This window comes from Oncorhynchus mykiss, chromosome 2 (genome assembly GCF_013265735.2).
Source record: "Oncorhynchus mykiss isolate Arlee chromosome 2, USDA_OmykA_1.1, whole genome shotgun sequence".
Classification (NCBI taxonomy): Eukaryota; Metazoa; Chordata; class Actinopteri; order Salmoniformes; family Salmonidae; genus Oncorhynchus; species Oncorhynchus mykiss.
The window spans coordinates 101,252,682-101,324,770 of NC_048566.1; the positions used below are offsets into that span (position 1 = coordinate 101,252,682).

General features: G+C 43.8%; 1 protein-coding gene, 1 long non-coding RNA gene and 1 other non-coding gene across 9 annotated transcripts in view; all 3 read right to left on the reverse strand.

Moving 5' to 3' along the window:
• Window positions 1-42,891: 42,891 nt before the first annotated feature.
• Window positions 42,892-43,082, reverse strand: LOC118944189. The gene has a single exon (XR_005039506.1). It is a non-coding gene; the product is annotated as a U2 spliceosomal RNA (small nuclear RNA).
• Window positions 43,083-53,395: 10,313 nt separating this feature from the next.
• On the reverse strand, window positions 53,396-57,529 carry LOC110501260. Of its 2 annotated transcripts, none has more exons than XR_002470198.2 (2): window positions 57,325-57,529; window positions 53,396-53,538 (listed from the first exon to the last, which is right to left on the reverse strand). It is a non-coding gene; the product is annotated as an uncharacterized LOC110501260 (long non-coding RNA). The 2 variants fall into 2 exon arrangements; XR_005039303.1 differs by lacking the exon at window positions 57,325-57,529 and adding an exon at window positions 55,486-55,690.
• Window positions 57,530-66,314: 8,785 nt separating this feature from the next.
• The window catches only part of LOC110501267 (guanine nucleotide exchange factor for Rab-3A), a 24,419-nt gene continuing 18,644 nt past the window's right edge, over window positions 66,315-72,089 (reverse strand). For 3 of the 6 annotated variants that reach the window (XM_036961088.1, XM_036961085.1, XM_036961097.1), the window contains 4 exons: window positions 69,502-69,525; window positions 68,960-69,059; window positions 68,718-68,784; window positions 66,315-68,531 (listed from right to left, as the gene is read on the reverse strand). In XM_036961088.1, the coding sequence (XP_036816983.1) occupies window positions 68,440-68,531; window positions 68,718-68,784; window positions 68,960-69,059; window positions 69,502-69,525 (283 nt within the window). In that variant the 3' untranslated portion in view covers window positions 66,315-68,439. The remainder of the gene's footprint in view (window positions 68,532-68,717; window positions 68,785-68,959; window positions 69,060-69,501; window positions 69,526-72,089) is intronic. The other 3 variants (XM_036961091.1, XM_036961103.1, XM_036961110.1) reach the window with 2 other exon arrangements.

Sequence of the window (72,089 nt, forward strand, 5' to 3'; positions counted from 1 at the left end):
TGGGGTGGTAGATGTCCAGCCTCCTTTATGGCTCTAATCTGAGAGGGGTATTGGGGTGATAGATGTCTAGTCTCATTTATGGCTCTAATCTGATAGTGGTAGATTTCCAGTCTCCTTTATGGCTCTGGTAGTGGGGTGGTAAATGTCTAGTCTCCTTTATGATTCTAATCTGATAGTGGTAGTGGGGTGGTAGATGTCCAGCCTCCTTTATGGCTCTAATCTGATAGTGGTAGTGGGGTGGTAGATGTCCAGCCTCCTTTACGGCTCTAATCTGATAGTGGTAGTGGGGTGGTAGATGTCTAGGCTCCCTTATGGCTTTAATCTGATAGTGGTAGTGGAATGATAGATGTCGAGTCTCCTTTATGGCTCTAATCTGATAGTGGTAGATGTCTAGGCTCCCTTATGGCTCTAATCTGATAGTGGTCGTGGGGTGGTAGATGTCTAGTCTCCCTTGTGACTCTAATCTGATAGTGGGGTGGTATATGTATGGTCTCCTTTATGGCTCTAATCTAATAGTGGTATTGGGGTGGTAAATGTCTAGTCTCCTTTATGGCTCTAATCTGATATTGAGAGTGGGGTGGTAGATGTCGAGTCTCCTTTATGGCTCTAATCTGATAGTGGTAGATGTCTAGACTCCTTTATGGCTCTAATCTGATAGTGGTCGTGGGGTGGTAGATGTCTAGTCTCCCTTATTGCTCTAATCTGATAGTGGGTTGGTATATGTCTGGTCTCCTTTATGGCTCTAATCTAATAGTGGTATTGGGGTGGTAAATGTCTAGTCTCCTTTATGGCTCTAATCTGATAGTGGTAGTGGGGTGGTAGATGTCCAGCCTCCTTTATGGCTCTAATCTGATAGTGGTAGTGGGGTGGTAGATGTCCAGCCTCCTTTATGGCTCTAATCTGATAGTGGTAGTGGGGTGGTAGATGTCTAGGCTCCCTTATGGCTTTAATCTGATAGTGGTAGTGGAATGATAGATGTCTAGGCTCCCTTGTTGCTCAAATCTGATAGTGGTAGTGGGGTAATAGATGTCTAGTCTCCTTTATGGCTCTAATCTGATAGTGGTAGATGTCTAGTCCCCTTTATGGCTCTAATCTGATAGTGGGGTGGTAGATGTCCAGCCTCCTTTATGGCTCTAATCTGAGAGGGGTATTGGGGTGATAGATGTCTAGTCTCATTTATGGCTCTAATCTGATAGTGGTAGATGTCCAGTCTCCTTTATGGCTCTGGTAGTGGGGTGGTAAATGTCTAGTCTCCTTTATGATTCTAATCTGATTGTGGTAGTGAGGTGGTAGATGTCTAGTCTCCTTTATGGCTCTAATCTGATAGTGGTAGATGTCCAGTCTCCTTTATGGCTCTGGTAGTGGGGTGGTAAATGTCTAGTCTCCTTTATGATTCTAATCTGATGGTGGTAGTGAGGTGGTAAATGTCTAGTCTCCTTTATGATTCTAATCTGATGGTGGTAGATGTCTAGGCTACCTTATGGCTCCAATCTGATATTGGCAGTGGGGTGATAGATGTCTAGTCCCCTTTATGGCTCTAATCTGATAGTGGGGTGGTAGATGTCTGGTCTCCTTTATAGCTCTAATCTGATAGTGGTAGTGGAATGATAGATGTCTAGTCTCCATCATGGCTCTAATCTAATAGTGGTAGTGGGATGGTAGATGTCTAGGCTCCCTTATTGCTCTAATCTGATATTGGCAGTTGGGTGATAGATGTCTAGTCTCCTTTATGGCTCTAATCTGATAGTGGGGTAGTAGATGTCTAGGCTCCCTTATTGCTCTAATCTGATAGTGGTAGTGGGATGATAGATGTCTAGTCTCCCTTATGGCTCTAATCTGATAGTGGAGTGATAGATGTCTAGTCTCCTTTATGGCTCTAATCTAATAGTGGTATTGGGGTGGTAAATGTCTAGTCTCCTTTATGGCTCTAATCTGATAGTGTTAGTGGGGTGGTAGATGTCGAGTCTCCTTTATGGCTCTAATCTGATAGTGGTAGATGTCTAGACTCCTTTATGGCTCTAATCTGATAGTGGTCGTGGGGTGGTAGATGTCTAGTCTCCCTTATGACTCTAATCTGATAGTGGGGTGGTATATGTCTGGTCTCCTTTATGGCTCTAATCTAATAGTGGTATTGGGGTGGTAAATGTCTAGTCTCCTTTATGGCTCTAATCTGATAGTGGTAGTGGGGTGGTAGATGTCTAGGCTCCCTTATTGCTCTAATCTGATAGTGGTATTGGGGTAATAGATGTCTAGTCTCCCTTATGGCTCTAATCTGATAGTGGTAGATGTCTAGTCTCCTTTATGGCTCTAATCTGATAGTGGTAGATGTCTAGACTCCTTTATGGCTCTAATCTGATAGTGGTCGTGGGGTGGTAAATGTCTAGTCTCCTTTATGGCTCTAATCTGATAGTGGGGTGGTGGATGTATGGTCTCCTTTATGGCTCTAATCTAATAGTGATATTGGGGTGGTAAATGTCTAGTCTCCTTTATGGCTCTAATCTGATATTGAGAGTGGGGTGGTAGATGTCGAGTCTCCTTTATGGCGCTAATCTGATAGTGGTAGATGTCTAGACTCCTTTATGGCTCTAATCTGATAGTGGTCGTGGGGTGGTAGATGTCTAGTCTCCCTTATGGCTCTAATCTGATATTGGCAGTGGTGTGATAGATGTCTAGTCTCATTTGTGGCTCTAATCTGTCATTGGTAGTGGGGTGGTTCCCTTATGGCTCTAATCTGATAGTGGGGTGGTAGATGTCTGGTCTCCTTTATAGCTCTAATCTGATAGTGGTAGTGGAATGATAGATGTCTAGTCTCCATCATGGCTCTAATCTAATAGTGGTAGTGGGATGGTAGATGTCTAGGCTCCCTTATTAGTCTAATCTGATATTGGCAGTTGGGTGATAGATGTCTAGTCTCCTTTATGGCTCTAATCTGATAGTGGGGTAGTAGATGTCTAGGCTCCCTTATTGCTCTAATCTGATAGTGGTAGTGGGATGATAGATGTCTAGTCTCCCTTATGGCTCTAATCTGATAGTGGAGTGATAGATGTCTAGTCTCCTTTATGGCTCTAATCTAATAGTGGTATTGGGGTGGTAAATGTCTAGTCTCCTTTATGGCTCTAATCTGATAGTGTTAGTGGGGTGGTAGATGTCGAGTCTCCTTTATGGCTCTAATCTGATAGTGGTAGATGTCTAGACTCCTTTATGGCTCTAATCTGATAGTGGTCGTGGGGTGGTAGATGTCTAGTCTCCCTTGTGACTCTAATCTGATAGTGGGGTGGTATATGTCTGGTCTCCTTTATGGCTCTAATCTAATAGTGGTATTGGGGTGGTAAATGTCTAGTCTCCTTTATGGCTCTAATCTGATAGTGGTAGTGGGGTGGTAGATGTCTAGGCTCCCTTATTGCTCTAATCTGATAGTGGTATTGGGGTAATAGATGTCTAGTCTCCCTTATGGCTCTAATCTGATAGTGGTAGATGTCTAGTCTCCTTTATGGCTCTAATCTGATAGTGGTAGATGTCTAGACTCCTTTATGGCTCTAATCTGATAGTGGTCGTGGGGTGGTAAATGTCTAGTCTCCTTTATGGCTCTAATCTGATAGTGGGGTGGTGGATGTATGGTCTCCTTTATGGCTCTAATCTAATAGTGATATTGGGGTGGTAAATGTCTAGTCTCCTTTATGGCTCTAATCTGATATTGAGAGTGGGGTGGTAGATGTCGAGTCTCCTTTATGGCGCTAATCTGATAGTGGTAGATGTCTAGACTCCTTTATGGCTCTAATCTGATAGTGGTCGTGGGGTGGTAGATGTCTAGTCTCCCTTATGGCTCTAATCTGATATTGGCAGTGGTGTGATAGATGTCTAGTCTCATTTGTGGCTCTAATCTGTCATTGGTAGTGGGGTGGTTCCCTTATGGCTCTAATCTGATAGTGGGGTGGTAGATGTCTGGTCTCCTTTATAGCTCTAATCTGATAGTGGTAGTGGAATGATAGATGTCTAGTCTCCATCATGGCTCTAATCTAATAGTGGTAGTGGGATGGTAGATGTCTAGGCTCCCTTATTAGTCTAATCTGATATTGGCAGTTGGGTGATAGATGTCTAGTCTCCTTTATGGCTCTAATCTGATAGTGGGGTAGTAGATGTCTAGGCTCCCTTATTGCTCTAATCTGATAGTGGTAGTGGGATGATAGATGTCTAGTCTCCCTTATGGCTCTAATCTGATAGTGGAGTGATAGATGTCTAGTCTCCTTTATGGCTCTAATCTAATAGTGGTATTGGGGTGGTAAATGTCTAGTCTCCTTTATGGCTCTAATCTGATAGTGTTAGTGGGGTGGTAGATGTCGAGTCTCCTTTATGGCTCTAATCTGATAGTGGTAGATGTCTAGACTCCTTTATGGCTCTAATCTGATAGTGGTCGTGGGGTGGTAGATGTCTAGTCTCCCTTGTGACTCTAATCTGATAGTGGGGTGGTATATGTCTGGTCTCCTTTATGGCTCTAATCTAATAGTGGTATTGGGGTGGTAAATGTCTAGTCTCCTTTATGGCTCTAATCTGATAGTGGTAGTGGGGTGGTAGATGTCTAGGCTCCCTTATTGCTCTTATCTGATAGTGGTAGTGGGGTAATAGATGTCTAGTCTCCCTTATGGCTCTAATCTGATAGTGGTAGATGTCTAGTCTCCTTTATGGCTCTAATCTGATAGTGGTAGATGTCTAGACTCCTTTATGGCTCTAATCTGATAGTGGTCGTGGGGTGGTAAATGTCTAGTCTCCTTTATGGCTCTAATCTGATAGTGGGGTGGTGGATGTATGGTCTCCTTTATGGCTCTAATCTAATAGTGGTATTGGGGTGGTAAATGTCTAGTCTCCTTTATGGCTCTAATCTGATATTGAGAGTGGGGTGGTAGATGTCGAGTCTCCTTTATGGCTCTAATCTGATAGTGGTAGATGTCTAGACTCCTTTATGGCTCTAATCTGATAGTGGTCGTGGGGTGGTAGATGTCTAGTCTCCCTTATGGCTCTAATCTGATAGTGGGATGGTATATGTCTGGTCTCCTTTATGGCTCTCATCTAATAGTGGTATTGGGGTGGTAAATGTCTAGTCTCCTTTATGGCTCTAATCTGATAGTGGTAGTGGGGTGGTAGATGTCCAGCCTCCTTTATGGCTCTAATCTGATAGTGGTAGTGGGGTGGTAGATGTCCTGCCTCCTTTATGGCTCTAATCTGATAGTGGTAGTGGGGTGGTAGATGTCTAGGCTCCCTTATGGCTTTAATCTGATAGTGGTAGTGGAATGATAGATGTCTAGGCTCCCTTGTTGCTCAAATATGATAGTGGTAGTGGGGTAATAGATGTCTAGTCTCCTTTATGGCTCTAATCTGATAGTGGTAGATGTCTAGTCCCCTTTATGGCTCTAATCTGATAGTGGGGTGGTAGATGTCCAGCCTCCTTTATGGCTCTAATCTGAGAGGGGTATTGGGGTGATAGATGTCTAGTCTCATTTATGGCTCTAATCTGATAGTGGTAGATGTCCAGTCTCCTTTATGGCTCTGGTAGTGGGGTGGTAAATGTCTAGTCTCCTTTATGATTCTAATCTGATTGTGGTAGTGAGGTGGTAGATGTCTAGTCTCCTTTATGGCTCTAATCTGATAGTGGTAGATGTCCAGTCTCCTTTATGGCTCTGGTAGTGGGGTGGTAAATGTCTAGTCTCCTTTATGATTCTAATCTGATGGTGGTAGTGAGGTGGTAAATGTCTAGTCTCCTTTATGATTCTAATCTGATGGTGGTAGATGTCTAGGCTACCTTATGGCTCCAATCTGATATTGGCAGTGGGGTGATAGATGTCTAGTCCCCTTTATGGCTCTAATCTGATAGTGGGGTGGTAGATGTCTGGTCTCCTTTATAGCTCTAATCTGATAGTGGTAGTGGAATGATAGATGTCTAGTCTCCATCATGGCTCTAATCTAATAGTGGTAGTGGGATGGTAGTTGTCTAGGCTCCCTTATTGCTCTAATCTGATATTGGCAGTTGGGTGATAGATGTCTAGTCTCCTTTATGGCTCTAATCTGATAGTGGGGTAGTAGATGTCTAGGCTCCCTTATTGCTCTAATCTGATAGTGGTAGTGGGATGATAGATGTCTAGTCTCCCTTATGGCTCTAATCTGAAAGTGGAGTGATAGATGTCTAGTCTCCTTTATGGCTCTAATCTAATAGTGGTATTGGGGTGGTAAATGTCTAGTCTCCTTTATGGCTCTAATCTGATAGTGTTAGTGGGGTGGTAGATGTCGAGTCTCCTTTATGGCTCTAATCTGATAGTGGTAGATGTCTAGACTCCTTTATGGCTCTAATCTGATAGTGGTCGTGGGGTGGTAGATGTCTAGTCTCCCTTATGACTCTAATCTGATAGTGGGGTGGTATATGTCTGGTCTCCTTTATGGCTCTAATCTAATAGTGGTATTGGGGTGGTAAATGTCTAGTCTCCTTTATGGCTCTAATCTGATAGTGGTAGTGGGGTGGTAGATGTCTAGGCTCCCTTATTGCTCTAATCTGATAGTGGTATTGGGGTAATAGATGTCTAGTCTCCCTTATGGCTCTAATCTGATAGTGGTAGATGTCTAGTCTCCTTTATGGCTCTAATCTGATAGTGGTAGATGTCTAGACTCCTTTATGGCTCTAATCTGATAGTGGTCGTGGGGTGGTAAATGTCTAGTCTCCTTTATGGCTCTAATCTGATAGTGGGGTGGTGGATGTATGGTCTCCTTTATGGCTCTAATCTAATAGTGATATTGGGGTGGTAAATGTCTAGTCTCCTTTATGGCTCTAATCTGATATTGAGAGTGGGGTGGTAGATGTCGAGTCTCCTTTATGGCAATAATCTGATAGTGGTAGATGTCTAGACTCCTTTATGGCTCTAATCTGATAGTGGTCGTGGGGTGGTAGATGTCTAGTCTCCCTTATGGCTCTAATCTGATATTGGCAGTGGTGTGATAGATGTCTAGTCTCATTTGTGGCTCTAATCTGTCATTGGTAGTGGGGTGGTTCCCTTATGGCTCTAATCTGATAGTGGGGTGGTAGATGTCTGGTCTCCTTTATAGCTCTAATCTGATAGTGGTAGTGGAATGATAGATGTCTAGTCTCCATCATGGCTCTAATCTAATAGTGGTAGTGGGATGGTAGATGTCTAGGCTCCCTTATTAGTCTAATCTGATATTGGCAGTTGGGTGATAGATGTCTAGTCTCCTTTATGGCTCTAATCTGATAGTGGGGTAGTAGATGTCTAGGCTCCCTTATTGCTCTAATCTGATAGTGGTAGTGGGATGATAGATGTCTAGTCTCCCTTATGGCTCTAATCTGATAGTGGAGTGATAGATGTCTAGTCTCCTTTATGGCTCTAATCTAATAGTGGTATTGGGGTGGTAAATGTCTAGTCTCCTTTATGGCTCTAATCTGATAGTGTTAGTGGGGTGGTAGATGTCGAGTCTCCTTTATGGCTCTAATCTGATAGTGGTAGATGTCTAGACTCCTTTATGGCTCTAATCTGATAGTGGTCGTGGGGTGGTAGATGTCTAGTCTCCCTTGTGACTCTAATCTGATAGTGGGGTGGTATATGTCTGGTCTCCTTTATGGCTCTAATCTAATAGTGGTATTGGGGTGGTAAATGTCTAGTCTCCTTTATGGCTCTAATCTGATAGTGGTAGTGGGGTGGTAGATGTCTAGGCTCCCTTATTGCTCTTATCTGATAGTGGTAGTGGGGTAATAGATGTCTAGTCTCCCTTATGGCTCTAATCTGATAGTGGTAGATGTCTAGTCTCCTTTATGGCTCTAATCTGATAGTGGTAGATGTCTAGACTCCTTTATGGCTCTAATCTGATAGTGGTCGTGGGGTGGTAAATGTCTAGTCTCCTTTATGGCTCTAATCTGATAGTGGGGTGGTGGATGTATGGTCTCCTTTATGGCTCTAATCTAATAGTGGTATTGGGGTGGTAAATGTCTAGTCTCCTTTATGGCTCTAATCTGATATTGAGAGTGGGGTGGTAGATGTCGAGTCTCCTTTATGGCTCTAATCTGATAGTGGTAGATGTCTAGACTCCTTTATGGCTCTAATCTGATAGTGGTCGTGGGGTGGTAGATGTCTAGTCTCCCTTATGGCTCTAATCTGATAGTGGGATGGTATATGTCTGGTCTCCTTTATGGCTCTCATCTAATAGTGGTATTGGGGTGGTAAATGTCTAGTCTCCTTTATGGCTCTAATCTGATAGTGGTAGTGGGGTGGTAGATGTCCAGCCTCCTTTATGGCTCTAATCTGATAGTGGTAGTGGGGTGGTAGATGTCCTGCCTCCTTTATGGCTCTAATCTGATAGTGGTAGTGGGGTGGTAGATGTCTAGGCTCCCTTATGGCTTTAATCTGATAGTGGTAGTGGAATGATAGATGTCTAGGCTCCCTTGTTGCTCAAATATGATAGTGGTAGTGGGGTAATAGATGTCTAGTCTCCTTTATGGCTCTAATCTGATAGTGGTAGATGTCTAGTCCCCTTTATGGCTCTAATCTGATAGTGGGGTGGTAGATGTCCAGCCTCCTTTATGGCTCTAATCTGAGAGGGGTATTGGGGTGATAGATGTCTAGTCTCATTTATGGCTCTAATCTGATAGTGGTAGATGTCCAGTCTCCTTTATGGCTCTGGTAGTGGGGTGGTAAATGTCTAGTCTCCTTTATGATTCTAATCTGATTGTGGTAGTGAGGTGGTAGATGTCTAGTCTCCTTTATGGCTCTAATCTGATAGTGGTAGATGTCCAGTCTCCTTTATGGCTCTGGTAGTGGGGTGGTAAATGTCTAGTCTCCTTTATGATTCTAATCTGATGGTGGTAGTGAGGTGGTAAATGTCTAATCTCCTTTATGATTCTAATCTGATGGTGGTAGATGTCTAGGCTACCTTATGGCTCCAATCTGATATTGGCAGTGGGGTGATAGATGTCTAGTCCCCTTTATGGCTCTAATCTGATAGTGGGGTGGTAGATGTCTGGTCTCCTTTATAGCTCTAATCTGATAGTGGTAGTGGAATGATAGATGTCTAGTCTCCATCATGGCTCTAATCTAATAGTGGTAGTGGGATGGTAGTTGTCTAGGCTCCCTTATTGCTCTAATCTGATATTGGCAGTTGGGTGATAGATGTCTAGTCTCCTTTATGGCTCTAATCTGATAGTGGGGTAGTAGATGTCTAGGCTCCCTTATTGCTCTAATCTGATAGTGGTAGTGGGATGATAGATGTCTAGTCTCCCTTATGGCTCTAATCTGAAAGTGGAGTGATAGATGTCTAGTCTCCTTTATGGCTCTAATCTAATAGTGGTATTGGGGTGGTAAATGTCTAGTCTCCTTTATGGCTCTAATCTGATAGTGTTAGTGGGGTGGTAGATGTCGAGTCTCCTTTATGGCTCTAATCTGATAGTGGTAGATGTCTAGACTCCTTTATGGCTCTAATCTGATAGTGGTCGTGGGGTGGTAGATGTCTAGTCTCCCTTATGACTCTAATCTGATAGTGGGGTGGTATATGTCTGGTCTCCTTTATGGCTCTAATCTAATAGTGGTATTGGGTTGGTAAATGTCTAGTCTCCTTTATGGCTCTAATCTGATAGTGGTAGTGGGGTGGTAGATGTCTAGGCTCCCTTATTGCTCTAATCTGATAGTGGTAGTGGGGTAATAGATGTCTAGTCTCCCTTATGGCTCTAATCTGATAGTGGTAGATGTCTAGTCTCCTTTATGGCTCTAATCTGATAGTGGTAGATGTCTAGACTCCTTTATGGCTCTAATCTGATAGTGGTCGTGGGGTGGTAAATGTCTAGTCTCCTTTATGGCTCTAATCTGATAGTGGGGTGGTGGATGTATGGTCTCCTTTATGGCTCTAATCTAATAGTGATATTGGGGTGGTAAATGTCTAGTCTCCTTTATGGCTCTAATCTGATATTGAGAGTGGGGTGGTAGATGTCGAGTCTCCTTTATGGCTCTAATCTGATAGTGGTAGATGTCTAGACTCCTTTATGGCTCTAATCTGATAGTGGTCGTGGGGTGGTAGATGTCTAGTCTCCCTTATTGCTCTAATCTGATATTGGCAGTGGTGTGATAGATGTCTAGTCTCATTTGTGGCTCTAATCTGTCATTGGTAGTGGGGTGGTTCCCTTATGGCTCTAATCTGATAGTGGGGTGGTAGATGTCTGGTCTCCTTTATAGCTCTAATCTGATAGTGGTAGTGGAATGATAGATGTCTAGTCTCCATCATGGCTCTAATCTAATAGTGGTAGTGGGATGGTAGATGTCTAGGCTCCCTTATTACTCTAATCTGATATTGGCAGTTGGGTGATAGATGTCTAGTCTCCTTTATGGCTCTTATCTGATAGTGGGGTAGTAGATGTCTAGGCTCCCTTATTGCTCTAATCTGATAGTGGTAGTGGGATGATAGATGTCTAGTCTCCCTTATGGCTCTAATCTGATAGTGGAGTGATAGATGTCTAGTCTCCTTTATGGCTCTAATCTAATAGTGGTATTGGGGTGGTAAATGTCTAGTCTCCTTTATGGCTCTAATCTGATAGTGTTAGTGGGGTGGTAGATGTCGAGTCTCCTTTATGGCTCTAATCTGATAGTGGTAGATGTCTAGACTCCTTTATGGCTCTAATCTGATAGTGGTCGTGGGGTGGTAGATGTCTAGTCTCCCTTGTGACTCTAATCTGATAGTGGGGTGGTATATGTCTGGTCTCCTTTATGGCTCTAATCTAATAGTGGTATTGGGGTGGTAAATGTCTAGTCTCCTTTATGGCTCTAATCTGATAGTGGTAGTGGGGTGGTAGATGTCTAGGCTCCCTTATTGCTCTAATCTGATAGTGGTAGTGGGGTAATAGATGTCTAGTCTCCCTTATGGCTCTAATCTGATAGTGGTAGATGTCTAGTCTCCTTTATGGCTCTAATCTGATAGTGGTAGATGTCTAGGCTCCCTTATTGCTCTAATCTGATAGTGGTCGTGGGGTGGTAAATGTCTAGTCTCCTTTATGGCTCTAATCTGATAGTGGGGTGGTGGATGTATGGTCTCCTTTATGGCTCTAATCTAATAGTGGTATTGGGGTGGTAAATGTCTAGTCTCCTTTATGGCTCTAATCTGATATTGAGAGTGGGGTGGTAGATGTCGAGTCTCCTTTATGGCTCTAATCTGATAGTGGGGTGGTGGATGTATGGTCTCCTTTATGGCTCTAATCTAATAGTGATATTGGGGTGGTAAATGTCTAGTCTCCTTTATGGCTCTAATCTGATATTGAGAGTGGGGTGGTAGATGTCGAGTCTCCTTTATGGCTCTAATCTGATAGTGGTAGATGTCTAGACTCCTTTATGGCTCTAATCTGATAGTGGTCGTGGGGTGGTAGATGTCTAGTCTCCCTTATTGCTCTAATCTGATATTGGCAGTGGTGTGATAGATGTCTAGTCTCATTTGTGGCTCTAATCTGTCATTGGTAGTGGGGTGGTTCCCTTATGGCTCTAATCTGATAGTGGGGTGGTAGATGTCTGGTCTCCTTTATAGCTCTAATCTGATAGTGGTAGTGGAATGATAGATGTCTAGTCTCCATCATGGCTCTAATCTAATAGTGGTAGTGGGATGGTAGATGTCTAGGCTCCCTTATTACTCTAATCTGATATTGGCAGTTGGGTGATAGATGTCTAGTCTCCTTTATGGCTCTAATCTGATAGTGGGGTAGTAGATGTCTAGTCTCCCTTATGGCTCTAATCTGATAGTGGAGTGATAGATGTCTAGTCTCCTTTATGGCTCTAATCTAATAGTGGTATTGGGGTGGTAAATGTCTAGTCTCATTTATGGCTCTAATCTGATAGTGTTAGTGGGGTGGTAGATGTCGAGTCTCCTTTATGGCTCTAATCTGATAGTGGTAGATGTCTAGACTCCTTTATGGCTCTAATCTGATAGTGGTCGTGGGGTGGTAGATGTCTAGTCTCCCTTGTGACTCTAATCTGATAGTGGGGTGGTATATGTCTGGTCTCCTTTATGGCTCTAATCTAATAGTGGTATTGGGGTGGTAAATGTCTAGTCTCCTTTATGGCTCTAATCTGATAGTGGTAGTGGGGTGATAGATGTCTAGGCTCCCTTATTGCTCTAATCTGATAGTGGTAGTGGGGTAATAGATGTCTAGTCTCCCTTATGGCTCTAATCTGATAGTGGTAGATGTCTAGTCTCCTTTATGGCTCTAATCTGATAGTGGTAGATGTCTAGGCTCCCTTATTGCTCTAATCTGATAGTGGTCGTGGGGTGGTAAATGTCTAGTCTCCTTTATGGCTCTAATCTGATAGTGGGGTGGTGGATGTATGGTCTCCTTTATGGCTCTAATCTAATAGTGGTATTGGGGTGGTAAATGTCTAGTCTCCTTTATGGCTCTAATCTGATATTGAGAGTGGGGTGGTAGATGTCGAGTCTCCTTTATGGCTCTAATCTGATAGTGGTAGATGTCTAGACTCCTTTATGGCTCTAATCTGATAGTGGTCGTGGGGTGGTAGATGTCTAGTCTCCCTTATGGCTCTAATCTGATAGTGGGATGGTATATGTCTGGTCTCCTTTATGGCTCTAATCTAATAGTGGTATTGGGGTGGTAAATGTCTTGTCTCCTTTATGGCTCTAATCTGATAGTGGTAGTGGGGTGGTAGATGTCTAGGCTCCCTTATGGCTTTAATCTGATAGTGGTAGTGGAATGATAGATGTCTAGGCTCCCTTATTGCTCAAATCTGATAGTGGTAGTGGGGTAATAGATGTCTAGTCTCCCTTATGGCTCTAATCTGATAGTGGGGTAGTAGATGTCTAGGCTCCCTTATTGCTCTAATATGATAGTGGTAGTGGGATGATAGATGTCTAGTCTCCTTTATGATTCTAATCTGATTGTGGTAGTGAGGTGGTAGATGTCTAGTCTCCTTTATGGCTCTAATCTGATAGTGGTATATGTCCAGTCTCCTTTATGGCTCTGGTAGTGGGGTGGTAAATGTCTAGTCTCCTTTATGATTCTAATCTGATGGTGGTAGTGAGGTGGTAAATGTCTAGTCTCCTTTATGATTCCTGATGGTGGTAGATGTCTAGGCTCCCTTATAGCTCCAATCTGATATTGGCAGTGGGGTGATAGATGTCTTGTCTCATTTGTGGCTCTAATCTGTCAGTGGTAGTGGGGTGGTTCCCTTATGGCTCTAATCTGATAGTGGGGTGGTAGATGTCTGGTCTCCTTTATAGCTCTAATCTGATAGTGGTAGTGGAATGATAGATGTCTAGTCTCCATCATGGCTCTAATCTGATAGTGATAGTGGGATGGTAGATGTCTAGGCTCCCTTATTGCTCTAATCTGATATTGGCAGTTGGGTGATAGATGTCTAGTCTCCTTTATGGCTCTAATCTGATAGTGGGGTAGTAGATGTCTAGGCTCACTTATTGCTCTAATCTGATAGTGGCAGTGGGGTGATAGATGTCTAGTCCCCTTTATGGCTCTAATCTGATAGTGGGGTAGTAGATGTCTAGGCTCCCTTATTTCTCTAATCTGATAGTGGTATTGGGATGATAGATGTCTAGTCTCCTTTATGGCTCTAATCTGATAGTGGTAGATGTCTAGGCTCCCTTATAGCTCCAATCTGATATTGGCAGTGGGGTGATAGATGTCTTGTCTCATTTATGGCTCTAATCTGACAGTGGTAGTGGGGTGGTTCCCTTATGGCTCTAATCTGATAGTGGGGTGGTAGATGTCTGGTCTCCTTTATGGCTCTAATCTGATAGTGGTAGTGGAATGATAGATGTCTAGTCTCCATCATGGCTCTAATCTGATAGTGGTAGTGGGATGGTAGATGTCTAGGCTCCCTTATTGCTCTAATCTGATATTGGCAGTTGGGTGATAGATGTCTAGTCTCCTTTATGGCTCTAATCTGATAGTTGGGTAGTAGATGTCTAGGCTCCCTTATTGCTCTAATCTGATAGTGGTAGTGGGATGATAGATGTCTAGTCTCCCTTATGGCTCTAATCTGATAGTGGAGTGATAGATGTCTAGTCTCCTTTATGGCTCTAATCTAATAGTGGTATTGGGGTGGTAGATGTCTAGTCTCCCTTGTGACTCTAATCTGATAGTGGTAGTGGGGTGGTAGATGTCTAGGCTCCCTTATTGCTCTAATCTGATAGTGGTAGATGTCTAGACTCCTTTATGGCTCTAATCTGATAGTGGTCGTGGGGTGGTAGATGTCTAGTCTCCCTTGTGACTCTAATCTGATAGTGGGGTGGTATATGTCTGGTCTCCTTTATGGCTCTAATCTAATAGTGGTATTGGGGTGGTAAATGTCTAGTCTCCTTTATGGCTCTAATCTGATAGTGGTAGTGGGGTGGTAGATGTCTAGGCTCCCTTATTGCTCTAATCTGATAGTGGTAGTGGGGTAATAGATGTCTAGTCTCCCTTATGGCTCTAATCTGATAGTGGTAGATGTCTAGTCTCCTTTATGGCTCTAATCTGATAGTGGTAGATGTCTAGACTCCTTTATGGCTCTAATCTGATAGTGGTCGTGGGGTGGTAAATGTCTAGTCTCCTTTATGGCTCTAATCTGATAGTGGGGTGGTGGATGTATGGTCTCCTTTATGGCTCTAATCTAATAGTGGTATTGGGGTGGTAAATGTCTAGTCTCCTTTATGGCTCTAATCTGATATTGAGAGTGGGGTGGTAGATGTCGAGTCTCCTTTATGGCTCTAATCTGATAGTGGTAGATGTCTAGACTCCTTTATGGCTCTAATCTGATAGTGGTCGTGGGGTGGTAGATGTCTAGTCTCCCTTATGGCTCTAATCTGATAGTGGGATGGTATATGTCTGGTCTCCTTTATGGCTCTAATCTAATAGTGGTATTGGGGTGGTAAATGTCTTGTCTCCTTTATGGCTCTAATCTGATAGTGGTAGTGGGGTGGTAGATGTCTAGGCTCCCTTATGGCTTTAATCTGATAGTGGTAGTGGAATGATAGATGTCTAGGCTCCCTTATTGCTCAAATCTGATAGTGGTAGTGGGGTAATAGATGTCTAGTCTCCCTTATGGCTCTAATCTGATAGTGGGGTAGTAGATGTCTAGGCTCCCTTATTGCTCTAATATGATAGTGGTAGTGGGATGATAGATGTCTAGTCTCCTTTATGATTCTAATCTGATTGTGGTAGTGAGGTGGTAGATGTCTAGTCTCCTTTATGGCTCTAATCTGATAGTGGTAGATGTCCAGTCTCCTTTATGGCTCTGGTAGTGGGGTGGTAAATGTCTAGTCTCCTTTATGATTCTAATCTGATGGTGGTAGTGAGGTGGTAAATGTCTAGTCTCCTTTATGATTCCTGATGGTGGTAGATGTCTAGGCTCCCTTATAGCTCCAATCTGATATTGGCAGTGGGGTGATAGATGTCTTGTCTCATTTGTGGCTCTAATCTGTCAGTGGTAGTGGGGTGGTTCCCTTATGGCTCTAATCTGATAGTGGGGTGGTAGATGTCTGGTCTCCTTTATAGCTCTAATCTGATAGTGGTAGTGGTATGATAGATGTCTAGTCTCCATCATGGCTCTAATCTGATAGTGATAGTGGGATGGTAGATGTCTAGGCTCCCTTATTGCTCTAATCTGATATTGGCAGTTGGGTGATAGATGTCTAGTCTCCTTTATGGCTCTAATCTGATAGTGGGGTAGTAGATGTCTAGGCTCACTTATTGCTCTAATCTGATAGTGGCAGTGGGGTGATAGATGTCTAGTCCCCTTTATGGCTCTAATCTGATAGTGGGGTAGTAGATGTCTAGGCTCCCTTATTTCTCTAATCTGATAGTGGTATTGGGATGATAGATGTCTAGTCTCCTTTATGGCTCTAATCTGATAGTGGTAGATGTCTAGGCTCCCTTATAGCTCCAATCTGATATTGGCAGTGGGGTGATAGATGTCTTGTCTCATTTATGGCTCTAATCTGACAGTGGTAGTGGGGTGGTTCCCTTATGGCTCTAATCTGATAGTGGGGTGGTAGATGTCTGGTCTCCTTTATGGCTCTAATCTGATAGTGGTAGTGGAATGATAGATGTCTAGTCTCCATCATGGCTCTAATCTGATAGTGGTAGTGGGATGGTAGATGTCTAGGCTCCCTTATTGCTCTAATCTGATATTGGCAGTTGGGTGATAGATGTCTAGTCTCCTTTATGGCTCTAATCTGATAGTTGGGTAGTAGATGTCTAGGCTCCCTTATTGCTCTAATCTGATAGTGGTAGTGGGATGATAGATGTCTAGTCTCCCTTATGGCTCTAATCTGATAGTGGAGTGATAGATGTCTAGTCTCCTTTATGGCTCTAATCTAATAGTGGTATTGGGGTGGTAGATGTCTAGTCTCCCTTGTGACTCTAATCTGATAGTGGTAGTGGGGTGGTAGATGTCTAGGCTCCCTTATTGCTCTAATCTGATAGTGGTAGATGTCTAGACTCCTTTATGGCTCTAATCTGATAGTGGTCGTGGGGTGGTAGATGTCTAGTCTCCCTTGTGACTCTAATCTGATAGTGGGGTGGTATATGTCTGGTCTCCTTTATGGCTCTAATCTAATAGTGGTATTGGGGTGGTAAATGTCTAGTCTCCTTTATGGCTCTAATCTGATAGTGGTAGTGGGGTGGTAGATGTCTAGGCTCCCTTATTGCTCTAATCTGATAGTGGTAGTGGGGTAATAGATGTCTAGTCTCCCTTATGGCTCTAATCTGATAGTGGTAGATGTCTAGTCTCCTTTATGGCTCTAATCTGATAGTGGTAGATGTCTAGACTCCTTTATGGCTCTAATCTGATAGTGGTCGTGGGGTGGTAAATGTCTAGTCTCCTTTATGGCTCTAATCTGATAGTGGGGTGGTGGATGTATGGTCTCCTTTATGGCTCTAATCTAATAGTGGTATTGGGGTGGTAAATGTCTAGTCTCCTTTATGGCTCTAATCTGATATTGAGAGTGGGGTGGTAGATGTCGAGTCTCCTTTATGGCTCTAATCTGATAGTGGTAGATGTCTAGACTCCTTTATGGCTCTAATCTGATAGTGGTCGTGGGGTGGTAGATGTCTAGTCTCCCTTATGGCTCTAATCTGATAGTGGGATGGTATATGTCTGGTCTCCTTTATGGCTCTAATCTAATAGTGGTATTGGGGTGGTAAATGTCTAGTCTCCTTTATGGCTCTAATCTGATAGTGGTAGTGGGGTGGTAGATGTCTAGGCTCCCTTATGGCTTTAATCTGATAGTGGTAGTGGAATGATAGATGTCTAGGCTCCCTTATTGCTCAAATCTGATAGTGGTAGTGGGGTAATAGATGTCTAGTCTCCCTTATGGCTCTAATCTGATAGTGGGGTAGTAGATGTCTAGGCTCCCTTATTGCTCTAATATGATAGTGGTAGTGGGATGATAGATGTCTAGTCTCCTTTATGATTCTAATCTGATTGTGGTAGTGAGGTGGTAGATGTCTAGTCTCCTTTATGGCTCTAATCTGATAGTGGTAGATGTCCAGTCTCCTTTATGGCTCTGGTAGTGGGGTGGTAAATGTCTAGTCTCCTTTATGATTCTAATCTGATGGTGGTAGTGAGGTGGTAAATGTCTAGTCTCCTTTATGATTCCTGATGGTGGTAGATGTCTAGGCTCCCTTATAGCTCCAATCTGATATTGGCAGTGGGGTGATAGATGTCTTGTCTCATTTGTGGCTCTAATCTGTCAGTGGTAGTGGGGTGGTTCCCTTATGGCTCTAATCTGATAGTGGGGTGGTAGATGTCTGGTCTCCTTTATAGCTCTAATCTGATAGTGGTAGTGGAATGATAGATGTCTAGTCTCCATCATGGCTCTAATCTGATAGTGATAGTGGGATGGTAGATGTCTAGGCTCCCTTATTGCTCTAATCTGATATTGGCAGTTGGGTGATAGATGTCTAGTCTCCTTTATGGCTCTAATCTGATAGTGGGGTAGTAGATGTCTAGGCTCACTTATTGCTCTAATCTGATAGTGGCAGTGGGGTGATAGATGTCTAGTCCCCTTTATGGCTCTAATCTGATAGTGGGGTAGTAGATGTCTAGGCTCCCTTATTTCTCTAATCTGATAGTGGTATTGGGATGATAGATGTCTAGTCTCCTTTATGGCTCTAATCTGATAGTGGTCGTGGGGTGGTAGATGTCTAGTCTCCCTTATGACTCTAATCTGATAGTGGGGTGGTATATGTCTGGTCTCCTTTATGGCTCTAATCTAATAGTGGTATTGGGGTGGTAAATGTCTAGTCTCCTTTATGGCTCTAATCTGATAGTGGTAGTGGGGTGTTAGATGTCTAGGCTCCCTTATTGCTCTAATCTGATAGTGGTAGTGGGGTAATAGATGTCTAGTCTCCCTTATGGCTCTAATCTGATAGTGGTAGATGTCTAGTCTCCTTTATGGCTCTAATCTGATAGTGGTAGATGTCTAGGCTACCTTATGGCTCCAATCTGATATTGGCAGTGGGGTGATAGATGTCTAGTCCCCTTTATGGCTCTAATCTGATAGTGGGGTGGTAGATGTCCAGCCTCCTTTATGGCACTAATCTGAGAGGGGTGTTGGGTTGATAGATGTCTAGTCTCATTTATGGCTTTAATCTGATAGTGGGGTAGTAGATGTCTAGGCTCCCTTATTGCTCTAATCTGATAGTGGTAGTGGGATGATAGATGTCTAGTCTCCCTTATGGCTCTAATCTGATAGTGGAGTGATAGATGTCTAGTCTCCTTTATGGCTCTAATCTAATAGTGGTATTGGGGTGGTAAATGTCTAGTCTCCTTTATGGCTCTAATCTGATAGTGTTAGTGGGGTGGAAGATGTCGAGTCTCCTTTATGGCTCTAATCTGATAGTGGTAGATGTCTAGACTCCTTTATGGCTCTAATCTGATAGTGGTTGTGGGGTGGTAGATGTCTAGTCTCCCTTATGACTCTAATCTGATAGTGGGGTGGTATATGTCTGGTCTCCTTTATGGCTCTAATCTAATAGTGGTATTGGGGTCGTAAATGTCTAGTCTCCTTTATGGCTCTAATCTGATAGTGGTAGTGGGGTGGTAGATGTCTAGGCTCCCTTATTGCTCTAATCTGATAGTGGTAGTGGGGTAATAGATGTCTAGTCTCCCTTATGGCTCTAATCTGATAGTGGTATTGGGGTGGTAAATGTCTAGTCTCCTTTATGGATCTAATCTGATATTGGCAGTTGGGTGATAGATGTCTAGTCTCCTTTATGGCTCTAATCTGATAGTGGGGTAGTAGATGTCTAGGCTCCCTTATTGCTCTAATCTGATAGTGGTAGTGGGATGATAGATGTCTAGTCTCCCTTATGGCTCTAATCTGATAGTGGTAGATTTCTAGTCTCCTTTATGGCTCTAATCTGATAGTGGGGTAGTAGATGTCTAGGCTCCCTTATTGCTCTAATCTGATAGTGGTAGTGGGATGATAGATGTCTAGTCCCCTTTATGGCTCTAATCTGATAGTGCGGTGGTAGATGTCCAGCCTCCTTTATGGCACTAATCTGAGAGGGGTATTGGGTTGATAGATGTCTAGTCTCATTTATGGCTCTAATCTGATAGTGGGGTAGTAGATGTCTAGGCTCCCTTATTGCTCTAATCTGATAGTGGTAGTGGGATGATAGATGTCTAGTCTCCCTTATGGCTCTAATCTGATAGTGGAGTGATAGATGTCTAGTCTCCTTTATGGCTCTAATCTAATAGTGGTATTGGGGTGGTAAATGTCTAGTCTCCTTTATGGCTCTAATCTGATAGTGTTAGTGGGGTGGTAGATGTCGAGTCTCCTTTATGGCTCTAATCTGATAGTGGTAGATGTCTAGACTCCTTTATGGCTCTAATCTGATAGTGGTCGTGGGGTGATAGATGTCTAGTCCCCTTTATGGCTCTAATCTGATAGTGGGGTGGTAGATGTCCAGCCTCCTTTATGGCACTAATCTGAGAGGGGTATTGGGTTGATAGATGTCTAGTCTCATTTATGGCTCTAATCTGATAGTGGTAGATGTCCAGTCTCCTTTATGGCTCTGGTAGTGGGGTGGTAAATGTCTAGTCTCCTTTATGATTCTAATCTGATGGTGGTAGTGAGGTGGTAGATGTCTAGTCTCCTTTATGGCTCTAATCTGATAGTGGTATATGTCCAGTCTCCTTTATGGCTCTGGTAGTGGTGTGGTAAATGTCTAGTCTCCTTTATGATTTTAATCTGATGGTGGTAGATGTCTAGGCTACCTTATGGCTCCAATCTGATATTGGCAGTGGGGTGATAGATGTCTAGTCCCCTTTATGGCTCTAATCTGATAGTGGGGTAGTAGATGTCTAGGCTCCCTTATTTCTCTAATCTGATAGTGGTAGTGGGATGATAGATGTCTAGTCTCCCTTATGGCTCTAATCTGATAGTGGGGTAGTAGATGTCTAGGCTCCCTTATTGCTCTAATATGATAGTGGTAGTGGGATGATAGATGTCTAGTCTCCTTTATGATTCTAATCTGATTGTGGTAGTGAGGTGGTAGATGTCTAGTCTCCTTTATGGCTCTAATCTGATAGTGTTAGATGTCCAGTCTCCTTTATGGCTCTGGTAGTGGGGTGGTAAATGTCTAGTCTCCTTTATGTTTCTAATCTGATGGTGGTAGTGAGGTGGTAAATGTCTAGTCTCCTTTATGATTCCTGATGGTGGTAGATGTCTAGGCTCCCTTATAGCTCCAATCTGATATTGGCAGTGGGTAGATGTCTTGTCTCATTTGTGGCTCTAATCTGTCAGTGGTAGTGGGGTGGTTCCCTTATGGCTCTAATCTGATAGTGGGGTGGTAGATGTCTGGTCTCCTTTATAGCTCTAATCTGATAGTGGTAGTGGAATGATAGATGTCTAGTCTCCATCATGGCTCTAATCTGATAGTGATAGTGGGATGGTAGATGTCTAGGCTCCCTTATTGCTCTAATCTGATATTGGCAGTTGGGTGATAGATGTCTAGTCTCCTTTATGGCTCTAATCTGATAGTGGGGTAGTAGATTTCTAGGCTCACTTATTGCTCTAATCTGATAGTGGCAGTGGGGTGATAGATGTCTAGTCCCCTTTATGGCTCTAATCTGATAGTGGGGTAGTAGATGTCTAGGCTCCCTTATTTCTCTAATCTGATAGTGGTAGTGGGATGATAGATGTCTAGTCTCCTTTATGGCTCTAATCTGATAGTGGTAGATGTCTAGGCTCCCTTATAGCTCCAATCTGATAGTGGTAGTGGGATGATAGATGTCTAGTCTCCCTTATGGCTCTAATCTGATAGTGGAGTGATAGATGTCTAGTCTCCTTTATGGCTCTAATCTAATAGTGGTATTGGGGTGGTAAATGTCTAGTCTCCTTTATGGCTCTAATCTGATAGTGTTAGTGGGGTGGTAGATGTCGAGTCTCCTTTATGGCTCTAATCTGATAGTGGTAGATGTCTAGACTCCTTTATGGCTCTAATCTGATAGTGGTCGTGGGGTGGTAGATGTCTAGTCTCCCTTATGACTCTAATCTGATAGTGGGGTGGTATATGTCTGGTCTCCTTTATGGCTCTAATCTAATAGTGGTATTGGGGTGGTAAATGTCTAGTCTCCTTTATGGCTCTAATCTGATAGTGGTAGTGGGGTGGTAGATGTCTAGGCTCCCTTATTGCTCTAATCTGATAGTGGTAGTGGGGTAATAGATGTCTAGGCTCCCTTATGGCTCTAATCTGATAGTGGTAGATGTCTAGTCTCCTTTATGGCTCTAATCTGATAGTGGTAGATGTCTAGGCTACCTTATGGCTCCAATCTGATATTGGCAGTGGGGTGATAGATGTCTAGTCCCCTTTATGGCTCTAATCTGATAGTGGGGTGGTAGATGTCCAGCCTCCTTTATGGCACTAATCTGAGAGGGGTATTGGGTTGATAGATGTCTAGTCTCATTTATGGCTTTAATCTGATAGTGGGGTAGTAGATGTCTAGGCTCCCTTATTGCTCTAATCTGATAGTGGTAGTGGGATGATAGATGTCTAGTCTCCCTTATGGCTCTAATCTGATAGTGGAGTGATAGATGTCTAGTCTCCTTTATGGCTCTAATCTAATAGTGGTATTGGGGTGGTAAATGTCTAGTCTCCTTTATGGCTCTAATCTGATAGTGTTAGTGGGGTGGAAGATGTCGAGTCTCCTTTATGGCTCTAATCTGATAGTGGTAGATGTCTAGACTCCTTTATGGCTCTAAGCTGATAGTGGTCGTGGGGTGGTAGATGTCTAGTCTCCCTTATGACTCTAATCTGATAGTGGGGTGGTATATGTCTGGTCTCCTTTATGGCTCTAATCTAATATTGGTATTGGGGTCGTAAATGTCTAGTCTCCTTTATGGCTCTAATCTGATAGTGGTAGTGGGGTGGTAGATGTCTAGGCTCCCTTATTGCTCTAATCTGATAGTGGTAGTGGGGTAATTGTTACGGTGCGTGAATGAGGACCCAAAAGCGAATTAACGTAAACAGAGCTTCTTTAATAACAAAACAAAACGTAGGCTCAGATGGACCGGCAGGTTCCGACAGGACAGGACAAGGTTGCAGCAAACATGACGATAGTCTGGTTCAGGCATGAACAACACAAACAAGAATCCGACAAAGACAGGAGCAGAAACAGAGAGAGATATAGAGGACTAATCAGAGGGAAAAAGGGAACAGGTGGGAAAAGGGGTGACGAGGTAGTTAGGAGGAGACAAGGCACAGCTGGGGGAAAGAGGGGGAGAAAAGGTAACCTAACAACGACCAGCAGAGGGAGACAGGGTGAAAGGAAAGGACAGAAAGACACAACATGACAATACATGACAGTAATAGATGTCTAGTCTCCCTTATGGCTCTAATCTGATAGTGGTATTGGGGTGGTAAATGTCTAGTCTCCTTTATGGATCTAATCTGATATTGGCAGTTGGGTGATAGATGTCTAGTCTCCTTTATGGCTCTAATCTGATAGTGGGGTAGTAGATGTCTAGGCTCCCTTATTGCTCTAATCTGATAGTGGTAGTGGGATGATAGATGTCTAGTCTCCCTTATGGCTCTAATCTGATAGTGGTAGATGTCTAGTCTCCTTTATGGATCTAATCTGATAGTGGGGTAGTAGATGTCTAGGCTCCCTTATTGCTCTAATCTGATAGTGGTAGTGGGATGATAGATGTCTAGTCCCCTTTATGGCTCTAATCTGATAGTGGGGTGGTAGATGTCCAGCCTCCTTTATGGCACTAATCTGAGAGGGGTATTGGGTTGATAGATGTCTAGTCTCATTTATGGCTCTAATCTGATAGTGGGGTAGTAGATGTCTAGGCTCCCTTATTGCTCTAATCTGATAGTGGTAGTGGGATGATAGATGTCTAGTCTCCCTTATGGCTCTAATCTGATAGTGGAGTGATAGATGTCTAGTCTCCTTTATGGCTCTAATCTAATAGTGGTATTGGGGTGGTAAATGTCTAGTCTCCTTTATGGCTCTAATCTGATAGTGTTAGTGGGGTGGTAGATGTCGAGTCTCCTTTATGGCTCTATCTGATAGTGGTAGATGTCTAGACTCCTTTATGGCTCTAATCTGATAGTGGTCGTGGGGTGATAGATGTCTAGTCCCCTTTATGGCTCTAATCTGATAGTGGGGTGGTAGATGTCCAGCCTCCTTTATGGCACTAATCTGAGAGGGGTATTGGGTTGATAGATGTCTAGTCTCATTTATGGCTCTAATCTGATAGTGGTAGATGTCCAGTCTCCTTTATGGCTCTGGTAGTGGGGTGGTAAATGTCTAGTCTCCTTTATGATTCTAATCTGATGGTGGTAGTGAGGTGGTAGATGTCTAGTCTCCTTTATGGCTCTAATCTGATAGTGGTATATGTCCAGTCTCCTTTATGGCTCTGGTAGTGGTGTGGTAAATGTCTAGTCTCCTTTATGATTTTAATCTGATGGTGGTAGATGTCTAGGCTACCTTATGGCTCCAATCTGATATTGGCAGTGGGGTGATAGATGTCTAGTCCCCTTTATGGCTCTAATCTGATAGTGGGGTAGTAGATGTCTAGGCTCCCTTATTTCTCTAATCTGATAGTGGTAGTGGGATGATAGATGTCTAGTCTCCTTTATGGCTCTAATCTGATAGTGGTAGATGTCTAGGCTCCCTTATAGCTCCAATCTGATATTGGCAGTGGGGTGATAGATGTCTTGTCTCATTTATGGCTCTAATCTGACAGTGGTAGTGGGGTGGTTCCCTTATGGCTCTAAACTGTTAGTGGGGTGGTAGATGTCTGGTCTCCTTTATGGCTCTAATCTAATAGTGGTATTGGGGTGGTAAATGTCTAGTCTCCTTTATGGCTCTAATCTGATAGTGGGGTGGTGGATGTCTGGTCTCCTTTATGGCTCTAATCTAATAGTGGTATTGGGTAGGTAAATGTCTAGTCTCCTTTATGGCTCTAATCTGATAGTGGGGTGGTGGATGTCTGGTCCCCTTTATGGCTCTAATCTCATAGTGAGAGTGGGGTGGTAGATGTCGAGTCTCCTTTATGGCTCTAATCTGATAGTGGTAGATGTCTAGACTATTTTATGGCTCGAATCTGATAGTGGTCGTGGGGTGGTAGATGTCTAGTCTCCCTTATGACTCTAATCTGATAGTGGGGTGGTATATGTCTGGTCTCCTTTATGGCTCTAATCTAATAGCGGTATTGGGGTGGTAAATGTCTAGTCTCCTTTATGGCTCTAATCTGATAGTGTTAGTGGGGTGGTAGATGTCGAGTCTCCTTTATGGCTCTAATCTGATAGTGGTAGATGTCTAGACTCCTTTATGGCTCTAATCTGATAGTGGTCGTGGGGTGGTAGATGTCTAGTCTCCCTTATGACTCTAATCTGATAGTGGGGTGGTATATGTCTGGTCTCCTTTATGGCTCTAATCTAATAGTGGTATTGGGGTGGTAAATGTCTAGTCTCCTTTATGGCTCTAATCTGATAGTGGTAGTGGGGTGGTAGATGTCTAGGCTCCCTTATTGCTCTAATCTGATAGTGGTAGTGGGGTAATAGATGTCTAGTCTCCCTTATGGCTCTAATCTGATAGTGGTAGATGTCTAGTCTCCTTTATGGCTCTAATCTGATAGTGGTAGATGTCTAGGCTACCTTATGGCTCCAATCTGATATTGGCAGTGGGGTGATAGATGTCTAGTCCCCTTTATGGCTCTAATCTGATAGTGGGGTGGTAGATGTCCAGCCTCCTTTATGGCACTAATCTGAGAGGGGTATTGGGTTGATAGATGTCTAGTCTCATTTATGGCTTTAATCTGATAGTGGGGTAGTAGATGTCTAGGCTCCCTTATTGCTCTAATCTGATAGTGGTAGTGGGATGATAGATGTCTAGTCTCCCTTATGGCTCTAATCTGATAGTGGAGTGATAGATGTCTAGTCTCCTTTATGGCTCTAATCTAATAGTGGTATTGGGGTGGTAAATGTCTAGTCTCCTTTATGGCTCTAATCTGATAGTGTTAGTGGGGTGGTAGATGTCGAGTCTCCTTTATGGCTCTAATCTGATAGTGGTAGATGTCTAGACTCCTTTATGGCTCTAATCTGATAGTGGTCGTGGGGTGATAGATGTCTAGTCCCCTTTATGGCTCTAATCTGATAGTGGGGTGGTAGATGTCCAGCCTCCTTTATGGCACTAATCTGAGAGGGGTATTGGGTTGATAGATGTCTAGTCTCATTTATGGCTCTAATCTGATAGTGGTAGATGTCCAGTCTCCTTTATGGCTCTGGTAGTGGGGTGGTAAATGTCTAGTCTCCTTTATGATTCTAATCTGATGGTGGTAGTGAGGTGGTAGATGTCTAGTCTCCTTTATGGCTCTAATCTGATAGTGGTATATGTCCAGTCTCCTTTATGGCTCTGGTAGTGGTGTGGTAAATGTCTAGTCTCCTTTATGATTTTAATCTGATGGTGGTAGATGTCTAGGCTACCTTATGGCTCCAATCTGATATTGGCAGTGGGGTGATAGATGTCTAGTCCCCTTTATGGCTCTAATCTGATAGTGGGGTAGTAGATGTCTAGGCTCCCTTATTTCTCTAATCTGATAGTGGTAGTGGGATGATAGATGTCTAGTCTCCTTTATGGCTCTAATCTGATAGTGGTAGATGTCTAGGCTCCCTTATAGCTCCAATCTGATATTGGCAGTGGGGTGATAGATGTCTTGTCTCATTTATGGCTCTAATCTGACAGTGGTAGTGGGGTGGTTCCCTTATGGCTCTAAACTGTTAGTGGGGTGGTAGATGTCTGGTCTCCTTTATGGCTCTAATCTAATAGTGGTATTGGGGTGGTAAATGTCTAGTCTCCTTTATGGCTCTAATCTGATAGTGGGGTGGTGGATGTCTGGTCTCCTTTATGGCTCTAATCTAATAGTGGTATTGGGTAGGTAAATGTCTAGTCTCCTTTATGGCTCTAATCTGATAGTGGGGTGGTGGATGTCTGGTCCCCTTTATGGCTCTAATCTCATAGTGAGAGTGGGGTGGTAGATGTCGAGTCTCCTTTATGGCTCTAATCTGATAGTGGTAGATGTCTAGACTATTTTATGGCTCGAATCTGATAGTGGTCGTGGGGTGGTAGATGTCTAGTCTCCCTTATGACTCTAATCTGATAGTGGGGTGGTATATGTCTGGTCTCCTTTATGGCTCTAATCTAATAGCGGTATTGGGGTGGTAAATGTCTAGTCTCCTTTATGGCTCTAATCTGATAGTGTTAGTGGGGTGGTAGATGTCGAGTCTTCTTTATGGCTCTAATCTGATAGTGGTAGATGTCTAGACTCCTTTATGGCTCTAATCTGATAGTGGTCGTGGGGTGGTAGATGTCTAGTCTCCCTTATGACTCTAATCTGATAGTGGGGTGGTATATGTCTGGTCTCCTTTATGGCTCTAATCTAATAGTGGTATTGGGGTGGTAAATGTCTAGTCTCCTTTATGGCTCTAATCTGATAGTGGTAGTGGGGTGGTAGATGTCTAGGCTCCCTTATTGCTCTAATCTGATAGTGGTAGTGGGGTAATAGATGTCTAGTCTCCCTTATGGCTCTAATCTGATAGTGGTAGATGTCTAGTCTCCTTTATGGCTCTAATCTGATAGTGGTAGATGTCTAGGCTACCTTATGGCTCCAATCTGATATTGGCAGTGGGGTGATAGATGTCTAGTCCCCTTTATGGCTCTAATCTGATAGTGGGGTGGTAGATGTCCAGCCTCCTTTATGGCACTAATCTGAGAGGGGTATTGGGTTGATAGATGTCTAGTCTCATTTATGGCTTTAATCTGATAGTGGGGTAGTAGATGTCTAGGCTCCCTTATTGCTCTAATCTGATAGTGGTAGTGGGATGATAGATGTCTAGTCTCCCTTATGGCTCTAATCTGATAGTGGAGTGATAGATGTCTAGTCTCCTTTATGGCTCTAATCTAATAGTGGTATTGGGGTGGTAAATGTCTAGTCTCCTTTATGGCTCTAATCTGATAGTGTTAGTGGGGTGGAAGATGTCGAGTCTCCTTTATGGCTCTAATCTGATAGTGGTAGATGTCTAGACTCCTTTATGGCTCTAATCTGATAGTGGTCGTGGGGTGGTAGATGTCTAGTCTCCCTTATGACTCTAATCTGATAGTGGGGTGGTATATGTCTGGTCTCCTTTATGGCTCTAATCTAATAGTGGTATTGGGGTGGTAAATGTCTAGTCTCCTTTATGGATCTAATCTGATATTGGCAGTTGGGTGATAGATGTCTAGTCTCCTTTATGGCTCTAATCTGATAGTGGGGTAGTAGATGTCTAGGCTCCCTTATTGCTCTAATCTGATAGTGGTAGTGGGATGATAGATGTCTAGTCTCCCTTATGGCTCTAATCTGATAGTGGTAGATGTCTAGTCTCCTTTATGGCTCTAATCTGATAGTGGGGTAGTAGATGTCTAGGCTCCCTTATTGCTCTAATCTGATAGTGGTAGTGGGATGATAGATGTCTAGTCCCCTTTATGGCTCTAATCTGATAGTGGGGTGGTAGATGTCCAGCCTCCTTTATGGCACTAATCTGAGAGGGGTATTGGGTTGATAGATGTCTAGTCTCATTTATGGCTCTAATCTGATAGTGGGGTAGTAGATGTCTAGGCTCCCTTATTGCTCTAATCTGATAGTGGTAGTGGGATGATAGATGTCTAGTCTCCCTTATGGCTCTAATCTGATAGTGGAGTGATAGATGTCTAGTCTCCTTTATGGCTCTAATCTAATAGTGGTATTGGGGTGGTAAATGTCTAGTCTCCTTTATGGCTCTAATCTGATAGTGTTAGTGGGGTGGTAGATGTCGAGTCTCCTTTATGGCTCTAATCTGATAGTGGTAGATGTCTAGACTCCTTTATGGCTCTAATCTGATAGTGGTCGTGGGGTGATAGATGTCTAGTCCCCTTTATGGCTCTAATCTGATAGTGGGGTGGTAGATGTCCAGCCTCCTTTATGGCACTAATCTGAGAGGGGTATTGGGTTGATAGATGTCTAGTCTCATTTATGGCTCTAATCTGATAGTGGTAGATGTCCAGTCTCCTTTATGGCTCTGGTAGTGGGGTGGTAAATGTCTAGTCTCCTTTATGATTCTAATCTGATGGTGGTAGTGAGGTGGTAGATGTCTAGTCTCCTTTATGGCTCTAATCTGATAGTGGTATATGTCCAGTCTCCTTTATGGCTCTGGTAGTGGTGTGGTAAATGTCTAGTCTCCTTTATGATTTTAATCTGATGGTGGTAGATGTCTAGGCTACCTTATGGCTCCAATCTGATATTGGCAGTGGGGTGATAGATGTCTAGTCCCCTTTATGGCTCTAATCTGATAGTGGTAGATGTCTAGGCTCCCTTATAGCTCCAATCTGATATTGGCAGTGGGGTGATAGATGTCTTGTCTCATTTATGGCTCTAATCTGACAGTGGTAGTGGGGTGGTTCCCTTATGGCTCTAAACTGTTAGTGGGGTGGTAGATGTCTGGTCTCCTTTATGGCTCTAATCTAATAGTGGTATTGGGGTGGTAAATGTCTAGTCTCCTTTATGGCTCTAATCTGATAGTGGGGTGGTGGATGTCTGGTCTCCTTTATGGCTCTAATCTAATAGTGGTATTGGGGTGGTAAATGTCTAGTCTCCTTTATGGCTCTAATCTGATAGTGGGGTGGTGGATGTCTGGTCTCCTTTATGGCTCTAATCTCATAGTGAGAGTGGGGTGGTAGATGTCGAGTCTCCTTTATGGCTCTAATCTGATAGTGGTAGATGTCTAGACTATTTTATGGCTCGAATCTGATAGTGGTCGTGGGGTGGTAGATGTCTAGTCTCCCTTATGACTCTAATCTGATAGTGGGGTGGTATATGTCTGGTCTCCTTTATGGCTCTAATCTAATAGCGGTATTGGGGTGGTAAATGTCTAGTCTCCTTTATGGCTCTAATCTGATAGTGGTAGTGGGGTGGTAGATGTCCAGCCTCCTTTACGGCTCTAATCTGATAGTGGTAGTGGGGTGGTAGATGTCTAGGCTCCCTTATGGCTTTAATCTGATAGTGGTAGTGGAATGATAGATGTCGAGTCTCCTTTATGGCTCTAATCTGATAGTGGTAGATGTCTAGACTCCGTTATGGCACTAATCTGATAGTGGTCGTGGGGTGGTAAATGTCTAGTCTCCTTTATGGCTCTAATCTGATAGTGGGGAGGTGGATGTATGGTCTCCTTTATGGCTCTAATCTAATAGTGGTATTGGGGTGGTAAATGTCTAGTCTCCTTTATGGCTCTAATCTGATATTGAGAGTGGGGTGGTAGATGTCTAGTCTCCTTTATGGCTCTAATCTGATAGTGGTAGATGTCTAGACTCCTTTATGGCTCTAATCTGATAGTGGTCGTGGGGTGGTAGATGTCTAGTCTCCCTTATGGCTCTAATCTGATAGTGGGATGGTATATGTCTGGTCTCCTTTATGGCTCTAATCTAATAGTGGTATTGGGGTGGTAAATGTCTTGTCTCCTTTATGGCTCTAATCTGATAGTGGTAGTAGGGTGGTAGATGTCCAGCCTCCTTTATGGCTCTAATCTGATAGTGGTAGTGGGGTGGTAGATGTCTAGGCTCCCTTATGGCTTTAATCTGATAGTGGTAGTGGAATGATAGATGTCTAGGCTCCCTTATTGCTCAAATCTGATAGTGGTAGTGGGGTAATAGATGTCTAGTCTCCCTTATGGCTCTAATCTGATAGTGGGGTAGTAGATGTCTAGGCTCCCTTATTGCTCTAATATGATAGTGGTAGTGGGATGATAGATGTCTAGTCTCCTTTATGATTCTAATCTGATTGTGGTAGTGAGGTGGTGGATGTCTGGTCTCCTTTATGGCTCTAATCTAATAGTGGTATTGGGGTGGTAAATGTCTAGTCTCCTTTATGGCTCTAATCTGATAGTGGGGTGGTGGATGTCTGGTCTCCTTTATGGCTCTAATCTCATAGTGAGAGTGGGGTGGTAGATGTCTAGTCTCCTTTATGGCTCTAATCTGATAGTGGTAGATGTCTAGGCTCCCTTATAGCTCCAATCTGATATTGGCAGTGGGGTGATAGATGTCTTGTCTCATTTATGGCTCTAATCTGACAGTGGTAGTGGGGTGGTTCCCTTATGGCTCTGAACTGTTAGTGGGGTGGTAGATGTCTGGTCTCCTTTATGGCTCTAATCTAATAGTGGTATTGGGGTGGTAAATGTCTAGTCTCCTTTATGGCTCTAATCTGATAGTGGGGTGGTGGATGTCTGGTCTCCTTTATGGCTCTAATCTAATAGTGGTATTGGGGTGGTAAATGTCTAGTCTCCTTTATGGCTCTAATCTGATAGTGGGGTGGTGGATGTCTGGTCTCCTTTATGGCTCTAATCTCATAGTGAGAGTGGGGTGGTAGATGTCGAGTCTCCTTTATGGCTCTAATCTGATAGTGGTAGATGTCTAGACTATTTTATGGCTCGAATCTGATAGTGGTCGTGGGGTGGTAGATGTCTAGTCTCCCTTATGACTCTAATCTGATAGTGGGGTGGTATATGTCTGGTCTCCTTTATGGCTCTAATCTAATAGCGGTATTGGGGTGGTAAATGTCTAGTCTCCTTTATGGCTCTAATCTGATAGTGGTAGTGGGGTGGTAGATGTCCAGCCTCCTTTACGGCTCTAATCTGATAGTGGTAGTGGGGTGGTAGATGTCTAGGCTCCCTTATGGCTTTAATCTGATAGTGGTAGTGGAATGATAGATGTCGAGTCTCCTTTATGGCTCTAATCTGATAGTGGTAGATGTCTAGACTCCGTTATGGCACTAATCTGATAGTGGTCGTGGGGTGGTAAATGTCTAGTCTCCTTTATGGCTCTAATCTGATAGTGGGGTGGTGGATGTATGGTCTCCTTTATGGCTCTAATCTAATAGTGGTATTGGGGTGGTAAATGTCTAGTCTCCTTTATGGCTCTAATCTGATATTGAGAGTGGGGTGGTAGATGTCTAGTCTCCTTTATGGCTCTAATCTGATAGTGGTAGATTTCTAGACTCCTTTATGGCTCTAATCTGATAGTGGTCGTGGGGTGGTAGATGTCTAGTCTCCCTTATGGCTCTAATCTGATAGTGGGATGGTATATGTCTGGTCTCCTTTATGGCTCTAATCTAATAGTGGTATTGGGGTGGTAAATGTCTTGTCTCCTTTATGGCTCTAATCTGATAGTGGTAGTAGGGTGGTAGATGTCCAGCCTCCTTTATGGCTCTAATCTGATAGTGGTAGTGGGGTGGTAGATGTCTAGGCTCCCTTATGGCTTTAATCTGATAGTGGTAGTGGAATGATAGATGTCTAGGCTCCCTTATTGCTCAAATCTGATAGTGGTAGTGGGGTAATAGATGTCTAGTCTCCCTTATGGCTCTAATCTGATAGTGGGGTAGTAGATGTCTAGGCTCCCTTATTGCTCTAATATGATAGTGGTAGTGGGATGATAGATGTCTAGTCTCCTTTATGATTCTAATCTGATTGTGGTAGTGAGGTGGTGGATGTCTGGTCTCCTTTATGGCTCTAATCTAATAGTGGTATTGGGGTGGTAAATGTCTGGTCTCCTTTATGGCTCTAATCTCATAGTGAGAGTGGGGTGGTAGATGTCGAGTCTCCTTTATGGCTCTAATCTGATAGTGGTAGATGTCTAGACTATTTTATGGCTCGAATCTGATAGTGGTCGTGGGGTGGTAGATGTCTATTCTCCCTTATGACTCTAATCTGATAGTGGGGTGGTATATGTCTGGTCTCCTTTATGGCTCTATTCTAATAGTGGTATTGGGGTGGTAAATGTCTAGTCTCCTTTATGGCTCTAATCTGATAGTGGTAGTGGGGTGGTAGATGACTAGGCTCCCTTATGGCTCTAATCTGATAGTGGTAGTGGAATGATTGATGTCTAGGCTCCCTTATTGCTCTAATCTGATAGTGGTAGTGGGGTAATAGATGTCTAGTCTCCCTTATGGCTCTAATCTGATAGTGGTAGATGTCTAGTCTCCTTTATGGCTCTAATCTGGTAGTGGTAGATGTCTAGGCTACCTTATGGCTCCAATCTGATATTGGCAGTGGGGTGATAGATGTCTAGTCCCCTTTATGGCTCTAATCTGATAGTGGGGTAGTAGATGTCTAGGCTCCCTTATTGCTCTAATATGATAGTGGTAGTGGGATGATAGATGTCTAGTCTCCTTTATGGCTCTAATCTGATAGTGGTAGATGTCTAGGCTCCCTTATAGCTCCAATCTGATATTGGCAGTGGGGTGATAGATGTCTTGTCTCATTTATGGCTCTAATCTGACAGTGGTAGTGGGGTGGTTCCCTTATGGCTCTAATCTGATTGTGGGGTGGTAGATGTCTGGTCTCCTTTATGGCTCTAATCTGATAGTGGTAGTGGAATGATAGATGTCTAGTCTCCATCATGGCTCTAATCTGATAGTGGTAGTGGGATGGTAGATGTCTAGGCTCCCTTATTGCTCTAATCTGATATTGGCAGTGGGGTGATAGATGTCTAGTCTCCTTTATGGCTCTAATCTGATAGTGGGGTAGTAGATGTCTAGGCTCCCTTATTGCTCTAATCTGATAGTGGTAGTGGGATGATAGATGTCTAGTCTCCCTTATGGCTCTAATCTGATAGTGGAGTGATAGATGTCTAGTCTCCTTTATGGCTCTAATCTAATAGTGGTATTGGGGTGGTAAATGTCTAGTCTCCTTTATGGCTCTAATCTGATAGTGTTAGTGGGGTGGTAGATGTCGAGTCTCCTTTATGGCTCTAATCTGATAGTGGTAGATGTCCAGCCTCCTTTATGGCTCTAATCTGATAGTGGTAGTGGGGTGGTAGATGTCTAGGCTCCCTTATTGCTCTAATCTGATAATGGTAGTGGAATGATAGATGTCTAGTCTCCATCATGGCTCTAATCTGATAGTGGTAGTGGGATGGTAGATGTCTAGGCTCCCTTATTGCTCTAATCTGATAGTGGTAGTGGGGTAATAGATGTCTAGTCTCCCTTATGGCTCTAATCTGATAGTGGGGTGGTAGATGTCTAGCCTCCTCTATGGCTCTAATCTGAGAGGGGTATTTGGGTGATAGATGTCCAGTCTCCTTTATGGCTCTGGTAGTGGGGTGGTAAATGTCTAGTCTCCTTTATGATTCTAATCTGATGGTGGTAGTGAGGTGGTAGATGTCTAGTCTCCTTTATGGCTCTAATCTGATACTGGTAGATGAGAGATGAGACGGGGGAAGATCGGTCAGGAAATCTATGGATAGATGAGACCATGGCCGTTGTGGAACGGGGAGGGGTTGTAACTTCCCTCTAGGAAGCTGCCTAGGAGCCTTACTCTGGGCGCATACCGAACAGGAGGAGACATAAACCTTAACGTCCCTAGTCAAGTTGGGCCACCAATACCTCCCCCGAAGGCTCCCCACTGTCCTCGCCACCCCAGGGTGACCGGAGGAGGGTAGGACATGAGCCCACCGAATCAGTTGTTCCCGGACACCAAGCGGCACTTACTTTCGCCCCACCGGACACTGAGGAGGTGCGGGTTCCGCCCGTAACGCCCGCTCGATGTCCGAGTCCACCTCCCATACCACTGGTGCTATCAGCCTCGAGGGGGGAAGGATGGGATTAGGTTCGGTGGACCTATCCTCCGTGTGTAAAGGCCAGGAAGGAGGAAAGAAAGGAAAGAAATCAGTGGCAGCTAGTAGACCCGGCGAGGACGAAGGGGAGCTTCAGTCGGACTCGTGACATTCTTGGTCCGGTAGTTTTCAAGATACTTTTCTCTAGTCTAACCTTGCCTTATATTCTCTTCTAACCACTAATGTCAACCCCCTTTTTTCAGACTGGGTCTCACTTCTAATAATGCTGACAGTATACTTAGAGGCTTGACACCTCAAGAAGCATCTCACGTGTCTTGTGGTTACCCTGAGCATTTCTTTCCGGCTGTTGCGGTACACCATGCTCCTTATAACTAGACCCTCCATTAGTTTCCTGAACAGCTTTAGGATCAACTTTATTAGTTTCTTCACCAGTTTCCCTAGTAATATTATTCCCTTAAACATCCCTAACCAGCCCTCAAACCCTGATCTACTGGTAGGCCCATTTCTTTGGCATAGCCAATGGCCATCATTACACTAATAAATACTAGGATTCCTATGGTCAAACCCATCCAAAATGTAGCTTTAACTTTATTCCACCAAGTGGTTACGGCTTCCCATTTGTCTTCAATAGTTCTCATCACCTTTTTGACTGGTTCTACCACTAAATCCCTTGCTGCTTTAGTTATGCCCATAGTAAATCCTCCCCAGGCCATAACTAACCAATTTCCCCCTATTCCACCTTTAGTTGTGGTATCTTCGTCTCTGAACCACATTATACCCTCTGAGCCTTCCTTCCAGAAGTCTTTATTAAATATGTTGCAGTAGTTTTCCTGGCCCATAGACTGAACAAATGTATGGTTCTTTTTATTATTACACATCCAGTAGAGTTAGTGGAGTTGTCCATTAACTGCTTACATAGAGAATTATTCCAGACTTGTGTCAGGTTCTTTTCCCACTCGGACCCTGATCCCCAGAGGTCCTGCCATTGTTGTTTTTTTGGGCCCATTCCTTATATCCTTCCATAAACCATCTCCCCGCTAAAGGGTCCATAGTGTATCTAGCCCAGCCCGCCAGGGCTGGGTCCGTTCTAAGTGTTTGATCTCTGGTTCCAGGTATATTTCCCGGGCTAACATGGAACTTAAGTCCTCCATAGCATGCTAATTGCACATAACCCCCAGTAAGGGGTTGTTACGGTTTTCTTCGGGTGAAAGAGAGTCGGACCAAAATGCAGCGTGGTAATTTTGGTACATGTTTAATAACCGAATAACCACGAACAAATACAAAAACCTATACAGCCTATCTGGTGACAACAAACACAGAGACAGGAACAATCACCCACGAAACACTCAAAGAATATGGCTGCCTAAATATGGTTCCCAATCAGAGACAACGATAAACACCTGCCTCTGATTGAGAACCACTCCAGACAGCTATAGACTTTGCTAAAGAACCCCACTCAGCCACAATCTGAATACCTATGAAAACCCCAAGACAAAACACACCACATAAATAAACCCATGTCACACCCTGGCCTGACCAAAATAATAAAGCACACCACATAAATAAACCCATGTCACACCCTGGCCTGACCAAAACAATATAAAGACCAGGGCGTGACAGGGCTGTTGAATCCTTTTTGCCCATCCCAATGCTATTGGGTCTGAGGTTTTTTGATATTCCCCTGGTGGTTCCTGTGCTTCATTTCCTCTGATTACGGTTTCATTTACTTCTATGGCCTTTCTTCTCATTTTGCCTGTAGTGATAATCCATAGTAGTGTTCCATTTTTGTAGGGTCAAACCATACATCCAAATGAACTAATCATTGTTTACTCTGCCTATGGGTGGAAAACTATACCCAAACTGATGCACATGTTCCATTCTATCTTGTGCTCTAATTTCCCTCATAATGCCCCCCCCCCCCCCCCCCCCCCAACTAACTTTCTAGAGGGACACGCACCCCTCGTGTTTGCCCAATCTATCAGTCGTTGGTTTGCTTCCTCATTTCTCTCTGCGAATGCTGGAGCTACTCCCAACATTCCGGGTGAGGGATAATGTCCCCCTGACCATCTATGACAGTGGAGGATCCCTGACTCTTTTAGATTGCCATAGGCCGAAATACAATGATATCTCGCCCAGGCTTCTGTCTTATTTGCGGGGGTTTTAACCCATTGATCATGATATTGTTGTTTTTCCTTTTTTCCTATGGATCCTATTGTTTGGTTCTTGTCCCCAGTTCCATAGGGGAGCTTCAGCACACATTTCCTGCGCCATCTCTAGACTAGGTTGATAATTTTCCTGCAAACTTTGAATGTTTAGAATGGTCCATGGGGTTGACCTAGGGTAGGCCATCCCCGGATTTGAACTATTATGGGTTGTGAGACATACCCACCCTGTGGTAGAATATTTTATTGTTTTTTCTCCGGTTCTTGCGGAGTGGGGGATATCATGTCCCCACACTCCATACTCCATTCTGTGGAATCTATCTATAGGGCCGCCAATGAATCCTGGGTAGTTATAAGTTCTGTTTTTCGCATATGGTAAAATAATGCCATTGCTCCCTCCTAATATTCTGTTGTCCCATGAGGAGGCATTACCTGGGTGCAAGTACAGTACTACATCTGCTAACCATTTGGTCTCAGGGCTGTGCCCTATGGTTCATATTTCTTCGTATTCTATATTTTGCTTTGGTCCCACTGCCTTTAACACATAACACGTTCAATGTCTCTGTGATTTCCTGTGTTCGTTTTTGCACTTCTGCAGATGTGTCAGTCAATACACAATCCAAAATCACGACGCGCAGGCAAGTCCATGCGAAAGTTCAGACAAAAAGTTATATGACAGTTCGTAGAAAGATGTCAAACTAAGTATAGATGTATAGAATCAATCTTTAGGATGTTTTTATCATAAATCTTCAATAATGTTCCAACCGAAGAATTCCTTTGTCTGTAGAAATGCAATGGAACGCAAGCTAACTCTCACGTGAACGAGCGTGGTCAGCTAATGGCACTCTGCCAGACCTCTGACTCATTCCCCTCTCATTCGCCCCCATTTCACAGTAGAAGCATCAAACAAGGTTCTAAAGACTGTTGACATCTAGTGGAAGCCTTAGGAAGTGCAGTATGACCCCATAGACACTGTGTATTCGATAGGGCATGAGTTGAAAAACTACAAACCTCAGATTTCCCACTCCCTGGTTGGATTTTTTCTCAGGTTTTTGCCTGCCATATGAGTTATGTTATACTCACAGACATCATTCAAACAGTTTTAGAAACTTCAGAGTGTTTTCTATCAAAATCTACTAATAATATGCATATATTAGCAACTGGGTCTGAGTAACAGGAAGTTTACTTTGGGCACGTCATTCATCCGAACTTCCGAACACTGCCCCCTAGTCCTAAGAGGTTTTTATGTGATCCTAGGTTAAATCCTCATTGAATGTTCCTTTGTACATGTGCGTTTATGCTTATGCGTACCCAAGCGTGCATACCAAGGGAAGAAAACCAAGTATCCTCGTAGACTACAACTTGTTCAGAATGAGTCTGAAGTAATCAGGTTATTTTCAAGTCAATGTCTGGAGGTCAGTCAGAATAGGTGGTGATGGAGTCTGTAGTGGTTTTACTACAAGTCACTGTGTCTTCCACTATTGTAGTGGCGATAGGTATGAGGAAGTCTATTTTATAGCTATGTTATCCACGGAGGTGCTAACCTCACGACGGAAGTACTCTCTAAGCACTGAACCAGTCATACGTGGTGTGATCATGGTTCATGACTTCTAATAACTTTCCTCCTGAATGGAAGAGTGTTCTGGAGAGTGTTCTGGAGATTCCCTTCCACATGTTGCAATCTGAGTGACTACTAACTCCTCTGTCGCTATTATCAATAACAATTTGACTTGTGAGCTCTCTAATCCTCTTACTGATTGTTGCTGGACTGACTGAGATATTGGTACTGGTACTCAAGGGGACCAGGTGTCCTACTGATTTATTCTGAAATGTTATCCTACAGGAACACATGCTTAGAGTATTTTACTAGTTGTTTTTTAGTTGAACCTACACATGGCAAGACATGACTATTTTTGCCATTTGGGGGTGGAAGTCCACTGGAGTTCTTCTACGACCAGAGTGGGACACCTCAGGACTGTTAGATGTGTTCTAAGATTATCCCTGTCTAGGGGCCTGTCTGCTCCTCACTGTTCTCATAGGGGAGTTTACGAATAGATTCGCTTTTTTGCTCTGGCGGCCTCGTACGGTGTTGCACGTGGTCTCGACCCCCCCCCCCCTCCCCCCTCCCATGAGGCTCATCATGAGTCTGGTCTACTATTCCCCCCCTTTGTGTCTCGACACCCCGCCCTCTCCGGTCTCGATGAGGCTCATCATGGGTCTGGTCTACTATTCCCCCCCTTTGTGTCTCGACACCCCGCCCTCTCCGGTCTCGATGAGGCTCATCATGGGTCTGGTCTACTATTCCCCCCATTTGTGTCTCGGGACCCCGCCCTCTCCGGTCTCGATGAGGCTCATCATGGGTCTGGTCTACTATTCCCCCCCTTTGTGTCTCGACACCCCGCCCTCTCCGGTCTCGATGAGGCTCATCATGGGTCTGGTCTACTATTCCCCCCCTTTGTGTCTCGACACCCCGCCCTCTCCGGTCTCGATGAGGCTCATCATGGGTCTGGTCTACTATTCCCCCCTTTTGTGTCTCGACACCCCGCCCTCTCCGGTCTCGATGAGGCTCATCATGGGTCTGGTCTACTATTCCCCCCCTTTGTGTCTCGACACCCCGCCCTCTCCGGTCTCGATGAGGCTCATCATGGGTCTGGGCTACTATTTCCCCCCTTTGTGTCTCGGGACCCCCCACCAGCGGATGGTGTTGGTGTCCGAGGTGCAAACTAAAATGTTGGACCCTATGTACGAGTTGTCAGTGGCCGCGTTATTATGAGAGTGGCTGTAACCTATCAACCAAATCTCCTGGTGTTTGTGCTTCAACACCCTCAGTGGCTGTCGAGGCCTGTCAGTCACCACAGCATCCGCATGTGGCAACCTCTTAATTTCCTGCGAACTGAGACAAGGATATCTGTCTGTGATATTGCAAAGTGTTTCACCAGTGGTAGTCATCGGGTCAGTTGCTGGACTGACTCCATTCGTGTCATTGAAAGGGGTGACAGTCCCCCACAAAGTGGAAAATGTATCATAAAAGCATCAATGTTTTTCTTGCTGAGACTGCCGCAGTGCTTGCGGAAATATCAGAGGGGCAAGAGAATTTCATCTCAACTAAGGTATTGCACGACTTCAAAGAGGAGGGAAGTTGCTCATTCACAGAGACTGCTGGCTCGAAAACATGAAAAGAATGGTCAATCAGGTATTTGCCAATACTTTTACACAAGAAAACAAAATGGCTGCCGTTCCTTTTTTAGATGCAGCATCTAGTGCTAAGCTAATCCTATTTGTATAGAAATCTTGCTTCCAAGCACAAAATAGGATTCAGCAAAGGGAACGCTTTTACTTCTAACGTATTACGTTCAAACCATTTCTCTGCTTTATTTTTGTGATGTTTTACCGGAACACGCGGTAAACAAAGAAATACACAGTGGAAGCGCGAGAGACAGAGAAATAATTACCGCTAGTCAAGCTATTATCTACTCAAACTTCAATCGGCAGCGGGGACTGGGAGACTAGTCAGGATTGAAGGAAAGATGAACGGAGGAAAGTACAGAGAGATCCTTAATGAAAACCTGCTCCGGAGAGCTCAGGACCTCAGACTGGGTTTAAGATTCACCTTCCAACAGGACAACCACCCTAAGCACACAGCCAAGACAATGGCTTTGGGACAAGGTATGGCAGGTATGGCTTCGGGACAAGTCTCTGAATGTCCTTGAGTGGCCCAGACAAAGCCCGGATTTGAATATAATCGAACATTTCTGGAGAGACCTGAAAATAGCTGTGCAGCAACACTCCCCATCCAACTTGACAGAGCTTGAGAGAATCTGCCGAGAATAATGGGAGAAACTCCCCAAATACAGGTGTGCCAAGCTTGTAGCGTCATACCCAAGAAGACACGAGGCTGTAATCGCTGCCAAAGGTAATTCTACAAACTATTGATTCTGGGAGTGGAATACTTATGTAATACTTTTATAAATGTATTTTTTTTAAATGTAGCTTTTCTTCCAGTTTGACATGAGTATTTTGTGTAGATTGTTGACAATTTAAAAAAACACATTTAAATAAATTTGAATTCCATTTTGTAACACATAAAATGTAAAGAAATCCAAGGGGTCTTTATACTTTTGCAAAGCACTGTATAAACTGGGTAAAACAGTATGTAAACATTATTAAAGTGACCCGTGTTCAATGACTCCAGGGCAGCAGCCTATAAGGTGCAGGGTTGAGTAACCAGGTGGAAGCCTGCTAGTAACAGTGAGGTTCAGGGCAGGATACTGGGTGGAGGCCGGCTAGTAACAGTGACTAAGGTTCAGGGCAGGATACTGGGTGGAGGCCGGCTAGTAACAGTGACTAAGGTTCAGAGCAGGGTACTGGGTGGAGGCCGGCTAGTGGTGACTGTTTAACAGTCTGATGGCCTTGAGATAGAAGCTGTTTTTCAGTCTCTCGGTCCCAGCTTTGATGCACCTGTACTGACCTCGCCTTCTGGATGATAGCGGGATGAACAGGCAGTGGCTCGGGTGGTTGTTGTCCTTGATGATCTTTTTGGCCTTACTGTGACATCGGGTGGTGTTGGTGTCCTGGAGGGCAGGTGGTTTGCCCCCGGTGATGCGTTGTGCAGACCTCACTACCCTCCGGAGAGCCTTCCGGTTGTGGGCGGAGCAGTTGTCGTACCAGGCGGTGATGCAGCCCCCGACAGGATGCTCTCAATTGTGCATCTGTAAAAGTTTGTGAGGGTTGTAGGAGACTGAGGCTGTTGCGCCTTCTTCACCACACTGTCTGTGTGGGTGGACCATTTCAGTTTGTCTGTACGCCCAAAGCGAAAATCATATCCCTAGACACCGCTAGGTTCAGGGAAATGTTCGGCCTTTTATGAACACATATCATGTTGTTCTACCTCATTTTACATGACTGGAGACTTTGGCATAATCTTTTTTAATACTGCGTTCAAGACAACTGGGAAATCTGGAAAAAACAAGCTCCGACTGGGAAAATTCGTCTTGAAAGGTCATCCTACTAGGAATTCGAAGTGGGGAACTCTGGCCTCTTTCTAGCGCTCCGACTTTCCGACCTAAAGATCACTGACGTCATGATTCGACCTCGTTTTTTTCCGGAGTTCCCAGTCATCTTCAAAGCACCATAATACATCAGAAATTAGAGAAATGACCAACTGAGAATCTGAGATCAATGAAAACGACCTTTTCTTGAATCCATCAATAGCCAATGTCTAGTTGTGTGGAGACACATTAGGCTACAATATGAGGAGGAAATTGCTTTCAGTTTCACTGATTCACCCAAAGATGCGCATCTCACTCGCTGGTGATGGCCTATGCGCTCGTGCCAAACGCCACTCTCCTGTTTTACTTTGTAAAACAAACCATATTTGGAAGTTGATCAAATATTTTGGTAACAGCTGACAAATTAGATTATTCTCTTTTTAGCAAGAACCATTTTCTTTCCGACCTGTGTTTTTCCGCGATTGTAGGCATTTTAAATATTGCGAAAGGCCAGTTTTTTGTCTGCATACTGTTTGTTCACTAACATATTCACCGCGCATCCCCGACTGTAGACTATGCCCTGTATTGGGCTACACTCTAATAGGCTATTATTGAAAATAAGCCATTTATCCTCTGTGGCTGAAGTTTAGGCGTTGTCATAGTGTAGAAGGCTATTCTGAATTATTAAATGTATTTCTGAACAGACAGCAGTAACTCTATAACTTTGGCACATTTTATTTTAATTTCTCATGCGTGCTGCAGCTCCTCCAGAACCCTTCGCGTGGCTGTGATTCTATAAGAGGAAACATGATGAAGTGCAACGCACTTTTATTTATTAGAATTTTACATTGCAAAAAGTGACACTTGTTTTTCATGCCACGAGAGGTACCAGATCCGGCCAAATAGGGTCCGGAACGAAACAGTCCAAAACGTGGAGGTGCCGGATCCTGTTCCGACAGGATTCGGCTCAAATTAAGCACTTGAATTAGTTCCTCCACCTTTCCTTATTTCTGTTGTGGACGCCAATGGAAAGTCTGCAAAACGATGAGCAAACCAGTCTATGTATTGAATACATGGAATTGGATTGTGATGGTAGCGATGAATGAATCATGCACACAATGTGCTTATTTTTGAAACATTTTTTTTTAAATCCGATATCCAAGGACTAACCAGGCCTGACCTTGCTTAGCTTCCGAGACCGGGCGTATTGTATTGTAATGTTTATATGATGCACGTAAACACATCACTGTACCGTTTACACCCTGTATCCTGTGCACGTGACAAATAAACGTTGATGATGATGATTAACTCACCATTCATATCAGCTGTCATAGTCAATATAATGACTAACCTGTAACCCCTCACATACACTCGTTATTGTGTTACTTTTTAGAATTTTCTTAAAACTGCATTGTTGGTTAAGGAATTGTAAGTGAAATATTACGGTAAAATTGTATTCGGCGCATGTGACAAATACAATTTTCTTAGATTCATTGGGTGACTGACTTGACCACCACTGTCGAGGCATCATTGACATAGATTTACTTAAACGCAATATCCATCATGATTCTGATAAAAGAACCATCTGGTTAACTTAGTCTACTTTTCCTTTACAACGGCAGAGGGTGCACCTTTCCTGGAGATACTGCAATACCAGGTCGATGCGTGGAGTGGACGGCGCAAGCCCCTATTCCATCTCCCTATTCCAAAAAACAATTTAATATATGGTCCCCAGATAGGGGACGTATCAGATATTAAACTGATAAGAACAGAAACTACACTTGATCTTAGCCAAAAGGCCGAGAAGCGATACCGCAATGTTTTCGGGAGGAAGGTGCCGTTCTCAGACACGTCAAATCCGGTAACGGTTACACCAAAATGAGCTCTGTACACTTTACAACAAATATCAAAGATGATGCTATTTAAAATGAATGGTGACATAGACTGGGAGTTGATCAACGACACTTTTCACTGTTACAATGTAACATATTGGAAGGTTCCAAAGTGACGTGAACATCCGCCCTCCAATCGGAAACGAGACAAATCCTTAATGAGTTAAAACCAGATTTACAGCTAAATTGGAATACGAATCTATCAAATAGGGGTGGGAAAAACTATTTGTAGATAATAAAACTGACATAACATGTTATCTTTTATAAACTGTCTCTGGAAGCGTTGATGCCACAAGGAACTAAAATAATTGTCCACTTGGTGGCGCCCGACTTCCACCTACCGTCGCCTTGTTCAAGCTGTTCATTGTTGTCAATAAAATCCATTTGAATGTTGAAACACTTGAATTCAATGCATACGTCATCAACGCAAAAAAAATAGCCTATATATTTTTAACAGAAATGTGTTAATAAAACTTTTCCAGAATAAAACAAATTATGTTCTTATCAGTTTAATATCTGATACGTCCCCTGGTTCACCCCGTTATCATCCAGAAGGCGAGGTCAGTACAGGTGCATCAAAGCTGGGACAGAGAGACTGAAAAACAGCTTCTATCTCAAGGCCATCAGACTGTTAAACAGCCACCACTAGCCGGCCTCCACCCAGTACCCTGCTCTGAACCTTAGTCACTGTTACTAGCCGGCCTCCACCCAGTACCCTGCTCTGAACCTTAGTCACTGTTACTAGCCGGCCTCCACCCAGTACCCTGCCCTGAACCTTAGTCACTGTTACTAGCCGGCCTCCACCCAGTATCCTGCCCTGAACCTCACTGTTACTAGCAGGCTTCCCCCTGGTTACTCAACCCTGCACCTTATAGGCTGCTGCCCTGGAGTCATTGAACACGGGTCACTTTAATAATGTTTACATACTGTTTTACCCACTTTATACAGTGCTTTGCAAAAGTATACAGACCCCTTGGATTTCTTTACATTTTATGTGTTACAAAATGGAATTCAAATGTATTTAAATATGTTTTTTTAAATTGTCAACAATCTACACAAAATACCCATGTCAAACTGGAAGAAAAGCTACATTTTATAATAAGATTAATAAAAATGAAATAACTCAAATGTATTGCATCAGTATTACGCTCCCTGAATCAATTTTTTGGCTGCGATTACAGCTGTGAGTGTTTCTGGGTAAGTCTCTACGAGCACCTCTGTGTCTCACAAGACAGATGTTTTGGAATATTGGTATTCTTCAAATCAAATCAAATCAAATTTTATTTGTCACATACACATGGTTAGCAGATGTTAATGCGAGTGTAGCGAAATGCTTGTGCTTCTAGTTCCGACAATGCAGTAATAACAAGTAATCTAACTAACAATTCCAAAACTACTGTCTTGTACACAGTGTAAGGGGATAAAGAATATGTACATAAAGATATATGAATGAGTGATGGTACAGAGCAGCATAGGCAAGATACAGTAGATGGTATCGAGTACAGTATGTACAAATGAGATGAGTATGTAAACAAAGTGGCATAGTTTAAAGTGGCTAGTGATACATGTATTACATAAGGATACAGTCGATGATATAGAGTACAGTATATACGTATGCATATGAGATGAATAATGTAGGGTAAGTAACATTATATAAGGTAGCATTGTTTAAAGTGGCTAGTGATATATTTACATCATTTCCCATCAATTCCCATTATTAAAGTGGCTGGAGTTGAGTCAGTGTCAGTGTGTTGGCAGCAGCCACTCAGTGTTAGTGGTAGCTGTTTAACAGTCTGATGGCCTTGAGATAGAAGCTGTTTTTCAGTCTCTCGGTCCCAGCTTTGATGCACCTGTACTGACCTCGCCTTCTGGATGATAGTGGGGTGAACAGGCAGTGGCTCGGGTGGTTGATGTCCTTGATGATCTTTATGGCCTTCCTGTGACATCGGGTGGTGTAGGTGTCCTGGAGGGCAGGTAGTTTGCCCCCGGTGATGCGTTGTGCAGACCTCACTACCCTCTGGAGAGCCTTACGGTTGAGGGCGGTGCAGTTGCCATACCAGGCGGTGATACAGCCCGCCAGGATGCTCTCGATTGTGCATCTGTAGAAGTTTGTGAGTGCTTTTGGTGACAAGCCGAATTTCTTCAGCCTCCTGAGGTTGAAGAGGCGCTGCTGCGCCTTCTTCACGATGCTGTCTGTGTGAGTGGACCAATTCAGTTTGTCCGTGATGTGTACGCAGAGGAACTTAAAACTTGCTACCCTCTCCACTACTGTTCCATCGATGTGGATAGGGGGGTGTTCCCTCTGCTGTTTCCTGAAGTCCACAATCATCTCCTTAGTTTTGTTGACGTTGAGTGTGAGGTTATTTTCCTGACACCACACTCCGAGGGCCCTCACCTCCTCCCTGTAGGCCGTCTCGTCGTTGTTGGTAATCAAGCCTATCACTGTTGTGTCGTCCGCAAACTTGATGATTGAGTTGGAGGCGTGCGTGGCCACGCAGTCGTGGGTGAACAGGGAGTACAGGAGAGGGCTCAGAACGCACCCTTGTGGGGCCCCAGTGTTAAGGATCAGCGGGGAGGAGATGTTGTTGCCTACCCTCACCACCTGGGGGCGGCCCGTCAGGAAGTCCAGTACCCAGTTGCACAGGGCGGGGTCGAGACCCAGGGTCTCGAGCTTGATGACGAGCTTGGAGGGTACTATGGTGTTGAATGCCGAGCTGTAGTCGATGAACAGCATTCTCACATAGGTATTCCTCTTGTCCAGATGGGTTAGGGCAGTGTGCAGTGTGGTTGAGATTGCATCGTCTGTGGACCTATTTGGGCGGTAAGCAAATTGGAGTGGGTCTAGGGTGTCAGGTAGGGTGGAGGTGATATGGTCCTTGACTAGTCTCTCAAAGCACTTCATGATGACGGATGTGAGTGCTACGGGGCGGTAGTCGTTTAGCTCAGTTACCTTAGCTTTCTTGGGAACAGGAACAATGGTGGCCCTCTTGAAGCATGTGGGAACAGCAGACTGGGATAAGGATTGATTGAATATGTCCGTAAACACACCGGCCAGCTAGTCTGCGCATGCTCTGAGGGCGCGGCTGGGGATGCCGTCTGGGCCTGCAGCCTTGCGAGGGTTAACACGTTTAAATGTCTTACTCACCTCGGCTGCAGTGAAGGAGAGACCGCATGTTTTCGTTGCAGGCCGTGTCAGTGGCACTGTATTGTCCTCAAAGAGGGCAAAAAAGTTATTTAGTCTGCCTGGGAGCAAGACATCCTGGTCCGTGACTGGGCTGGATTTCTTCCTGTAGTCCGTGATTGACTGTAGACCCTGCCACATGCCTCTTGTGTCTGAGCCGTTGAATTGAGATTCTACTTTGTCTCTGTACTGGCGCTTAGCTTGTTTGATAGCCTTGCGGAGGGAATAGCTGCACTGTTTGTATTCGGTCATGTTACCAGACACCTTGCCCTGATTAAAAGCAGTGGTTCGCGCTTTCAGTTTCACACAAATGCTGCCATCAATCCACGGTTTCTGGTTAGGGAATGTTTTAATCGTTGCTATGGGAACGACATCTTCAACGCACGTTCTAATGAACTCGCACACCGAATCAGCGTATTCGTCAATGTTGTTGTCTGACGCAATACGAAACATCTCCCAGTCCACGTGATGGAAGCAGTCTTGGAGTGTGGAGTCAGCTTGGTCGGACCAGCGTTGGACAGACCTCAGCGTGGGAGCCTCTTGTTTTAGTTTCTGTCTGTAGGCAGGGATCAACAAAATGGAGTCGTGGTCAGCTTTTCCGAAAGGGGGGCGGGGCAGGGCCTTATATGCGTCGCGGAAGTTAGAGTAACAATGATCCAAGGTCTTTCCACCCCTGGTTGCGCAATCGATATGCTGATAAAATTTAGGGAGTCTTGTTTTCAGATTAGCCTTGTTAAAATCCCCAGCTACAATGAATGCAGCCTCCGGATAAATCGTTTCCAGTTTGCAGAGAGTTAAATAAAGTTTGTTCAGAGCCATCGATGTGTCTGCTTGGGGGGGATATATACGGCTGTGATTATAATCGAAGAGAATTCTCTTGGTAGATAATGCGGTCGACATTTGATTGTGAGGAATTCTAAATCAGGTGAACAGAAGGATTTGAGTTCCTGTATGTTTCTTTCATCACACCATGTCACGTTGGCCATGAGGCATACGCCCCCGCCCCTCTTCTTACCAGAAAGATGTTTGTTTCTGTCAGCGCGATGCGTGGAGAAACCCGTTGGCTGCACCGACTCCGATAGCGTCTCTCCGGTGAGCCATGTTTCAGTGAAGCAAAGGACGTTACAGTCTCTGATGTCCCTCTGGAATGCTACCCTTGCTCGGATTTCATCAACCTTGTTGTCAAGAGACTGGACATTGGCAAGAAGAATGCTAGGGAGTGGTGCACGGTGTGCCCGTCTCCGGAGTCTGACCAGAAGACCGCCTCGTTTCCCTCTCTTTCGGAGTCGTTTTTTTGGGTCGCTGCATAGGATCCACTCCGTTGTCCTGTTTGTAAGGCAGAACACAGGGTCCGCGTCGCGAAAAACATATTCTTGGTCGTACTGATGGTGAGTTGACGCTGATCTTATATTTAGCAGTTCTTCTCGACTGTATGTAATGAAACCTAAGATGACTTGGGGTACTAATGTAAGAAATAACACGTAAAAAAACTAAAAACTGAATAGTTTCCTAGGAACGCGAAGCGAGGCGGCCATCTCTGTCGGCGCCGGAAGTTTAACGAAGTTTTAACTCTGTCATTTAGGTCATTATTTTGGAGTCACTACAATGTTGTTGATCCATCCTCAGTTTTCTCCCTAAACTGACATTGGACTCTGTTAGTAGTTTTAAAATAGTCTCCATGGTAACGCCCCTGAGCAGTTTCATCCCTGTCCTGCAGCTCAGTTCAGAAGAACGACTGGATCTCTGATGTGTCTGGGTGATTTTATACATCATCCACAGCATCATTATTAACTTGACCGGGCTTAAAACATATATATTCAATGTCTGATTTGTTATTGTTATCCTCCTACCAATCACTGCCCTTTTTGAGACTTTTGAAAAGCTCCTTGGTCTTCATAGTTGAATCTGTGCTTGAAATTCAATGCTTGACTGAAGGACCTGGCAGATGTTGTATGTCTATGGGACGGAGGAAGGGTTAGTCATTCAAAAATCATGTCAAGCCTTATTATTTCACACAGATTGAGTCCGGGTAACTTATGTGATTTGTCATGGCTCATCGAATATACTTTAACTACTACTGTACACTCCCTTTTTATTCATATACTGTCCATATTGGCAATACACATCATTATATATATTATACACACACACACACACACACACACACACACACACACAGTGCATTCGGAAAGTATTCAGACCCTTTGACATTTTCAACATTTTGTTACCTTACAGCCTTATTCTAAAATGGATTAAAACATTTTTCCCTCTCATCAATCTACACACAATACCCATAACCCATAATGACATCACAATACCCCATAATGACATCACAATACCCCATAATGACATCACAATACCCCATAATGACAAAGTAAAAACAGGTTTTTCAACATTTTTGCCAATGCATAAAAATACAACTGAAAAATCCAATTTCCATAAGTATTCAGACCCTTTACTCAGTACTTTGTTGAAGCACCTTCGTCAGCGATTATAGCCTCGAGTCTTCTTGGGTATGACGCTACAAGCTTGGCACACCTGTATTTGGGGAGTTTCTCCCATTCTTCTCTGCAGATCCTCTCAAGCTCTGTCAGGTTGGATGGGGAGCGTCGCTGCACAGTTATTTTCATGTCTCTCCAGAGATGTTCGATCGGGTTCAAGTCCGGGTTCTGTCTGGGCCACTCAAGGACATTCAGAGACTTGTCCCAAAGCCACTCCTGCATTGTCTTGGCTGTGTGCTTAGGGTTGTTGTCCTGTTGGAAGGTGAACCTTCGCCCCAGTCTGAGCTCTTGAGCGCTCTGGAGCAGGTTTTCATCAAGGATCTCTCAGTACTTTATTCCACTCATCTTTCCCTCGATCCTGACTAGTCTCCCAGTCCATGCCACTGAAAAACATCCCCACAGCGTGATGCTGCCACTACCATGCTTCACCGTAGGGATGGTGCCAGGTTTCCTCCAGACGTGACGGTTGGCATTCAGGTAGTAACCAAAATAATAGTGAAGTCATCAAAACTATGAAAGAACACATATGGAATCATGATTTGTTTAACAACTTTTTGGTTACTACATGATTCCATATGTGTTATTTCATAGTTCTGATGTCTTCACTATTATTCTACAATGTAGAAAAGAGTCCAAATATAGAAAAACCCTTGAATGAGCAGGTGTTCTAAAACTTTTGACAAGTAGTGTACGCACACTGTATATTCCAGACTATGACTTTGCTCGTTCTGATATTTCTTAAATTCTTTCTATTACTTTTTGGTTTATATGTGTAGTACTGCACTTTTGGAGCTAGAAACAAGCATATCTTTTTCATATATATCTGTACGTGACAAACTCTGATTTGATTTGTCCATCATAAAGGGTGGCAGGTAGCCTAGTGGTTAGAGTATTGTGCCAGTAACCGAAAGGTTGACGGTTTGAATACCCGAGCCGACAAGGTGAATAATCTGTTAATGTGCCCTTGCGCAAGGCACTTAACCCTAATTTGCTCCAGGGGTGCTGTACTATGGCTGAACCTGTAAACTGCACCTTTCCAGTGTATGTGACAAATTGTTTATTTTACATATTTGTATAAATATATTGTCATGTGCAGCGGTCTAAGGCACTGCATCTCAGTGCTAGAGGCATCACTACAGACCCTGGGCTGTATCACAACCGGCCGTGATCGGGAGTCCCATAGGGCGGTGTACAATTGGCCCAGAGTCGTCCGGGTTTGGCCGGAGTAGGCCGTCATTGTAAATAAGAATTTGTTCTTAACGGACGTGCCTAGTTAATTAAAAGGTTCAATGATCCATTACTGACCTCGAGGTTATTTGCAGTACTGATGCCAATGACAATTCACTACTACCACCTACAGTGATAAGAGATCGTCACATGGAGGTACTGTACATTCCAAGGTGGAAGCAAAGCAACTGATCAATTTTTACAACAAAAAAACACAGAAAAGGTCAAAAACAACATCTGACAACTTTATTTCAACAAAATGACATTGGCGCGACTTCATGCCTTGCAAAATGGCAAGAGCCCTTGAAGCCCTAGGTGGGTATAGGAAGAAAAAAAAAGTCAAGTATAAAAAGGCAGGTATAAATTCAATACGTCCAAGTGCACGAGAACACCTGTTCGTTCAGGCTCGCTTTCCATTTCCTTCTGAGATCTGCAGAGTTCTCATCGTGTACAGGTAAGCCCCAGTAGATGACAGGGTTGGGGTCAATTCCATTTCAATTCAGAAAGTACATTTAAAATAAAAAAAATCTTCATTGAAAAGCATTGCAGATAATTGTAGTTCAGTGTACTTCCTGAACTGAAATGGAATTGACCGAAACCTGGTGAATAACGGCGGTTCTATTAACCGCGGTCCTATTACCATCGTGACAACAGACTGCATACCCAAGAAAGAACATTGTGACGCCGGTGTATGTTTGGAACATTGTCATGTCAACAATATTACTCAACAGGTTGAAATGAAAAGGTACTGGGTGTCGTGAGGGTGAACTCAGGCGCAGGAAAACAGAGAGTTCAATATAGTGCTCCTTTAATGCACACACGGCCACCCCACTAAACACTGGGTGCTCAAAACAAAATGCCCCAGACACGGGGACGAAACAGTCCAGCACTATACACAAACATAAACCAACACGTTCGACAATAACAAACACCAGGGTTACAATAATCAATCACGCACAGAGAAACGGGCGGGCCGGCGGACCAATAAAGCCCAACTAATTACAACCAACTAAAACAGGGGATGCCCAACTAATTACAACCAATTAAAACAGGGGATGCCCAACTAATTACAACCAACTAAAACAGGGGATGCCCAACTAATTACAACCAATTAAAACAGGGGATGCCCAACTAATTACAACCAATTAAAACAGTGGATGCCCAACTAATTACAACCAATTAAAACAGGGGATGCCCAACTAATTACAACCAACTAAAACAGGGGATGCCCAACTAATTACAACCAATTAAAACAGGGGATGCCCAACTAATTACAACAAACTAAAACAGGGGATGCCCAACTAATTACAACCAATTAAAACAGGGGATGCCCAACTAATTACAACCAATTAAAACAGGGGATGCCCAACTAATTACAACAAACTAAAACAGGGGATGCCCAACTAATTACAACCAATTAAAACAGGGGATGCCCAACTAATTACAACCAATTAAAACAGGGGATGCCCAACTAATTACAACCAATTAAAACAGGGGATGCCCAACTAATTACAACCAATTAAAACAGGGGATGCCCAACTAATTACAACCAACTAAAACAGGGGATGCCCAACTAATTACAACCAATTAAAACAGGGGATGCCCAACTAATTACAACCAATTAAAACAGTGGATGCCCAACTAATTACAACCAATTAAAACAGGGGATGCCCAACTAATTACAACCAACTAAAACAGGGGATGCCCAACTAATTACAACCAATTAAAACAGGGGATGCCCAACTAATTACAACAAACTAAAACAGGGGATGCCCAACTAATTACAACCAATTAAAACAGGGGATGCCCAACTAATTACAACCAATTAAAACAGGGGATGCCCAACTAATTACAACAAACTAAAACAGGGGATGCCCAACTAATTACAACCAATTAAAACAGGGGATGCCCAACTAATTACAACCAATTAAAACAGGGGATGCCCAACTAATTACAACAAACTAAAACAGGGGATGCCCAACTAATTACAACCAATTAAAACAGGGGATGCCCAACTAATTACAACCAATTAAAACAGGGGATGCCCAACTAATTACAACCAATTAAAACAGGGGATGCCCAACTAATTACAACAAACTAAAACAGGGGATGCCCAACTAATTACAACCAATTAAAACAGGGGATGCCCAACTAATTACAACCAATTAAAACAGGGGATGCCCAACTAATTACAACCAATTAAAACAGGGGATGCCCAACTAATTACAACAAACTAAAACAGGGGATGCCCATAAACAGACAAGGAGGGGGAGGAAAGAAATCAGTGGCAGCTAGTAGACCAGTGACGATGACCACCGAGCGCCACCCGAACAGGAAGGGGAGCCACCTTCGGTCGGACTCGTGACATGCATAAACACTTTCATTAGGAAATTTGAGTTGTGAAAATCTCATTTAAATAAAGCATTTTCTTCATACATTACAAACCGATAGAAACCAATGTGTAGCAAATAACTTATATTGCACAGGCATGAAAAACACACAGGCAATCAAACACTACAGTGAAATGTCAACTGAATAGTGCTGGTGCATGAACTCTAAAACATTCATGTGGTTCATCAGTAGCTATGGGAAATGTAGTTCTTTTCACACTGATCTACAATAGAAAAGTAAACTGAATAGTGCTGGTGCATGAACTCTAAAACATTCACGTGGTTCATCAGTAGCTATGGGAAATGTAGTTCTTTTCACACTGATCTACAATAGAAAAGTAAACTGAATAGTGCTGGTGCATGAACTCTAAAACATTCACGTGGTTCATCAGTAGCTATGGGAAATGTAGTTCTTTTCACACTGATCTACAATAGACAAGTAAACTGAATAGTGCTGGTGCATGAAAACGTCATTTGAATCATCTAGGCCTATTTTGAACATTAAAGGACTTTGTTGCATAAAATCATTTTAGAAGGAAAATGTATTATAGAGTAAATAGGTCACAATAATGAGAATATTCCTCAGAAGAAGTAAGCACCATGGTGTTAAAGCTGGCCAAGTTGAAATGGCTGAGAGAAAGAAGGAGGAGCGTGAGGAGAGAGGACAAAGAGAGAGGCAAGATGCCTGGTACAGTTTATAGATGTAGTGTGAGCATATTTCCTCTGAGTGTGTATATTCTATTCATAGCTATGCCACCCTGTCCGTTCCAAAGCTCCATTGGCTGGCTTGCATATTCTCTTGTATATCTTGGCATTAAGGGAGGCATGTCCTGTGATTCACACTGCCAACATTGGGCAGTAGAATCTTTATTTATTTACCAGTGTCGAAGCCTGGCAAACAATCCCCTCTAAAAAAAATAAGCTTGCATTTAAAAATATTAAAAAATGTAGTAGAAGGGCCAACACCCAAAAAAAGCCTTTTCAAGTCAACTGGTACCAACACTCTTCATGTTGTTAGCTGAACCTCAGTCTAGATTGAGACTTCCAGGATCTCTCCATGTCCATCTTTAGCCTACCTGCCATTACAAAACAGAAGAAAACCTGGTATTAAAGGATTGGAATAGACACAGCTCATCTCCTCAAAGGGGAAAAGTGTACTCAGACAAATAAATGACCTGTTGAGAGAAACAGGAAACATTCCAACAACAAGTGGGTGATATGTGGCCTACATAAACCAGATCCAGCCATTCATGTAGTCGGAGACATTAAAAAGCCTTTATGTTCCGGGCTGCATCATTTAACTGTTCTAACTCAAAACAAATTACCTACAAGTGGGGAGAACAAGTATTTGATAACCTGCAAAATCGACAGTGTTTCCTACTTACAAAGCATGTAGAGGTCTGTCATTTGTATCATTGGTACACTTCCACTGTGAGAGACGGAATCTAAAACAAAAATCCAGAAAATCACATTGTATGATTTGAGTAATTTATTTACATTTTATTGCATAAGTATTTGATCACCTACCAACTAGTAAGAATTCCGGCTCTCACAGACCTGTTAGTTTTTCTTTAAGAAGCCTCCTGTTCTCCACTCATTACCTGTATAAAAGACACCTGTCCACACACTCAATCAAACAGACTCCAACCTCTCCACAATGGCCAAGACCAGAGATCTGTGTAAGGACATCAGGCATAAAATTGTAGACCTGCACAAGGCTGGGATGGGCTACAGGACAATAGGCAAGCAGCTTGGTGAGATGGCAACAACTGTTGGCGCAGTTATTAGAAAATGGAAGAAGTTCAAGATGACGGTCAATCACCCTCGGTCTGGGGCTCCATGCAAGATCTCACCTCGTGGGGCATCAATGATCATGAGGAAGGTGAGGGATCAGCCCAGAACTACAATGACCTGAAGCTGGGACCACAGTCTCAAAGAAAACCATTTGTAACACACTACGCCGTCATTGATTAAAATATTGCAGCGCACGCAAGGTCCCCCTGCTCAAGCCAGCGCATGTCCAGGCCCGTCTGAAGTTTGCCAATGACCATCTGGATGATCCAGAGGAGGGATGGGAGAAGGTCATGTGGTCTGATGAGACAAAAATAGAGCTTAATGGTCTAAACTCCACTTGCCGTGTTTGGAGGAAGAAGGATGAGTACAACCCCAAGAACACCATCCCAACCGTGAAGCATGGAGGTGGAAACATCATTCTTTGGGGATGCTTTTCTGCAAAGGGGACAGGACGACTGCACCGTATTGAGGGGAGGATGGATGGGGCCATGTATCGCGAAATCTTGGCCAACAACCTCCTTCCCTCAGTAAGAGCATTGAAGATGGGTCGTGGCTGGGTCTTCCAGCATGACAACGACCCGAAACACACAGCCAGGGCAACTAAGGAGTGGCTCCGTGAGAAGCATCTCAAGGTCCTGGAGTGGCCTAGCCAGTCTCCAGACCTGAACCCAATAGAAAATCTTTGGAGGGAGTTGAAAGTCCGTATTGCCCCGCGACAGCCCCGAAACCTGAAGGATCTGGATAAGGTCTGTATGGAGGAGTGGGCCAAAATCCCTGCTGCAGTGTGTGCAAACCTGGTCAAGGAAACGTATGATCTCTAATTGGCAAACAAAGGTTTCTGTACCAAATATTAAGTTCTGCTTTTCTGATGTATCAAATACTTATGTCATTCAATAAAATGCTAATTAATTACTTAAAAATCATACAATGTGATTTTCTGGATTTTTCTCACAGTTTAAGTGTACCTATGATAAAAATTACAGACCTCTACATTCTTTGTAAGTAGGAAAACCTGCAAAATCGGCAGTGTGTCAAATACTTCTCCCCACTGTATATGATTCATTCATTTTATTTTATATAATATCTATAAGCCAGCAAAGAATACAAGGTTAGGCCATCTTGCCTTTCTCAAAGGTGTGCCGATTCGTTGAGACTCATCTCTTGAAGTTGCAGGCAGACTGTGACATGACATAATCTGTGTTCACTGTGTTGAAAATACGAGGACTAACCTTCAGCCCTCCTCCTCCTCCTCCAGGTGGAGACGGTCTCATCTCTTGTTTCTCCATCTCCTTATTCTTTTTATTTCTCTCAACTGCTTGGGGGTTTTTGACACCCCTGTAGGTTGTCTAAGAGGAGATGGAGAGGTCAGAATGGCAGCTACAGACACACGGTTGTGTCCCCACTGGCACTCTATTCCCTATATAGTGCACTACTTTAGACCAGAGCCCTATAGAACCCTATTCCCTATATACAGTGCACTACTTTAGACCAGGGCCCTATAGAACCCTATTCCCTATATAGTTCACTACTTTAGACCAGGGCCCTATAGAACCCTATTCCCTATATAGTGCACTACTTTAGACCAGAGCCCTATAGAACCCTATTCCCTATATAGTGCACTACTTTAGACCATGGCCCATAGACTTGTAACAGTATAGTCAACACTAACGTCTCTAATCATGTGTTCAGTTGAAACAAGTTAATTCATTGTCTTCCGTTCACTTCACTTCATTGATCTTTTCAGAAATGGGTCTCTCATAACTGAGAGCTTTTACAGACAAGAGTTTTACTAGAATACAGGCCTACATGTGCATGTCATTATCTGACTAGAAATATTATGTTGAACATAATTCTATTTGTAAGGTTAATTGCTAGATACCGAAGCGTTGCATATCAAACTGAGCTTCCTGAGAGAGGATAGTGCTCGCCCTTGGACAGAGCAGCCAGATGTCAGACTTCCTGAGAGAGGATAGTGCTCACCATTGGACAGAGCAGCCAGATGTCAGACTTCCTGAAAGAGGATAGTGCTCGCCATTGGACAGAGCAGCCAGATGTCAGACTTCCTGAGAGAGGATAGTGCTCGCCATTGGACAGAGCAGCCAGATGTCAGACTTCCTGAGAGAGGATAGTGCTCGCCCTTGGGCAGAGCAGCCAGATGTCAGACTTCCTGAGAGAGGATAGTGCTCGCCATTGGACAGAGCAGCCAGATGTCAGACTTCCTGAAAGAGGATAGTGCTCGCCATTGGACAGAGCAGCCAGATGTCAGACTTCCTGAAAGAGGATAGTGCTCGCCATTGGACAGAGCAGCCAGATGTCAGACTTCCTGAGAGAGGATAGTGCTCGCCATTGGACAGAGCAGCCAGATGTCAGACTTCCTGAGAGAGGATAGAAACACACAGCCAGGGCAACTAAGGAGTCGCTCCGTAAGAAGCATCTCAAGGTTCTGGAGTGGCCTAGCCAGTCTCCAGACCTGAACCCAATAGAAAATATTTGGAGGGAGCTGAACGTCCGTATTGCCCAGCGACAGCCCCGAAACCTGAAGGATCTGGAGAAGGTCTGTATGGAGGAGTGGGCCAAAATCCCTGCTGTAGTGTGTGCAAACCTGGTCAAGAACTACAGGAAACATATGATCTCCAATTGGCAAACAAAGGTTTCTGTACCAAATATTAAGTTCTGCTTTTCTGATGTATCAAATACTTATGTCATGCAATAAAATGCAAATGAATTACTTTAAAAAATCATACAATGTGATTTTCTGGATTTTTGTTTTAGATTCCGTCTCTCACAGTTTAAGTGTACCTATGATAAAAATTACAGACCTCTACATGCTTTGTAAGTAGGAAAACCTGCAAAATCGGCAGTGTATCAAATACTTGTTCTCCCCACTGTATATGATTCATTCATTTTTATTTATTTAATATCTATAAGCCAGCAAAGAATACAAGGTTAGGCCATCTTGCCTTTCTCAAAGGTGTGCCGATTCGTTAAGAGACTCACCTCTTGAAGTTGCAGGCAGACTGTGACATGACATAATCTGTGTTCACTCTGTTGAAAATACGAGGACTAACCTTCAGCCCTCCTCCTCCTCCTCCAGGTGGAGACGGTCTCATCTCTTGTTTCTCCATCTCCTTATTCTTTTTATTTCTCTCAACTGCTTGGGGGTTTTTGACACCCCTGTAGGTTGTCTAAGAGGAGATGGAGAGGTCAGAATGGCAGCTACAGACACACGGTTGTGTCCCCACTGGCACTCTATTCCCTATATAGTGCACTACTTTAGACCAGAGCCCATAGACTTGTAACAGTATAGTCAACACTAACGTCTCTCATCATGTGTTCAGTTGAAACAAGTGAATTCATTGTCTTCCGTTCACTTCACTTCATTGATCTTTTCAGAAATGGGTCTCTCATAATTGAGAGCTTTTACAGACAAGAGTTTTACTAGAATTACAGGCCTACATGTACATGTCATTATCTGACTAGAAATATTATGTTGAACATAATTCTATTTGTACGGTTAAATGCTAGATACAGAAGCGTTGTATATCAAACTGAGCTTCCTGAGAGAGGATAGTGCTCGCCATTGGACAGAGCAGCCAGATGTCAGACTTCCTGAGAGAGGATAGTGCTCGCCATTGGACAGAGCAGCCAGATGTCAGACTTCCTGAGAGAGGATAGTGCTCGCCATTGGACAGAGCAGCCAGATGTCAGACTTCCTGAGACACATTCAGTACAGTTAATGCAGATAGCCGTTGCCAGGTCGTCACTAGTTACCACAGCCACAAAGTCATAAACACCACCTACTTCTACAATTTATCTTCTTAAAATATTATTTTAAACCTAACCATAACCACACTGCTACCCTTATGCCTTACCTTAAAAAAATTTAAAAATCACATTTTTGTTTTCATGAATTTTACAATTTAGCCAATCGTGACTTTGTGACTGTGCTATCTAGTGGGAACCCAGTTGCCAGCTGTTTGACACATGCTGGATTATATGGGTCTTCCCATGTGGCAAGAGGCCTGGTCCCAGATCTGTTAGAGGCATTAAGCTCCAGTATATAGTGTTGTTGTGTCAGGGAAAGCATAAGCTATAGCCTGGTCCCAGATCTGTTAGAGGCATTAAGCTCCAGTATATAGTGTTGTTGTGTCAGGGAAAGCATAAGTTATAGCCTGGTCCCAGATCTGTTAGAGGCATTAAGCTCCAGTAAGTATATAGTGTTGTTGTGTCAGGGAAAGCATAAGCTATAGCCTGGTCCCAGATCTGTTAGAGGCATTAAGCTCCAGTAAGTATATAGTGTTGTTGTGTCAGGGAAAGCATAAGCTATAGCCTGGTCCCAGATCTGTTAGAGGCATTAAGCTCCAGTATATAGTGTTGTTGTGTCAGGGAAAGCATAAGCTATAGCCTGGTCCCAGATCTGTTTGTGCCAATCCTCCTACCTAACTCAGTACTTCTGAGAAAAAAGAAAAGAAAGAGCCCTACTAACTTCTAAAAAAAACTCCCTCATCCACCCTGCATCCTACTGCTGGCTTGCTTCTGAAGCTAAGCAGGGTTGGTCCTGGTCAGTCCTTGGATGGGAGACCAGATGCTGCTGGAAGTGGTGTTGGAGGGCCAGTAGGAGGCACTCTTTCCACTGGTCTAAAAAATATCCCAATGCCCCAGGGCAGTGATTGGGGACACTGCCCTGTGTAGGGTGCCGTCTCTCGGATGGGACGTTAAACGGGTGTCCTGACTCTCTGAGGTCATTAAAGATCCCATGGCACTTATCGTAAGAGTAGGGGTGTTAACCCCCGGTGTCCTGGCTAAATTCCCAATCTGACCCTCAAACCATCACGGTCACCTAATAATCCCCAGTTTACAATTGTCTCATTCATCCCCCTCCTCTCCCCTGTAACTATTCCCCAGGTCGTTGCTGCAAATGAGAACGTGTTCTCAGTCAACTGACCTGGTAAAATAACGGATAAATAAATAAAAATCCCCTGTCCAAACCTCTCCAACCTCAATCCAACACTTCAGTCTTTCCCTCTCTTCAACATACTGTTAGGGTTGCGTCAACAGGATAAATATGACATTGAGTCACCGATTGTATACTCTGTATTTTTTATTAGCTAAGCAATAAGTGGTAAATGCAATTTTCGTATATACGGGCTCTCTGTCCCACCTCGCAGGGCAAAAACAGAGAACTGACTTGTTCCTGACAAAGACATTATAAATATACTCTGACAGAGGTAGTTCCTGCTTCCGAGCCGGCCTGTCAGAGTAGAGACTGGGCGTGGTTTAGACTCACCCAGCCTATCGTTGACTGTTGGCGTAGAGGCTGGTCCCAGCCCCCTAAGCGCTTCAGCGGTCAGTCGTTGAAGCTGTGTAGAATATACAGTTATCAGGCACCTGGCTCCTGTTATCTAACAAAAGACCGTTTAATCTCTACACTACGTTCTGTATGTGTCCCCCGCAACTCATTGCACAGTTCCTGTTTTTATGTTATTCTGTATTTTTCCATCATGAGAAAGGCCCATGGCCCTGAAACTGTTAACAATGTCTCAAGTCAGCCATGTTGCATGACACATACACCCACACAAGCCAACAGCAGATCATATTCAATCACATATGATATGGTAAGGGACTATAGTGCATAACACAGAACCTCACAGTTGACACCTTCAGCTCTACAGGGCCTAGTGAGGAGTACTGTATCGACACCTTCAGCTCTACAGGGCCTAGCGAGGAGTACTGTATCGACACCTTCAGCTCTACAGGACCTAGCGAGGAGTACTGTATCGACACCTTCAGCTCTACAGGGCCTAGCGAGGAGTACTGTATCGACACCTTCAGCTCTACAGGACCTAGCGAGGAGTACTGTATCGACACCTTCAGCTCTACAGGGCCTAGCGAGGAGTACTGTATCGACACCTTCAGCTCTACAGGACCTAGCGAGGAGTACTGTATCGACACCTTCAGCTCTACAGGGCCTAGCGAGGAGTACTGTATCGACACCTTCAGCTCTACAGGACCTAGCGAGGAGTACTGTATCGACACCTTCAGCTCTACAGGGCCTAGCGAGGATTACTGTATCGACACCTTCAGCTCTACAGGGCCTAGCGAGGAGTACTGTATCGACACCTTCAGCTCTACAGGGCCTAGCGAGGAGTACTGTATCGACACCTTCAGCTCTACAGGGCCTAGCGAGGAGTACTGTATCGACACCTTCAGCTCTACAGGACCTAGCGAGGAGTACTGTATCGACACCTTCAGCTCTACAGGGCCTAGCGAGGAGTACTGTATCGACACCTTCAGCTCTACAGGGCCTAGCGAGGAGTACTGTATCGACACCTTCAGCTCTACAGGGCCTAGCGAGGAGTACTGTATCGACACCTTCAGCTCTACAGGGCCTAGCGAGGAGTACTGTATCGACACCTTCAGCTCTACAGGGCCTAGCGAGGAGTACTGTATCGACACCTTCAGCTCTACAGGGCCTAGCGAGGAGTACTGTATCGACACCTTCAGCTCTACAGGGCCTAGCGAGGAGTACTGTATCGACACCTTCAGCTCTACAGGGCCTAGCGAGGAGTACTGTATCGACACCTTCAGCTCTACAGGGCCTAGCGAGGAGTACTGTATCGACACCTTCAGCTCTACAGGGCCTAGCGAGGAGTACTGTATCGACACCTTCAGCTCTACAGGGCCTAGCGAGGAGTACTGTATCGACACCTTCAGCTCTACAGGGCCTAGCGAGGAGTACTGTATCGACACCTTCAGCTCTACAGGACCTAGCGAGGAGTACTGTATCGACACCTTCAGCTCTACAGGGCCTAGCGAGGAGTACTGTATCGACACCTTCAGCTCTACAGGGCCTAGCGAGGATTACTGTATCGACACCTTCAGCTCTACAGGGCCTAGCGAGGAGTACTGTATCGACACCTTCAGCTCTACAGGGCCTAGCGAGGACTATTGTATCGACACCTTCAGCTCTACAGGGCCTAGCGAGGAGGGTAATAGTGAAGGAGGTGAATGTTGTTTAGGTTGGTCCTGTACTATTTTGGTGTTTTTGATTGAGTCGCTGTAGGTGTCGATGAGTGTCGATCAGCCAAACCAAAACATGCCTCAACACTCCAGGGTCATACATCTGTACAGGTACTGTAAATGCTCTTATTGCATGTAATTTAAACAAAACGTGAAGACCTTAACCAAGCGAGATAGTTACAGAGAACTTGTTTACAATGGTGGTCTGGCAAGAGGCAATACATCTGTCCTTATTCTTGTGATGTGTTTCCCAGAGCTGGACCAGGCCACATGTGGTTGTCATGTTGATGACACTGGCCTGTTGTAGAAGGTACGTCAGAGCTGATGAACGGTGGTTGGGGGTGTGGTTGTCATGTTGATGATACTGGCCTGTTGTAGAAGGTACGTCAGAGCTTATGAACGGTGGTTGGGGGTGTGGTTGTCATGTTGATGATACTGGCCTGTTGTAGAAGGTACGTCAGAGCTGATGAACGGTGGTTGGGGGTGTGGTTGTCATGTTGATGATACTGGCCTTTTGTAGAAGGTACGTCAGAACTGATGACCGGTGGTTGGGGGTGTGGTTGTCATGTTGATGATACTGGCCTTTTGTAGAAGGTACGTCAGAACTGATGAACGGTGGTTGGGGGTGTGGTTGTCATGTTGATGATACTGGCCTTTTGTAGAAGGTACGTCAGAGCTGATGAACGGTGGTTGGGGGTGTGGTTGTCATGTTGATGATACTGGCCTTTTGTAGAAGGTACGTCAGAACTGATGACCGGTGGTTGGGGGTGTGGTTGTCATGTTGATGATACTGGCCTGTTGTAGAAGGTACGTCAGAGCTGATGAACGGTGGTTGGGGGTGTGGTTGTCATGTTGATGATACTGGCCTGTTGTAGAAGGTACGTCAGAGCTGATGAACGGTGGTTGGGGGTGTGGTTGTCATGTTGATGATACTGGCCTGTTGTAGAAGGTACGTCAGAGCTGATGAACGGTGGTTGGGGGTGTGGTTGTCATGTTGATGATACTGGCCTGTTGTAGAAGGTACGTCAGAACTGATGACCGGTGGTTGGGGGTGTGGTTGTCATGTTGATGATACTGGCCTGTTGTAGAAGGTACGTCAGAACTGATGACCGGTGGTTGGGGGTGTGGTTGTCATGTTGATGATACTGGCCTGTTGTAGAAGGTACGTCAGAACTGATGACCGGTGGTTGGGGGTGTGGTTGTCATGTTGATGATACTGGCCTTTTGTAGAAGGTACGTCAGAACTGATGACCGGTGGTTGGGGGTGTGGTTGTCATGTTGATGATACTGGCCTTTTGTAGAAGGTACGTCAGAACTGATGACCGGTGGTTGGGGGTGTGGTTGTCATGTTGATGATACTGGCCTTTTGTAGAAGGTACGTCAGAACTGATGACCGGTGGTTGGGGGTGTGGTTGTCATGTTGATGATACTGGCCTGTTGTAGAAGGTACGTCAGAGCTGATGAACGGTGGTTGGGGGTGTGGTTGTCATGTTGATGATACTGGCCTGTTGTAGAAGGTACGTCAGAACTGATGACCGGTGGTTGGGGGTGTGGTTGTCATGTTGATGATACTGGCCTGTTGTAGAAGGTACGTCAGAACTGATGACCGGTGGTTGGGGGTGTGGTTGTCATGTTGATGATACTGGCCTGTTGTAGAAGGTACGTCAGAGCTGATGACCGGTGGTTGGGGGTGTGGTTGTCATGTTGATGATACTGGCCTGTTGTAGAAGGTACGTCAGAGCTGATGAACGGTGGTTGGGGGTGTGGTTGTCATGTTGATGATACTGGCCTGTTGTAGAAGGTACGTCAGAACTGATGACCGGTGGTTGGGGGTGTGGTTGTCATGTTGATGATACTGGCCTGTTGTAGAAGGTACGTCAGAACTGATGAACGGTGGTTGGGGGTGTGGTTGTCATGTTGATGATACTGGCCTGTTGTAGAAGGTACGTCAGAACTGATGACCGGTGGTTGGGGGTGTGGTTGTCATGTTGATGATACTGGCCTGTTGTAGAAGGTACGTCAGAACTGATGAACGGTGGTTGGGGGTGTGGTTGTCATGTTGATGATACTGGCCTGTTGTAGAAGGTACGTCAGAACTGATGACCGGTGGTTGGGGGTGTGGTTGTCATGTTGATGATACTGGCCTGTTGTAGAAGGTACGTCAGAACTGATGACGGTGGTTGGGGGTGTGGTTGTCATGTTGATGATACTGGCCTGTTGTAGAAGGTACGTCAGAACTGATGAACGGTGGTTGGGGGTGTGGTTGTCATGTTGATGATACTGGCCTGTTGTAGAAGGTACGTCAGAACTGATGACCGGTGGTTGGGGGTGTGGTTGTCATGTTGATGATACTGGCCTGTTGTAGAAGGTACGTCAGAACTGATGAACGGTGGTTGGGGGTGTGGTTGTCATGTTGATGATACTGGCCTGTTGTAGAAGGTACGTCAGAACTGATGACCGGTGGTTGGGGGTGTGGTTGTCATGTTGATGATACTGGCCTTTTGTAGAAGGTACGTCAGAACTGATGACCGGTGGTTGGGGGTGTGGTTGTCATGTTGATGATACTGGCCTTTTGTAGAAGGTACGTCAGAACTGATGACCGGTGGTTGGGGGTGTGGTTGTCATGTTGATGATACTGGCCTGTTGTAGAAGGTACGTCAGAACTGATGACCGGTGGTTGGGGGTGTGGTTGTCATGTTGATGATACTGGCCTGTTGTAGAAGGTACGTCAGAACTGATGACCGGTGGTTGGGGGTGTGGTTGTCATGTTGATGATACTGGCCTTTTGTAGAAGGTACGTCAGAACTGATGACCGGTGGTTGGGGGTGTGGTTGTCATGTTGATGATACTGGCCTTTTGTAGAAGGTACGTCAGAACTGATGACCGGTGGTTGGGGGTGTGGTTGTCATGTTGATGATACTGGCCTGTTGTAGAAGGTACGTCAGAACTGATGACCGGTGGTTGGGGGTGTGGTTGTCATGTTGATGATACTGGCCTGTTGTAGAAGGTACGTCAGAGCTGATGAACGGTGGTTGGGGGTGTGGTTGTCATGTTGATGATACTGGCCTGTTGTAGAAGGTACGTCAGAGCTGATGAACGGTGGTTGGGGGTGTGGTTGTCATGTTGATGATACTGGCCTGTTGTAGAAGGTACGTCAGAACTGATGACCGGTGGTTGGGGGTGTGGTTGTCATGTTGATGATACTGGCCTTTTGTAGAAGGTACGTCAGAACTGATGAACGGTGGTTGGGGGTGTGGTTGTCATGTTGATGATACTGGCCTGTTGTAGAAGGTACGTCAGAGCTGATGAACGGTGGTTGGGGGTGTGGTTGTCATGTTGATGATACTGGCCTGTTGTAGAAGGTACGTCAGAGCTGATGAACGGTGGTTGGGGGTGTGGTTGTCATGTTGATGATACTGGCCTGTTGTAGAAGGTACGTCAGAACTGATGAACGGTGGTTGGGGGTGTGGTTGTCATGTTGATGATACTGGCCTGTTGTAGAAGAACCGATATTATTTCACTACACTAAAATGTGACATGCATCATATCTTGGTAAATAACAGTATGCACATTATACTTAACTCCATATTGTTAGAAACGATCAATGTAACCTTAAAACGTGTACAATTCAGTATTTTTTTTTTTTCTCAGATGATTCAATTAACCCTATTTTAGACCACATTATACCGATCGTTATTACCATGGATGAGAATACCACATCAAGTTGGACAGAATGACTTCTAAAATAATAAAAGACATGCTATGTTAACCTCTGAACGAAGTTCATTTACTACGTTGAATTCATTAGCTGTATTAAGGATACAGTCCTTTGTTTGGGGGAATTTAGTGTTTGAAGTGCTTAAAACTCTGAGCAATAATCCATTAGCATCCGGAAAGCATGTTCCTGGAACAGCTTTTCTGACTCGGACTGCAATTCTCAAACTATGGCCCCGTTCCAGGCCGACTATATTGCAGTTGTGCTGCATGTAAAATGTTATGTTTGCGAGGTCAGATGTCTATAGCTATGTAACAGTATAATTTTAAACCGTCCCCTCGCCCATACCCGGGCGCGAACCAGGGACCTTCTGCACAGTCCTTTGTTTGGGGGAATTTAGTGTCACCCTCGAAGCATCGTTACCCATCGCTCCACAACAGCCGCGGCCCTTGCAGAGCAAGGGGAACTACTACTTCAAGGTCTCAGAGCAAGTGACGTCACTGATTGAAACGCTATTTAGCGCCCACGCTAACTAAGCTAGCCGTTTCACATCCGTTACAGCTACATAATTCACACCCCTGGACTTTTATTTTCTCTCCACATTTTGTTGTCCCAGCCTGAATTTAAAATGGATAAAATTTGAGATTTTGGGTCACTGACCTACACACAATACCACATAATGTCAAAGTGGAATTATGTTTTTAGAAATGTTTGACAAATTAATAAAAAAATGTAATATTGAGTACAGAGGGGTATGAATACTTTCTGAAGGCACTGTATGTATGTTGCTCATATATATATATATATATAAATAAATACACACACACACACCAGTCAAAAGTTTGGACACACCTACTCATTCCAGGGTTTTACTAATAGCTATATATATATATATATATGACGTAGTTAGCTGATAAGTTCAACACCTGTCGCTGTATGACCAGTCTTTTGTCCTGACCGGCTCAGTGCGTTCCACAGGGACGCTGGCTCACGTTGACAACAATGCTTCCCACAATTGTTTAAAGTTGGCTGGAGGTCCTTTTGGGTGGTAGGCCATTTTTGATACACACGGGAAACTGTTTAGTGCGAGAGTGTGAGAGAGAAAAAAAACAGCAGCATTGCAGTTCTTGACTCCTCCCCTTCATCTACACTGATTTAAAGTGGTTTTAACAGGTGACAATCAATCAGGGATCATAGCCTTCGCCTGGTCAATCTCACAGAAATAGCAAGTGTTCCTAATATTTTGTCCACTCAGTGTATGTTTCTATCAATATACTGATGGCGTGTGTTTTTTTATTGGCATAATAAGTCAAGGATTCCAAACTCATGACACAAAGCTTTAATTGCACTTTCAGACTTCCGATATTCTTCATTTAAAAGTTTGATAAATATATTTTCATGCAGGATATGGCTAATATCAACACTATAGTGTTTTAGAGTTATAGAGCATAACTGTTGAACACAAACACACTATTGGCTATGTATCCACGCAAAGCGACACAATTCATGGTCACGTATTGGCTTTAAACATAATTTATCATACACAACCTGGAGTGCAATTTCAATAACATTTTACAGGAGTTCAATTTACAACTAAGGTTGAGCGTAACATACTGCAATCATTTACAACTGTTTTCTCTCCCAAAACTACAGTTATTTTAAAGCTGTGAATAAAAATTGGTGATATCAGGAAGGAGGAAGAAGAAAACGCATTTCTAGGATAGTCGTTGCTAAGCGGTCACAGTATCCAGAGTGAAGACGAGGATATTTCAGATCACTGCTTTCACTTCGTGTACCTGCAACACACACTACTTCTGAACCGGTTTGTACTAAAACAGACTCAGCTGAGTGAATTACTTCCCTTCCATAACCCCCATTCTCAGTCGAGGTGTCTTTCCTATATAAGCCATGCAAGGCATTTACAACGTAGTGCAAGAATCTATCGAGGTTAAGGCAACGTAATGGGTGGTTTGGTTGTTAAGGTGAGAGGAGACGACAACACGTACGCGGTCTGGTTGTTAAGGTGAGAGGAGACGACAACACGTACGTAGTCTGGTTGTTAAGGTGAGAGGAGACAACACGTACGTAGTCTGGTTGTTAAGGTGAGAGGAGACGACAACACGTACGTAGTCTGGTTGTTAAGGTGAGAGGAGACGACAACACGTACGTAGTCTGGTTGTTAAGGTGAGAGGAGACGACAACACGTACGTAGTCTGGTTGTTAAGGTGAGAGGAGACGACAACACGTACGTAGTCTGGTTGTTAAGGTGAGAGGAGACGACAACACGTACGTAGTCTGGTTGTTAAGGTGAGAGGAGACGACAACACGTACGTGGTCTGGTTGTTAAGGTGAGGAGACAACACGTACGTAGTCTGGTTGTTAAGGTGAGAGGAGACGACAACACGTACGTAGTCTGGTTGTTAAGGTGAGAGGAGACGACAACACGTACGTAGTCTGGTTGTTAAGGTGAGAGGAGACGACAACACGTACGTGGTCTGGTTGTTAAGGTGAGAGGAGATGAGACAACATGCAGGACTAGAACATGCAGGACTAGTCCACAGGTACCACATGACAGCTGTTAGAATGAAAAGTGAGCAGCATAGTTCTCTATTGGTCAGAACTCCAACTTATAAACATCTGTGTGAGTAACCTGACCAGTTAGGATTCAACCCATATGAGTGTTTCCGTGGCAGCATGACACATGCGTATATAGTTTCAATCTGTGCCAACTAAGATCAGCCGTGTAACCACTTGTCAATTGTACGTAGTAATAACAAGAGTTTCTATGGTATATTGATACATTTTCACATATACGCTACTGTCCTTTTAAAAGATGATATTCATTGCATGTCTTTGTGGTTTGTGTTATAATATTGTGCTAGTTTATAAAGTACATAGCTCTAACTGCTAGCATCGTACGAACTATACTGATCTCACAAGCTTACATTCTGTTTTGCTACAAATGTTTTTTTTCTCCGCTACCTTGTAGCTCGCCAGATCGGGCTGATTTGTTACGAGACTAAATCTAATCTAATTGCTAAGTGGTGTCATATTTGCTGTAGCATTTCTGCTTCCCTCGTCAGACACACTTGAAAATCGTTCTCCTACTCAATAAGATCAGTGATCTGGTTTCTGTGTTCACCGTGTCCAGCTGAGGACTTTTCACACTACTGAGCCAAACCAGCCCAGTTTGTTTTTGGGTTGGATTATCAGGACAGTGTAAAAAGGGTACTGGTGATCTTGTGTCTCTGTACAGCTGATTGGTATCTCGTCTTTCTAAGCCCAGGGTCGTGTTCAGTAGGCATGAAAACGGAGGAAAGCGTCCCTAAACGGGTGGTAATATCTTGAACTTGTCCAATACGAAGCGCTTGTTTTTTTTTTTTTGCTACGGTGTGCCCTAATGAACATGACCCAGGGCTAACGGTGACTGTCTCCTCTTGTCTGTCTTCTATCCCTGGTCTGTGTCTGTGAGGTAGAAGCCCAGCTTGGCCACAGTCATCTCCCGCCGTAGACGCGTCACTTCCCAGAACATCTGCTCCGCTGGGGGGGGGGTCAGGGGTCAAAGACATTAGGGTTTCATTAGTTGAAAGGGTTTCAGAACACCAGACAGATTTGCTGTCTACATTGACAAAAGAGGAATGTAAATGCCAGGAGACAACACTGTTAAAAATGGGTCCATTGTTGACCTCAGTGTTTATCTGTTAAGAGGAAGGACGTCACACTTACCATCATGTCTGACCAGGCCCTGCTGTATGTAGCGGATATAGGTGAAGAAATTACACACCGCTGTAATCTGAAGGGGTTGGAAATGAGAACGGGTTTCACAATTACAAAATAAAAATTCTGTCATGATAAAAGTCTTTATGAACACAAAAGGTGAATGAATGAATGAATGAATGTTATGCATCAATGTTTAGAATGCATAATGTTGTTTAATTGATTAGGACACAACAAACATGGTTAGGTACCCGTGCCCTGCTGGAGGGAGAGATGTGGTAGTAACTCTCTCTGTCTCCAAGTTTGATGCGGTGCTTACAGGACCGGGACATGCCGCTCAACGCACACTTCCTGTCAGAGGCAGAGAAACATAACACTACTCGCTCATTTATCTATGGAACTCTATGGGACAGTTTTCCAGAACCTCATTCATCTATGGAACTCTATGGGCCGGTTTCCGGACCAAATTAAGACTAATCCTTATCCTAATCCTGGGTCTGGGAAATTGGCCCTACATGTAAACGATATGAAAATGTCATTGTTAGTTGTTTAACATTAGAAACAATAAATGAACAAAGCGTGGTCTGGAAGAGTGGAACAAGACATGCCTGCCTGGTTAGACAAAGTGTTATAGAGGACATTCTGACGAAGAAGAACGACTAAGGAGAGCGAAGAAGAGCGACTCAGTATACAGTACTATACACAGTCACACCATAGAACCAGTCTTTTTTTTGCGGAAAAGGAAAGTAAATAAAACGATTGGCTCCTAAAAAAAAAAAAAAAATTTACTTACGTCTCTACTGCTGCTCTCAGGCCACTGGGAAAAAGAATTCAATCAAATTGTGAATAGGAAGCATGAGGTGAAGCAACGTAGCCCATTGAATCAACCCATTAGCACTCAGAAAACTCGAAACAGATTTGAAGAGAAAAACCCAAAACCAATCTATTAAAAAGTCAGACAACCCCCCCCCCCCCCACACACAAAAAAAAAACATCAAGCTATAGACAGAAACTACCGATGGGTTTTGACTTCTAAAGTTGAAATATGGTTAAATCAGCCGGTATCCTATGGAAACGAGGACCTGGTTTCTAAACCAGGAATGAATGGATATCTGTAGGAGGAAAGTATATGGTGCAAGAGATTGAGCTGGAATGTTCTGAGTGAAGGAAAGATAATAATAATATAATCACATGGTTGCAGTCACTGATAAGGATGGAGAGCTGTGGATGAGTGAGGAATGGAGGCCGAGGTCACATTAAGGGAGAAGGAGCAGTTTATTACCCTATATAACAGTGGTAAGTGTGTGTGTGTGTGTTGTGGTGTATATATATATATATATATATATATATATAAAAATAATATATATATATATATATATATATATATATATATATATATATATATATATATATATATATATATACACCACACACCAATAGAGCTCTTTGGTCAGCTCTTTGGTCTTGGCCATAGTGGAGTTTGGAGTGTGACTGTTTGAGGTTGTGGACAGGTGTCTTTTATACTGATAACAAGTTCAAACAGGTGCCATTAATACAGGTAACGAGTGGAGGACAGAGGAGCCTCTTAAAGAAGAAGTTACAGGTCTGTGAGAGCCAGAAATCTTGCTTGTTTGTAGGTGACCAAATACTTATTTTCCACCATAATTTGCAAATAAATTCATTAAAAATCCTACAATGTGATTTTCTGGATTTTTTTTCTCATTTTGTCTGTCATAGTTGAAGTGTACCTATGATGAAAATTACAGGCCTCTCTCATCTTTTTAAGTGGGAGAACTTGCACAATTGGTGGCTGACTAAATACTTTTTTGCCCCACTGTGTGTGTGTGTGTGTGTGTATATATATATAAATAATGTAACAATTCACATAATATTATTATATATAATGTAACAATTCACATGTATATATATTATATATACACATACATACTACCACTGGTGGGAACATGCCTTTGTCTGTTCAGTTGTCTTGATTCATTGGGTGAATAAACTTGGGTGTGAGTGTTCACTCCGTTCACTTAGAATCGAACACTATATAAAACACAATTTTGATGTCAACAACATTGGGCGTGGACACGGTGGGGAACATGTGTGTCTGAGGAAGTGTGATGTCATTCATGTTTGTGGAAATGTAAACAATAACTTATTGATTATTTATTTTTTTTGGGTTTGTTGTAAAATAAAATGACCAACCAAGTTCCTATAATTTGATATTCATCACAGAAGACAGGTGTAGTCACCAAGAGGAGAGGAGCTGTCTGTTTTAATGTGACATTCATCACAGAAGACAGGTGTAGTCACCAAGAGGAGAGGAACTGTCTGTTTTAATGTGATATTCATCACAGAAGACAGGTGTAGTCACCAAGAGGAGAGAAACCGTCTGTTTTAATGTGACATTCATCACAGAAGACAGGTGTAGTCACCAAGAGGAGAGGAACAGTCTGTTTTAATGTGACATTCATCACAGAAGACAGGTGTAGTCACCAAGCGGAGAGGAACTGTCTGTTTTAATGTGATATTCATCACAGAAGACAGGTGTAGTCACCAAGAGGAGAGGAACTGTCTGTTTTAATGTGACATTCATCACAGAAGACAGGTGTAGTCACCAAGAGGAGAGGAACTGTCTGTTTTAATGTGATATTCATCACAGAAGACAGGTGTAGTCACCAAGAGGAGAGAAACCGTCTGTTTTAATGTGACATTCATCACAGAAGACAGGTGTAGTCACCAAGAGGAGAGGAACAGTCTGTTTTAATGTGACATTCATCACAGAAGACAGGTGTAGTCACCAAGAGGAGAGGAACTGTCTGTTTTAATGTGACATTCATCACAGAAGACAGGTGTAGTCACCAAGAGGAGAGGAACTGTCTGTTTTAATGTGATATTCATCACAGAAGACAGGTGTAGTCACCAAGAGGAGAGGAACTGTCTGTTTTAATGTGACATTCATCACAGAAGACAGGTGTAGTCACCAAGAGGAGAGGAACTGTCTGTTTTAATGTGACATTCATCACAGAAGACAGGTGTAGTCACCAAGAGGAGAGGAACTGTCTGTTTTAATGTGACATTCATCACAGAAGACAGGTGTAGTCACCAAGAGGAGAGGAACTGTCTGTTTTAATGTGACATTCATCACAGAAGACAGGTGTAGTCACCAAGAGGAGAGGAACTGTCTGTTTTAATGTGACATTCATCACAGAAGACAGGTGTAGTCACCAAGAGGAGAGGAACTGTCTGTTTTAATGTGATATTCATCACAGAAGACAGGTGTAGTCACCAAGAGGAGAGGAACTGTCTGTTTTAATGTGACATTCATCACAGAAGACAGGTGTAGTCACCAAGAGGAGAGGAACTGTCTGTTTT